Source organism: Lampris incognitus, chromosome 11 (genome assembly GCF_029633865.1).
Source record: "Lampris incognitus isolate fLamInc1 chromosome 11, fLamInc1.hap2, whole genome shotgun sequence".
In the NCBI taxonomy this organism is placed as follows: domain Eukaryota; kingdom Metazoa; phylum Chordata; class Actinopteri; order Lampriformes; family Lampridae; genus Lampris; species Lampris incognitus.
Genome location: NC_079221.1, coordinates 21,448,068 through 21,520,156, shown reverse-complemented (window position 1 = coordinate 21,520,156; position 72,089 = coordinate 21,448,068). Strand labels below are relative to the sequence as shown.

The window sequence follows — 72,089 nt, the reverse complement described above, 5'->3', positions numbered from 1 at the left end:
CCTCACTATGGGCTAAAGCTATGCAGGATGAGATGAGTTCCCTGAGGGAAAATGACACTTTTATCCTAACAACATTGCCAGAAGGTAAACATGCAGTGGGGGGCAGATGGGTTTACAGCGTTAAGGAAAACCCAGTTGAAACCACATATAAAGCAAGATATGTAGCTAAAGGCTATAGTCAAATTGAAGGGATAGACTATAGTGAGACCTTATCCCCAACCGCTGATATGACCTCTGTACGCAGTTTAATGCAGGTTGCTGCACAATATGGTTTGGAGCTGCACCAAATGGAATAAAATGCTGCATGATTTCCTTTGCCAAAATGGTTTTGTTCAGAACCCAGCTGACCACTGTGTTTACAGCAAACAAACTGGGAGTGAGAGAATAATTTTGATTATCTGGGTCGATGATCTCCTTATTGCAGCGAGTGACAGTCAAACCCTCAGGAATGTGAAAGAGCTATTGGGAGACCAATTCAAGATGAAAGATCTTGTTAAACTAAAACATTTCCTCGGTATTGACTTTACACAGGGAGATGGTGAAATAAAGATGAACCAAAAGAGGTACATCACAAAAATCCTGGAGAGGTTTGACATGACTCACTGCAGACCAAGATCGACCCCATGTGAGAACAAACTGAAATTTGATGATTCGAGGAGGTACCGAGAAATGGTTGGCAGTTTGATCTATGTAATGACAAGTACTAGACCAGACCTTAGCTTCATTGTAAGTAAACTGTCGCAACACCTGTCTGACCCAAGAGAGCAGCATTGGGTATTTGCAAAGCATGTGTTCAGATATTTGAAGGGAACTATTAACCATGAATTGTGTTACAAGAGAAGTGATGTGAACCTTAACCTTATTGCATTCAGTGATGCTGACTGGGTCGCAGACCAGAATGACAGAAGAAGTATTACTGGTTATTGTTTTTGCCTCTCTGAAACGGGTCCTGTTATCTCTTGGAAGTCTAAGAAACAACCCACTGTTGCTTTATCCACATGTGAAGCCGAGTACATGGCTTTGGCGGCTACTACACAGGAGAGTATGTATCTTGTTCAACTGTTGAATGGGCTGGATATGGGGTGTGATTATACACCACTGACTATCCATGAGGATAACCAGGGTGCCATTGCTCTGTCCAAGAATCCTGTATGTCGTCAAAGGTGTAAACATGTTGACATCAAATATCATTTTGTTCGGTCTGCACTTAGTGATGGAAAGATAACTATTGAGTATTGCCCCACATCAGACATGGTTGCAGATATTTTGACTAAACCTGTAACTAAAGCTCTGCTTGACAAGTTTGTTTCTTTGCTAGATGTACCTGACAACTGCATACTGTAATCAGCCTAAGAGCAAGTGGGGGTGTTGAACACCGATGAACACTGTCTGTCTTGAACGCCCTTATGCTGACGTCACTGTGCAGAGGGGGGCGGGTGATTACTCAATAAATAAACGGCCGGTTGCCCTTGCTTGGCATTCCGGTGAGACCAGAGATCCGATGACTACCGTGTATCAGCTTGTCGCCGTTAATAGTGCTTTCTGCTAGCTATATGTTACCTACACAGTCCTGATGGCAGCTGCAACAAGGCATTTCTTGAGGTAGCAATTTATATATATATCTACTACTACTACTTTCGGCTGCTCCCGTTAGGGGTCGCCACAGCGGATCATCCGTTTCCATTTCTTCCTGATCCGCATATTTGATTTGGCAAAGATTTTACGCCGGATGCCCTTCCTGACGCAACCCTCCCCATTTGTCCGGGCTTGGGACCGGCACTAAGGATGCACTGGCTTGTGCATCCTCAGTGGCTGGGTTAAAGCGCTATATAAATAAAAGTTATTATTATTGTAACGTGCATGGATAAGAAGACACGCTGGCCGCTGGCTGGCGGGTCTGACCCTTTCGCGTCCCGGCCGCGGCAGTTCCTGTGGTTGCGTTATCCCCCGAATTCGCTACATTGGTGTCAGAAGTGGGATGGAGCGACCATAAGGCCATCGGAAGCGTATGCGCCCTGAGGCGTGAAGAAGCTGATATGCTTAAGCGCGGGGACGCGCTTCCCGAAGGAGGGGGGGGTAGTGTAACGTGCATGGATAAGAAGACACGCTGGCCGCTGGCTGGCTGGCGGGTCTGACCGTTTAGTCGAGCGGTTAGCGATGTCTCCTGCGGTGCGGGCGATACAGGTTCGCTTCCCAGCCACGGCAGTTCCTGTGGTTGCGTTGTCCCCCGAATTCTCTACATTATTATTATTATTATATATGTTGATGGCTTGGATGTTATTCTTCCCATTGAGCTGGCTACTCAGGTCCTCGCTTACTTTATGGGGGTATTTGGTTGTAGCTGACCTCCATGTTGCCTCATCATGGTTTCCAATGCCCGTGGAATACCCAGGTACTTGTAACTGTCCTTTATGTCTGTTATCTTGCCATCTGGTAATTCAACCACCTCACCACCATTCACCCTGGCTGGTGTGCGTTCCCTTGGACAGCGATTTATTTTTTTTTAGTTTGGATATAGGTGTAACCCAGCCACTGAGGTGCATCCTTAGTGCCGGTCCCAAGCCCGGACAAATGGGGAGGGTTGCGTCAGGAAGAGCATCCGGCGTAAAATCTTTGCCAAATCAAATATGCGGATCATAAATAAGACTTACATACCAGATCGGTCGAGGCCCGGGTTACCAACGACCGCCACCGGTACTGTTAACCAGCAGAGTGTCGGTGGAAACTATGCTACTGTTGGGCGAAGGAGAAGGAGAGGGGGAAAGCATGTCCAGAGGCAGCTAGAGAGGAGGAAGGGTAGGCATGTAGAGGTGAGAGTTGGAACTTTGAATTTTGGCACTATGACTGGTAAAGGGAGAGAGCTGGCTGACATGATGGAAAGAAGAAAGGTAGGCATACTGTGTGTGCAAGAAACCAGGTGGAACGGGAGTAAGGCCAGGAGTATCGGAGGTGGGTTCAAACTCTTCTACCATGGTGTTAATTGGAGGAGTAATGGGGTAGGGGTAATTCTGAAGGAAGAGTATGTCAAGAGCGTGCTGGAGGTGAAGAGAGTGTCAGACAGAGTGATGAGTATGAAGCTGGAAATTGAAGGTTTATTGCTGAATGTTATCAGCGCATATGCCCCGCAAGTTGGGTGTGAGATGGATGAAAAAGAAGAATTCTGGAGTGAGTTGGATGACATGGTGGAGAGGGTACCCAAGGAGGAGAGAGTGGTGATTGGAGCGGACTTCAATGGACATGTTGGTGAAGGGAACAGAGGTGATGAGGAGGTGATGGGAAGGTATGGAGTCAAGAACAGAAATGTGGAAGGACAGATGGTGGTCGATTTTGTGAAAAGGATGGAAATGGCTGTTGTGAATACATATTTCAAGAAGAGGGAGGAACACAGGGTGACGTACAAGAGTGGAGGAAAGTGCACACAGGTGGACTATATCTTATGTAGAAGGCGCCATCTAAAAGGGATTGGAGACTGCAAGGTGGTGACAGGGGAGAATGTAGCTAGGCAGCATCGGATGGTGGTCTGTAGGATGACTTTGGAGACCAAGAAGAGGAAGTGAGTGAAGACACAGCCGAAGATCAAATGGTGGAAGTTGAAGAAGGAAGACTGTTGTGTGGAGTTCAGGCAGGAGTTAAGACAGGCATTGGGTGGTAGTGAAGAGTTGCCAGATGGCTGGAAAACCACTGCAGAAATAGTGAGGGAGACAGCTAGGAAGGTACTTGGTGTGTCATCAGGACAGAGGAAGGAAGACAAGGAGACTTGGTGGTGGAATGAGGAAGTACAGCAAATTATACAGAGGAAAAGGTTGGCAAAGAAGAAGTGGGATAGTAAGAGAGATGAAGAAAGTAGACAGGAGTACAAGGAGATGCAGCGTAAAGCGAAGAGAGAGGTGGCAAAGGCAAAGGAAAAGGCGTATGGTGAGTTGGATGACAGGTTAGACACTAAGGAAGGAGAAAAGGACTTGTACCGATTGGCTAGACAGAGGGACTGAGCTGCAAAGGATGTGCAGCAAGTTAGGGCGATCAAGGATAGAGATGGAAATGTGCTGACAAGCGAGGAGAGTGTGCTAAGAAGGTGGAAGGAATACTTTGAGGGGCTGATGAATGAAGAAAATGAGAGAGAGAGAAGGTTGGATGATGTAGGGATAGTGAATCAGGAAGTTCAGTGGATTAACAAGGAGGAAGTGAGGGCAGCTATGAAGAGGATGAAAAGTGGAAAGGCAGTTGGTGCTGATGACATACCTGTGGAGGCATGGAGATGTTTAGGAGAGATGGCAGTGGAGTTTTTAACTAGATTGTTTAACACAATCCTGGAAAGTGAGAGGATGCCTGAGGAGGGGAGAAGAAGCATACTGGTACCGATTTTCAAGAACAAGGGCGATGTGCAGAACTGTAACAACTACAGAGGTATAAAGTTGATCAGCCACAGCATGAAGATTTGGGGAAAGAGTAATAGAAGCTAGGTTAAGAGGAGAGGTGACAATCAGCGAGCAGCAGTATGGTTTCATGCCACGAAAGAGCACCACAGATGCGATGTTTGCTTTGAGAATGTTGATTGAGAAGTATAGAGAAGGCCAGAAAGAGTTGCATTGTGTCTTTGTAGATTTAGAGAAAGCATATGACAGAGTGCCGAGAGAGGAGGTGTGGTATTGTATGAGGAAGTCAGGAGTTGCAGAGAAGTATGTAGGAGTGGTGCAGGATACATATGAGGGAAGTGTGACAATGGTGAGGTGTGCGGTTGGAATGACAGATGGGTTCAAGGTGGAGGTCGGATTACATCAAGGATCGGCTCTGAGCCCTTTCTTGTTTGCAATGGTGATGGACAGGTTGACAGACAAGATCAGGCAGGAGTCTCCATGGACGATGATGTTCGCGGATGACATCGTGATCTGTAGCGAGAGTAGGGTGCAGGTTGAGGAGAGCCTGGAGAGGTGGAGGTATGCACTGGAGAGAAGAGGAATGAAAGTCAGTAGGAGCAAGATGGAATACCTATGCGTGAATGAGAGAGAGGACAGTGGAATGGTCAGGATGCAAGGAGTGGAGGTGACAAAGGCATTTGAGTTTAAATACTTGGGGTCAACTGTCCAAAGTAACGGGGAGTGCAGTAGAGAGGTGAAAAAGAGAGTGCAGGCAGGGAGGAGTGGGTGGAGAAGTGTGTCAGGAGTGATTTGCGACAGAAGGGTACCAGCAAGAGTTAAAGGGAAAGTTTACAAGATGGTTGTGAGACCAGCTATGTTATATGGTTTGTAGACAGTGGCACTGACGAAAAGACAGGAGGCGGAGCTGGAGGTGGCAGAGTTGAAGATGCTAAGATTTTCACTGGGAGTAACGAAGAAGGACAGGATTAGGAACGGTTATATTAGAGGGACCACTCAGGTTGGACGGTTTGGAGACAAAGCAAGAGAGGCAAGATTGAGATGGCTTGGACATGTGTGGAGGAGAGATGCTGAGTATATTGGGAGAAGGATGCTGAATATGGAGCTGCCAGGGAAGAGGAGAAAAGGAAGGCCAAAGAGGAGTTTTATGGATGTGGTGAGGGAAGACATGCAGGTGGCTGGTGTGACAGAGGAAGACGCAGAAGACAGGAAGAAATGGAAACGGATGATCCGCTGTGGCAACCCCTAACGGGAGCAGCCGAAAGTAGTAGTAGTAGTAGTTTGGATATAGGTGTTAGTTTAGCTATATGTGTTAGTTAATATATGTGATCTTTGAGTTCTTGGAGTTTTTGGATATTCGTTTTTGTCTTTGTGTTGCACTGCTGTGGGCTTGGGGAAATTATATTTCAAATAAAGTTTTCCTAATTCCTGATTTTCTGATTGCTGAAGTAGGTCTCATATTCATCAACAGTTGCCACATACACTTCATATAGCCCCTCTCCTTCGGTCTGCGGTTATTGTGGCATTCAATCGATTCCAGGCTCTCAGCCCTTGTCCATGAATGTCGTGTTCCAGTAGCCCATTTCTCATCAGTTTGCCCTGGTTCTCCAACACCTGATGAGGACCTTATTAATCCAGGTGACGTTCAAACTGGTCTGACTCTAGTGAGAGTAACATGAGTGAGGTAGCTGGCTATAGCATTCGGAGTGTGTGTATATATGTATATACTTAGCACAAAAAGTAAGGAAATTTGTGTTTGGTAGATTATTTCTTTGTTGTAACAATGCTTCTTGGTAATAAATCTTATACCATTGGAAAGCCTGTTTATTTCCCTTTTAAATGGTGCCACATTTGTAAGGAACATGCATTTGTGGGATGAGCAGCAGGGCAGAGTATGTGGGTTGCGCCCATGAAAAATTTGCCAAATCTTCTCTGCCAATGCCAAACAGCTTATTTTGCTGTTGCTATTGACTCTTGTTTTGAGCTTCTGGTACCCCAGGGGCTGACAATCAGGTGCCTGATATAAGATTTGTTGCCAAGATGCATTGTTACAACAAAGAAATAATCTACCAAACACAAATTTCCTTACTTTTTGTGCTAAGTTTATATATATATATATATATATATATATATATATATATATATATACACTACCGTTCAAAAGTTTGGGATCACCCAAACAATTTTGTGTTTTCCATGAAAAGTCACACTTATTCACCACCATATGTTGTGAAATGAATAGAAAATAGAGTCAAGACATTGACAAGGTTAGAAATAATGATTTGTATTTGAAATAAGATTTTTTTTACATCAAACTTTGCTTTCGTCAAAGAATCCTCCATTTGCAGCAATTACAGCATTGCAGACCTTTGGCATTCTAGCTGTTAATTTGTTGAGGTAATCTGGAGAAATTGCACCCCACGCTTCCAGAAGCAGCTCCCACAAGTTGGATTGGTTGGATGGGCACTTCTTTGAGCAGATTGAGTTTCTGGAGCATCACATTTGTGGGGTCAATTAAACGCTCAAAATGGCCAGAAAAAGAGAACTTTCATCTGAAACTCGACAGTCTATTCTTGTTCTTAGAAATGAAGGCTATTCCATGCGAGAAATTGCTAAGAAATTGAAGATTTCCTACACCGGTGTGTACTACTCCCTTCAGAGGACAGCACAAACAGGCTCTAACCAGAGTAGAAAAAGAAGTGGGAGGCCGTGTTGCACAACTGAGCAAGAAGATAAGTACATTAGAGTCTCTAGTTTGAGAAACAGATGCCTCACAGGTCCCCAACTGGCATCTTCATTAAATAGTACCTGTTAGAGCCTGTTTGTGCTGTCCTCTGAAGGGAGTAGTACACACCGGTGTAGGAAATCTTCAATTTCTTAGCAATTTCTCGCATGGAATAGCCTTCATTTCTAAGAACAAGAATAGACTGTCGAGTTTCAGATGAAAGTTCTCTTTTTCTGGCCATTTTGAGCGTTTAATTGACCCCACAAATGTGATGCTCCAGAAACTCAATCTGCTCAAAGAAGTGCCCATCCAACCAATCCAACTTGTGGGAGCTGCTTCTGGAAGCGTGGGGTGCAATTTCTCCAGATTACCTCAACAAATTAACAGCTAGAATGCCAAAGGTCTGCAATGCTGTAATTGCTGCAAATGGAGGATTCTTTGACGAAAGCAAAGTTTGATGTAAAAAAAATCTTATTTCAAATACAAATCATTATTTCTAACCTTGTCAATGTCTTGACTCTATTTTCTATTCATTTCACAACATATGGTGGTGAATAAGTGTGACTTTTCATGGAAAACACGAAATTGTTTGGGTGATCCCAAACTTTTGAACGGTAGTGTATGTAAAGAAAATTTTTTTACTTTGTTAAAAGAAACACTCAACGCTCAATGGTAGGGAAAGTGCTCAACCAATAAGGAGCAAAATAATCCAGTGAGTCAAGTAAATTCTTTATGAAACAGTACAAGCCTGTTTCATACCATAAGCAATCATCAGCTTGATATATATATATATATATATATATATATATATATATATACACACATTTATATCAACATGGATACAGGAAAATAGATTTTAATACATTGCAGGTATTGCGATGTATTAAAATCTTTTTTCGTGTATGTTTTGATATTCCGCTCCTCATTAGTTGAGTACTCACAACACCATAGACGGTTTCGGAAAAAACGCTATATATATATATATATATATATATATATATATATATATCAACTTTACTGTAATCTCTTGTATTTAAAGTGTTAACTCAAATCTTGTGCATTTACACTTTTCCATCTCAGGCAGAAGTAGAGCCAGTCATTGTTCAATTTACTTATGTATTATTTTTCCCTTAGCCCTCCCTGAAACCATAACCTGCTGTGCATATACATAGCTTATGAATGTTTAATGCCCAACAAGGAAGTTTGTAGATGGATTCAAATTCACCACAATGCTCAACACCCGAGATGATTCGATGAAATGCACCTAGTAGGATATTGTTAACACCTCATTCTTTGCCGACTTAGTGGCAAGAAATTGTCTATAGGTTGCCCCAAGCAACAGCGAGTCAACCAGGACATGGCTTGTCAAGATGTCAAATTCTTCTCCACTTAGCAAGTAGAGAAAAAGAACCTGGTCTTCATAGAAAAGAAAAAGAAAATCAAATGTAACTTGGTGTGCCATTGGTTGGTAGGTAGACAACCTTATAAACCCACTTGATCTATGTACTGGAATAAATAAAACTGGCATGGCTGACTGCCAGTCAGTTGGAGCTGTGCAGGCACTGATTCAAAAAGGAACAGCCATACAGTACATAACATACATGTCAAGACAGTGAAGGAGTGATTGTTGCATATTTCTAACCAATTACTGGAGTCTTTCAGAGGGTCAAAAGGGGAATTGTACGGATTTTTTCAAGTAGTCAAGATCAATAATGGTCTGTTTTTACATCAGGAGGAAATCTTTGAAATGACAGACATCTTTATCTTAAGCCATCTGCTTGACAGTAAGAGAGGACATTTGCTTTATTATTTGCCAATTTCCAGATGCTTTAGTCAGAAGTGGAAGGGCAAACTCAACAGGCTTGTTTCAGAGGTGCTGGCATCAACATTTTCACAAAGGACAACTGCTGTCAGTCCCCCATATCTCTTCTATTAACAAGTGCTTCTCTTTTGCAGACCTCAGAAACCCATGCTCATTGGTTTCCCTACATTTGTAGCCTCTGGTGATCATCAGTGTATGCCTCAAACATTTTACTATGCAACATAATAAACCACTGTTTTCCACGATCATAAATCAGTTGCATAAATTACCAGACACCATCTGGTGAGGTTTTACCTCTGAGCTTTATATGTCCTTACCCTCATTCTACTCAAACATTTGCCCACATTTTCTGCATTGTAAAATTTTATTTGAATTAGAAATACCTTATGACTATGAGATTCATTGTCTCACACCCCTAATGGTTGCCTTAGTTTTTACAATCACATGAATAAATGTAGGACCATTATGACCTCCAGGTACTAGATGTCTTTCCAATCTATAACACCTATTGCTAAGATATCAATTTAGACACAATCCTTCCCCTGTATTACTGTCACTTAATAAATTGTGTTCAATAGTACTTCCTGAGGCTGTTGTATGAATAAAGGTGGATGTTTGGCCCTGAGCAAAGCGCAATCTTATCTACAAGGTAAGAGTGAAAATGACACTGCTCTTTAGTTGGTGTCCATTTCAAACATTAAGTAATACTGAATTTATTTGAGCTCTCGAAGTATCTGTGAGTTTATTAATTTATTTAACTTCTTTATATAAAATATTTCACTCTACAAACTTCAACCTTCTTATTTATAAAGCTGAGAGAGCTGCAAAGACAGTAGATTACTGTTGCCTTTTTAATCAGCAAATGATGGTCATCTGTTCACTTTATCTCATTTAACACAAGAAATGTCATGTGGTTTTCATTTCCTCCTTAGGTCCATTCCAGCTGCTTTTGGATGAATGATTAACATGCTGGGTTACTGAGTACAAGTCATTTATTCCTTTCATTTTATGGTTCATTGCTATATGCAAGTGTTATATAAAGTTCATCCCTTTGTCCTAGTTCACTATAAGCTTTCAATTATCCACTGTCCACAGTCTAAATGAAATGTTACTAGATCAAAGTAGGCCTCACTCGTTCATCTATTCTAGAGTGAGGTCAACGCATTATGAGAAAAAAGGATGAAAGCTGAAATTTGCCCACGACTTGGTGATGTGAATCTATTTTTTTGAACCCATGTCATCATGTCTTGCATGTTCTCACAAAATCTGAAATGTGTGGCACCGACAGATGAAGCCATAAGGTATGTTTGAATCAGTATGGTTTTATGTGAATTCAAAGCTGGGTATAAGAAAACGTGAATGGAAAGGCCATAATTTTTTTTTAAAAAAGAGCCTAAATATTGCACACAAAAAATAAATGTTCAGTTGAGGTTGAAAAGTTGATCCAATAAAAAGAAATGTGAGAAAAGGTGGTGGAAATTATTTTTTCTAATAAATGATGACTACTTATGGCGAACGGTGAAACTATGCAAAACTGCATTTCATTGCCATCTTCATCGGGCAGCGTGGAATATGGCCAGATACAGCCAACAGATACACTTGTGATGACAGCTCTTCCAATGGCAAGTACAGGTGCATGTTGAAAACATTCCATCCTTCTTTCCATTCTTTTTACGACTTTTCAAATTGCTTATAATTTGCAATATATTTGGATGAAAACATAGCTATAGGTATCTTCTGACAGCATATTCAAGCCAGTAGGAGACAATGGGCTCTATTTTTTGTGAAACTGGGTTCAAGCGCTGGCACACGTACCAAAATATTTATTGGTAATTTGGTGAACAGAAATGCAAGTGCAACCATGGCTTTGACTTGGCCAATCAAATCAGCAACTCTCTTGCCCTTTAAATGCACTGTAGTGCTGCATATTGTCATTTTTGTGATGGATGAAGAGGGAGAATGGCTAGCGAATGGCTCCACATCTCTCTTCAGTTATCTTGGATGTACCGGCGGTGGTAAATTCTTGCCCTGTACTGCTGCCCTCTTCCACTTATATACTCCATTCCTATACACAAAATATAGATAATTTGAAGCAGCACACAAAAAGGATATTATTCAACAGCCTGGCTGTCATATCTTGCAAATTGCTTTCAGCGTTTTCATTTCATGCACAAGCCTGGAGATAGACAACAGACACAATAGTTGAGTCTTTTTTCAGTGGGGTTAAATGCATTGGCTAATATCCATTAAAACACATTTGGGAAAGACATTCCTGTGTGTCCTCGCCTGGACTGCTGCACGAAAATAGCTCATTTCAACTGAATTTGCACATAGATGTTGCCTGAGCCCATATAGTCATGAACACAGAAGCAAGCCATAATGGAAACTGAAATTGTACTGTGCAAGCGGATCTATCATCCCACCTGTGTCACTTAACCCATCTCAGCACTCGCAGGTTCTTTTCAAGCCAAGAAATTATAAAACAGTCACTGGCAAGGAAAATTAACCTTACACCTGAGGAAATGACCAATCAGCTGGTGTTTTTGCCTTCACAGCTCTGCACCAGCATGAAAACAGAACCCACTATGTGAAAATGTAATTTTGTTCAAGTATTCGGTTGCTGGAGTCTGTACATATATATGTGTGTTTCCTATCTCATTGGATGCCTATGAGTTTCCTGTATGTCACTGTTAATGACTTCAAAATTGGTTGCAGTAAATGTATACATTTTGTGTAATTATTGAAAATAAAAATACAACTTGTCAAAAAAATCTTACTTGCGGCGTATCCAGGTGGCGTGGCGGTGTATTCTGTTGCCTACCAACACGGGGATCGCCGGTTTGAATCCACATGTTACCTCTAGCTTGGTCGGGCATCCCTACAGACACAATTGGCCGTGTCTGTGGGTGGGAAGCCGGACGTGGGTATGTGTCCTGGTTGCTGCACTAGCGCCTCCTCTGGTCGGTCAGGGCGCCTGTTCGGGAGGGGAGGGGGAACTGGGGGGAATAGCATGATCCTCCCATGCGCTACATCCCCCTGGCGAAACTCCTCACTGTCAGGTGAAAAGAAATGGCTGGCAACTCCACATGAGGAAGCATGTAGTAGTCTGCAGCCCTCCCCAGATCGGCAGAGGGGGTGGAGCAGAGATCGGGACGGCTCGGAAGTGGGGTAATCGGCCATGTACAGTTGGGGAGAACAGGGGGAGGGGGGAATCCTACTTGCATTCAATGTGTTACTATAATTTTCGTGAGCAAATACTCTTCCAAACCCCCCACCATGTCCTGTCAGAGTTACGGATTAGAAAAACAGATGCATGATTATAGCTGGTAAGAACTGTCTTGCTCACGGGCACTTGGGCAGGATGGCTGATTGCTGATAAGGAGGTTTGAACATGGATCCTCTGTATAGGTCTCTTGTAATGAAGCTGAATGTCTGTAAATGAGTTAAAGCTCCTGAGATGGCATTGTTCTGGTGCTCAGGTTTTTGTGGGCAGATTTTGTTTAGTTTCACTTTTAGTCTGTCTCCTCTCTAAAGAGGCAAGGCGAGAACAATTTTAATTGTTCAGCTAGTTTAATCAAGCAATTAAGTACAGCATTGTCCACACTTTTAATTTCTTACAGCTTTAATGACTTTCAGTCATTAACAGCCAAACATCAGCGAGTAAAAATGTGGAGGCAGGTTGATTAACACCATTTCGGGAATTCCAAATGCAAACAAACTGAATTTGATACAAATGAGAAACAAAGAACTTCAACAAGGGGCCAGTTCAATATTTTGACAGAAGAAAAAACAAGAATGACAAGGAGCTAGCCGCTAGATATATTGTTAGGTGAGTCACAACCCCTCTCTGGTTTTACAGAGACAGTTTCACTGGTTATCTCAAAAGAGGTGCTGAAGCTATCTGAAAGTGACCCTGTGGCTGGCCAGGGGAAATATATTGGCTACTCAGGAAAGAGCTGACTTCAGACAGAGTAAAAGAGCTGTCAGCCGAAGGAATGGGGGCCTGATTACTCCTACATACCCACACCTGAGCCTCACTCAGCCAAAAATATACAGTGGCATGTGAATGGAAGCACAGGTGCTCACAATTACACACATATACACAGCATGTGTGCTCCAGTACACACACAATGACACAGTCACACCTCAACATGGCAAAGTATGGATTTCTGCTTGCTTTCACAAATACATTTTCCTACATCTCTCCTCATAAACAAATGCTATGCTTACTTGCATGAGAAACCATGCCAAAAAATATAATTTCCAAATGTTGATAATCATCTCTAAATGGTTTGTATTCAATGCAATCAGCAGCGATGCCATTTCCAGGTACAGATTCAGATCTAAAAGGCCATTCCTGCACTGAGAATGCTGAATTCACCCAAAGCACTGTGGCCCATTGGAAACAACTTCGCCCTTCCCGCACCTCCCAGCCCATTTCCCATCCCCTGCCCCCCCCCCCCACACACACACAAACAATTTATTGACTGACAATGCAGTCTGCTCACTTTGCACTTTATTTATTGGTCTACGTTATATAATATTGTTTTGGTTATAATGTATTCCCTATTTTCAACAAATCAATCAGGGATGGCAAACACAATTTTGTTGTACTTCATGCAATGACAAGAAAGGAAATCTTAATAGCATGTGATAAAAAAATGAAAAATCTCGTTTTTCCCTCGGACTTTGCTGATTTTTAGGTTATGCTCTTCTTATATGGTTTGATTACATCAAATACGAGGTTACATTTCAAGCATATCTAATGTATTCATTGTTTTGGTAGCATTTATTTTCCATTTGGGCGGATAAACAATGACAGAAACGACAGCACAGAGAGAAGATGACGTAACCAGGGTTAAACCCATTTGCAGCTAGGTCTAACTGTATGGTGTAAATTTGTAATAGGTTGAGCTACGATGCATCTTTAAAGAGCATATTAGGGATGGTTCGCAATCAAGTAAGTTTACTAGATCTAATAATCTCAAAAAATGCAATGGGATCTAATGTCGGTTAAGAATAATGACATTTAAAATCCAACTGAAATTTCATTTTCTATTTGAGAAAAAAATTCAAAATTAAAAAATTTAGATAAGAAAAAAAGCACTTTCTGACAGATACCTGTGGACTATGATGTACAAGGTATTGTAGCAAAGCACCTTCCCACAGAGGAACAGTGCTTTGGGTAACAATAGCTACGCTATCCCAGAAAGTTGAATCAGTTCAACTGGACACAAAGTTTAGTGGGAGAACGTTTCAGCATTCACCGGTCATTGGTTTCAGTCGTTATAAAGCTGTTAAAACTGATAAAGCTGTTCTGTTTATAAGGATGGGGATACCTGCAGTCAGTTGAGACTGATGAAGTAACTTTGGTGAGTGATGAAACATTTCTCCCAATAAACTTTGTATCCAAATGAACTGATTCAACTTTCTGGGATTTCCTTACCTGGATTATTGAACATGCATCAAGACAATAGGTAGGCTACATGATGAATTGATAAATTGAAATGAATTGTGTTCACACTCTTTTTTTTTTTGTATTTTATTTTCAGTTTTTCAGTTTTATATTCATATCATCTGATCTGTGGCCGTATGTTTTGCACACTCGGGTGAAGAGAGGAGCAGAGCTGTCAACTGATCACCACCTGGTGGTGAGTTGGATCAGATGGTGGGGAAGGCTGCCGGACAGACCTGGCAAACCCAAACGTGTAGTAAGGGTGAACTGGGAACGTCTGGCGGAGGCCCCTATCTGTGAGGTCTTCAACTCCCACCTCCGGAAGAAGTTCTCGTGTATCCCGAGGGAGGCTGGGGACATGGACTTTGAGTGGGCCATGTTCAAAGCCACTATTGTAGATGCGGCAGGAAGGAGATGTGGTCAAAAGGTCATCATTGCCTGTCGAGGCGGCAACCCAAGAACCCGCTGGTGGACACCAGTGGTGAAGGAAGCCGTCAGGCTGAAGAAGGAGGCTTTTTGGACTTGGTTGGCCCAGGGATCTCCTGAAGCAGCAGACAGGTACCGGGAGGCCAGAAGGGCTGCAGCTTCGGCGGTCGCGAAAATAAAAACTCGGATGTGGGAGGAGTTCGGCGAGGCTATGGAGGAGGACTTTCGGTTGGCCTCAAGGAAGTTCTGGCAAACCATCCGGCGACTCAGGAAGGGGAAGCAGGGCTTGACTCAGGCTGTGTTCAGCCAGGGAGGGGAACTGTTGACCCAGACTGGGGATGTTGTCGAGCGGTGGAAAGAACACTTTGAGGAGGTCGTGAACACGACTAACACGTCCTCAGTGGAGCAGGTAGAGTCTGAAGACTCAGGGGAAGCCCCACCCATATCCCTGGCAGAGGTCTCTGAGATAGTTAAAAAGCTCCTCAGTGGCACAGGGCCGGGTGTGGATGAGATTCGCCCTGAGATGCTGAAGGCTCTGGACATTGTTGGGCTGTCTTGGTTGACACGCCTCTTTAGTGTCGCATGCAGGTCAGGGACAGTACCTGTGGAGTGGCAGACTGGGGTGGTGGTTCCCATATTAAAAAAAGGGGACCGGAAGGTGTGCTGCAATTATCGGGGCATCACATTGCTCAGCCTCCCTGGTAAAGTCTACTCTGTGCTCGAAAGGAGGCTCCGACCGATTGTTGAACCTCAGATCGAGGAGAAACAATGCGGATTCCATCCTGGCCATGGAACAACAGACCAAGTCTTTACCCTTGCGGAAGTGCTGAGGGGGCCATGGGAGTTTGACCAGCGAGTCTACATGTGTTTTGTGGACTTGGAGAAGGCTTACGACTGTGTACCCCGGGGCAGGTGTTACAGGCCATCCGGTCCTTGTATATCCAAAGTGAGAGCTGTGTCCGCATTCTTGGCACAAAGTCAAACATGTTTTCGATGGATGTCAGACTCTGCCAAGGTTGTCCCTTGTCTCCGATTCTGTTTGTGATATTCATGGACAGGATCTCAAGGCGCAACCAAGGTGAGGAGTGTGTCCATTTTGGGAACCTCAGAATTTCATCTCTGCTCTTCGCAGATGATGTGGTTTTGTTGGCTTCATCAGAACGCGACCTCCGGCGCGCACTGGGGCGGTTTGCAGCTGAGTGTGAAATGGCCGGGATGAGAGTCAGCACCTCCAAGTCTGAGGCCACGGTTCTCTACCGGAAAATGGTGGATTGCTCCCTCCAGGATGGGGATGAGTTGCTGCCCCAAGTGAAGGAGTTCAAATTTCTCGGGGTCTTGTTCACGAGTGATGGTAGGATGGATCGGGAGATTGAAAGATGGATTGGTGCAGCATTAGCAGTAATGTGGATGTTGTACTGGACTGTTGTGGCGAAGAAGGAACTGAGCTGGAAGGCAAAGCTCTCAATTTACCAGTCAATCTTCGTTCCAACCCTCACCTACGGTCATGAGCTTTGGGTAGTGACCGAAAGGGTGAGATCGCAGATACAAGCAACTGAAATGAGTTTCCTCCATAAGGTTTCTGGGCTCAGCCTTAGCGATAGGGTGAGGAGCTCTGACATCCGGAGGGAGCTTGGAGTAGAGCCGCTGCTCCTTCGCATTGAAAGGAGCCAGTTGAGCTGGTTCAAGCATCTGATTAGGATTCCTCCTGGGCGCCTTCCTTTGGATGTTTACCAGGCACGGCCAACTGGGAGGAGACCCCGGGGTAGACCCAGAACTTGCTGAAGGGACTACATGTCCAATCTGGCCTGGGAATGCCTTGGGATCCCCCAGGAGGAGCTGGAGGGCATTGCTGGGGAGAGGGATGTCTGGAGTGCCCTACTGAGCTTGCTGCCACCGCAACCCGACCCCAGAAAAGCGGCTGAAGATGAGATGAGATGAGATGGTTTTATATTCAAGACACACACAAAATAAAACAAAACAAAAAAAATAACAGACGAAAACAAAAATAAAAACAAAAAGGAAACAAGGGGGGAAAAAGCTGCCAAATATATAGGTATATAATATAACTCGGTTTATGGCAGTTTTCAAGAAATTACACAGGTATTACAAGATTACAGATAAAAGGTAAAGAGGACCGGGTTGCATCACTACAGACTAATTACAAAATTATTTTTCTTTTAGATAGTCAATGAATGGACCCAATATGTTCAGGAATCTACTGGGTGCTTTAGATTTATGGGAGCATATTCCCTCCATCTGTATGATTATGATAATTTTATTGAGCCATTTCTGAAAGCAGGGGGGCGTAGGTGATTTCCAATCCGTTAGGATAATTTTCTTGGCAGCTAGTATGCCAACCATCAATGCTGATTGTTCCTCAGGTGTATGGCTTAAAGCAGACTCTGAGCATCCAAAGAGTGACAGTTCTGGATCAGGAGGAATGCCCCTTTCACAGACTCTGGAGAACCACTGGAAAATTTCACACCAAACTTTGTGTAAGTGAGGACAGAGCTAGAAAAGATGGGCGAGAGAACCTTTTTCAACTTTGCATCTATCACACAACGGAGAAACGGATGGGTAAATGGGTAAAAGAGTGTTCACACTCTTTTAATAACATCTGCTCTATTTCATGTTTGATGAAAGATCCAAATTGGGTCAGATATAAAGGCATAGTCTGCACATAGCCTCTGTGACTTATTGCACAAGCTATGGCCACAACAGGGCCAATTTGTTGACACTGTGTCCTGCCTGCTGAGCTGTCACTCAAAGTTTTCTCATGAAACATTTATTAGGCGCTGGGATCTGCCTGTGCAGAGGCTCACAGGCTGTGATCAAATCTTTAGATATATCACCAAAAATTGTTTTAGCTCCTTTTTACAACTGGAAAAAGTTACATTCGAAAATCATTCGGCATGATTTTTGAGCAATAATAGGGAATGTGATTTCTTATTTTGATTGGACTTTAAGACAGACTTCACATGTTAAATTTATCTCATCTCATCAGCTACTTCTCTGGGGTCAGGTCGTGGTGGCAGCAAGCTAAGTAGGGCACTCCAAATGTCCCTCTCCCCAGCAACCCCTTCCAGCTCCTCCTGGGGGATCCCAAGGCATTCCCAAGCCAGATTGGACATGTAGTCCCTCCAGCGAGTTCTGGGTCTACCCCAGGGTCTCCTCCCAACTGGACATACCCAGAAAACCTCCAAAGGAAGGTGCCCAGGGGGCATCCTAATCAGATGCCCGAACCACTTCAACTGGCTCCTTTCAATGCGAAGGAGCAGTGGCTGTACTCTTGAGCTCCCTCCGGATGTCCGAGCTCCTCACCCTATCTCTAATGCTGATCCCAGAACCCTATGGAGGAAAGTCATTTCAGCTGCTTGTAGCTGTGATCTCACCCTTTCGGTCACTACCCAAAACTCATGACCATAGGTGAGGGTTAGAACGAAGACTGACTGGTAAATTGAGAGCTTTACCTTCTGGCTCAGCTCCCTCTTCACCACAATGGTCCGGTACAATGTCCGCGTTACTGCTGATGCTGCACCAATCTGCCTGTCAATCTCCCACTCCATCATATCCTCACTCGTCAACAAGACCCGAGATACTTGAACTCCTTCACTTGAGGCAACAAGCTCCTCCCCAACCTAGAGGGAGCAATCAACCATTTTCTGGTAGAGAACCATGTCCTCAGACTTGGAGGTACTGACTCTCATCCCGGCCATTTCACCCTATGCTGCAAACCACCCCAGTGCACACTGGAGTTCGCGTTCTGATGAAGCCAACAAAATCACATCATCTGCGAAGAGCAGAAATGCAATTCTAAGGTTCCCAAATTGGACACACTCCTCACCTTGGCTGCACCTTGAGATCCTGTCCATGAATAACACAAACAGAATCGGAGACACGGGCCAACCTTGGCGAAGTCCGACACCCATCGAAAACATGTTTGACTTTATGTCGAGAATACGGACAAAGCTCTCACTTTGGTTAAATCTGGTCACATTAATAAATAAATGTTAAATTCAAGAGTTTAAATCTGTTTCTGCACAGAGCAGGTTGCACTTCAATTCTAATCTAATGTCATACATTTTTCCATCCTTAAGAGTTATTAGGCCAGCAAAAAAGGCTTCAATTGATGATTAGGTCTCCCCCTTTAGCTGTGCTGAGACACAAACTTTGTGGAATAAAAGTACCCCTTTGGTGTCAGCCAAGCAGCACGCTGTAAATAAATACTTTTCACACCGCAGAGTTTTCACAAACTGAGGTGTCAGTGAAGTTGAGTTTAGTGATGGAGGCACCAGAAGCCTTTCTGGTTGTACGTAATTGAGCAGGACAAAAGCAATCAACGATTTCAAAAAATTTTGAAACTCAGAAATAATAAAATGCACACCCCTATATGTCAAGACAATTGGAGACAAGTTTAGCGCTTTAAGTCAGAACGTAGTGAAAATACTGGAAATGTTGTATTTTCAGAGGTTTAAAACTTGATGCTCAGTCCTCTACACTAAAAAAAACAAAAAAAAAACAAAAAATAAAAAAAAACATCCATCTATCCATTATCCAAACCACTTGCCCTGCTCAGGGTCGCAGAAATGCTGGAGCCTATCCCAACAGTTATTGGGTGGCAGGTGGGGAGACACCCTGGACAGGCTGCCAGTCCAAAAAGAAATACAGTAAAGATAAAAAATATATATATATTGACTGCAAAACTATCAACAACCTCATTACCTCAAGCCAAATGTATAAAGATTGAGCTCACTAATGAACAAATTAATGCGTACTTCCATCTTTTTTCTTTTTTTTTTCTTTTTAAATTTACTAGATTTCTAGCAATTGTGATGGACAACTGTGGCATATCACAGTGGGGCAGCAGTGTATTGCACTCAATTTATTACATATTTAGTTGCAAAGAAACAAGTGTCAGGAGTGATTTGTGACAGAAGGGTACCAGCAAGAGTTAAGGTTTACAAGATGGTAGTGAGACCAGCTATGTTGTATGGCTTCGAGATGGCGACACTGACAAAAAGACAGAAGGTGGAGCTGGAGGTGGCAAAGATGATGATGCTAAGATTTTCATTGGGAGTGACAAAGAAGGACAGGATTAGGAATGAGTATATTAGAGGGACAGCTCGGATTGGACGGTTTGGAGACAAAACAAGAGAGGCAAGATTGAGATGGTGTGAACATGTGTGGAGGAGAGATGCTGGGTATATTGGGAGAAGGATGCTGAAGATGGAGCTGCCAGGCAAGAGGAAAAGAGGAAGGCCAAAGAGGAGGTTTATGGATGTGGTGAAGGAGGACATGCAGGTGAATAGCATGACAGATGAAGATTCAGAGGACAGGAAGAGATGGAAAAGGATGATCGACTGTGGCGACCCCTAACGGGAGCAGCCAAAAGTAGCAGTAGAAGTAGTAGTATTAGTAGTACAGAAGTAGTAGTTGCAAAGAAACAATTAAAGTCAAAACATGGAATTTGTGGATATAAGCCAACATCGGAAGGGTGTGCAGTGGACTGGAACATTCCATATCCTACTCAATCCATCAGTGACTCCAGGTCAAGGGTCAATATTTGTCTTTCAAAGCCCCAATCTGGGTCTTTGTTTCATTGTTTTATTACACGTCTTAAAGATCATAGATCAAAAACAAACACTAACAAAACAAATAATTTCCTTTCTCCATCTTATCCAAGTCTTACTAGCATACTAGCAACAAAATAGCACTTGATGGTGTTCAATAGGAACTTGAATTCTTGCGGCCTTGGACAAGAAACAAGAAACATGTTGCTTGGAGTAGCAGGTGTGTTAAGTTCACACACTAATATTGTTTTTAAGGCACTTTATAGCCGCATCAGATTGAACAAAGTGAAGAAGATTGGAAGGGCAAAATTGGTGAAGAGAGACAGGACCGATGGTATAACATGGATGAAAGGTCATGATGGATTCAAACCACTGACATTACAAGTGTGCAGTACAAGTAAAGCCTTTTTGTGGGGTTGTTTTGTTGGGTACATATTTATATCTTTAAATATTTGAATAATAGAGCTACATTTGCCATCTACACAAACACATAATTCTGTAATAACACAGATATAGTGATATAGACCGCAACATTTGATGAATTGCAGTGCATTTCAAAATTAGATAGCTACCATTTAAATGCGTCAGAAAAATTGTTGGCATATAAATAAAACCAATCCACAGTTATGTAGGCCTGCAGTTATACTCCATCAGTCCCAGTAGGTATACTCAGATCTCTGAGATAAATTTATTTTGCAGCCGCACGATTGAGGAGACTAGGACCTCCAAGTCTCAGAGCAAAATGGAGCACTTGTGTCTCACCCCATGCCCTACTTTTTTGAAACTTCAGATGGGTACTTACTTCATAGACTGTATGCAGTGTAATGTTCTGCCAAGCAGTGGCTGAAAACTGAGAGAGGATCTGTGAGGGGGTATAAAGACTGAAAAAGAAGCTTAGATTAGAAATGTTAAGGGGGGGCGGATTGAACAAACTGCAGAGTCGTCATTTTCCCCACCTTCTCATAAGTGAATTGCGGCGATATAATCCTCACAGCATTGTCTCTGCCTCACACAGGTCTCAATCCTGCACTGACTTCCTGTGGCATGGACATGACACATGCACTATTTTAGGGGATTTTCTTTTTTTTCTCTCTCGATATCATACAGGAAAGTGACATGAAATATGGGGTTGAGAGAAAGGGTCTGCGGGTGGATTTCAACCTAGGACTTAGTGGTTAGCCCTGATTCAGTAAGGACATTTCTGATGATCAACCGCTTCATTACTTAGGGATGTGTTATATTGAACAATTAATGTTAAATGACTCCAGTTAGGAATTTGCCAGTGACATATATGCGGACCAGGTTCAATTTTTTAAAATAATGGTCATTTTGTGTTTGGTCAAAAGCTTTAAACAAAAACAGAATTGAAATACATCAGTATACATTTTGTAACCACACATTATCCAGGATTCTATCCTATATCAAGGAACCCGGGACAAAGATAAGATGAGCAGTTGAACTCGTTGCCCATTAACAAGCATACTTTTCAATTTTATTTTTATGTTTACTGGCTGGATTGTTGTGCAACTTTCAGCACGCTTCATAGCAGCTGTGCACATAGCAGTATTTATCACTAGGCAACATCACAGTGTGCTACTAACAGGGCCCTTTGAAGCATCGCTTCACCACCAACAGTCTCTTATTAATATACAGACACCCACTCGGGCTGTCACACACAGACACACACACAGACACACACACGTACAAAAAGATAATATCATTAAAGGTAATATACTCATGGTGAATCACGTTACCATGAAAATACACTTGGAGACTTATATGAACACATAGGTACATATGGCACATGATCACAATTACTTCATTTACACCTAGAAGTAAATGCATACACAATATATATCAAAAGGCATACCAACTTAAAGATTATTGCATATTGTACATAAAATTGCCTATATAAGAAAACATAAATGCTCTCCATCATATTTAAACACCTGCAGAAACTATTTCACGGATACACACACACACAATTTATTTTTTCTGTACTTGCGAGGACTCTCATTGACTACATTCCCTGCCTAACCTTAACAATCCCCCTAGTTTAACCATGAGAACAACATGCCTAACCTTAACCCTTACCCTAATTCTAACCTAATCCTAATTTTAACCTTAACCCTAAACTCAAATACTTACCCTGAAATAGCCCTTTGAAGAGATGAGGGCCCACCAAAAATGTCTTACCAAAAATGTCCCTGCTCTTATGATTAAAAACTCAAATTGATCCTTTCAAATATATCTGAACAAGAACACACTCGCACACATAAGTATGTATACACGCACACACATACACAGAACTCCTCTTGCTTTGCCGTTATTCCTGTTGAGCATTACCACTCCCTTGGTGTTTACGCTAGCAGAAACCAATTATCCCTAGCCAGCAAATTAGCCACCATTAGCAAGGTACCAACAAGCATCGGGTAGGGGTTGGATGCTCGGGGCCCTTTAGCGCATCCCCTTGCCTTGTTTCCTGCTCACAAAAAGTACTGATTAGTATAGCTGCCAATGCACAGTAGTGCACCACACAGATAATTATCTCACCTCTGTGCACTATCTCAGAAAAATAAGCAACTTGTGGGGTGCCCAAAATTTCCTCTGCAACTACTACAAAATGTTTGCCACCAAAATAATCTTAAACCATCAGTGATACAGGCAATCTGAGGCAAGAAATTGCCTTCTATCATAATGTAGCTTGTACTGAGGATTAGCTTTTTTCTTTTGTATATTATACAACTTTGGATATAGCAACACTGACCTGCAAATGGATTTTAGCTGTATATTTTTTTTCTCTCTCTCTCTTTCTCTCTCTCATACACACACTATCTACTGATACAGTGTGTGGGTTTGTGTGTATGTTAATAGTTAACTGTGCAAAATGTACAATATTACCATGAACTACCTTCTTTGCTTTAAGGTGCGGCTCTCCTTGTACTAGCTTCTTGTATTATAGTTCTCCAGTGTTTGACAACAAAACCGGTTTTCTTTTCACACGTCTGACTGTATTTGGTATGAAAAATGTTTCTTGATTTTTTTTTTTTGGCATTGAGGTATTCGTTGGATACCTCTGCTTTAACTTAACATTTTAAATGGTACTGTCTTCCGGATACCTTTGTAGGTTTGATTTCAATCATTGCCTTCTACTGCTCAATCAAATGGTAATCTGGGAAAGCACTGACGGGGTGAGGTGCATGATATATCAATAAGCCATCGAATATTCATGGTAAAGCAACTGGTCCCTTGGTTGGTTCATTCTTAGGCTTTTATTAATTATTCTAAAGCTATTTTTCATTTACACAGTGATGATGAGAGGTCAGTAATCTTGGCTAATGGCACTCTATTCTCTTTTTCTTTTTTGGTTCATCCCTATTTCTCTTTCTCTTTATTTATTCTCTATTTTCAGTCTATTGACTCCGTTTTTGTACCCATCATTTTTTTTTTTGGTCAGGCAGACACAAAAACAGTCATGACACACAAACACAGACCACTAATCACCTGTTTTAAGCCCAAATGCTTGATCTTCACCACATTATTTTGAGGCAAATTACTTGCTTTTTAATCCCATGGCTTGTCTTTGGAGCCCACTGGAATGGAAGGAGTGATGGTGAGAAGACGACCAGCACTGGTCTATTTTTTTTTTGTGCCAACGAGACTCTCTCTGACAAATGTTTGTACTTCCACAAAGGAAGAGCTACTTTCTTTAGGCCTTTGTATTCTTTTCTGAACATAGGCCATTGACAAGCCACCTCCATTCCTTTGCTCTCAGCCAGGATTCATGTTAGCCCCCCTGCCATCATTTCCTGCTGTGTTATTGATTAGTGAATTGCCAGAGTTTGAGGTTGGTGAAGGTCTCGGGCCAATGGATTTCAAGGATTCTCCGCAGACAACGGTGGATGAAAGTTTGGAGCATGTTTAGCATGTTTTTGATTGTTTTCCATGTCTCAGCACCGTACAGCAATCTGGCTTTGACAGCTGAGTTGTAAATCTTGAGGTTGGTTTTGAGACATCAAGGACATCAAGGACAATTCACACCCCAGCAACCACCTGTTTGAACTATTACCCTCTGGCAGGCGCTTCAGGTCCATTAGATCCAAAACCACCAGATTCACCAATAGCTTTTTCCCCAAACGCAATAATCACATTAAACAAACATGGTTAAACCTCTCACAGCCACCTCCTCGCACTTTAATGCCTGCACTTTATCCCATTGCTGCTCTTTTATTAATCTTGTCTTGCTTTGTGTATTTTATTTCATTGCTGTTTTATCCCATTGCTTTTTTTAATCATTCTTGTCTTTTTAATGTGTGCTTTTTATTTATTTTATTGTTGCACCACAGTGGACTTGTACTCCCCATTTCGTTGTATTGAAAAGTACGATGACACTAAAGGCATTCATTTAATGTTCAATGTTCAACTCTGTTTTTCAGATAGTTTTCAAACGACTGAAGTTGATTCTGGCCTTGTTTACTCTTGCTTTCACATCAGTATGTGCCTCCATCCATACAATCACACTTCCAAGGTAGGTGAAGTCCTGGACCTCTTCTGAGGTGTAGTTCTCTGCTTTGACCTCGATGTTGCATTTATTGTTCAGTCTCAGGATTTTGGTCCTTTTTGTGTTGATTTGTTGTCCAACCTGAGCTGATATTGTAGTGAGTGTGTTGACTTTTTCTTGCTTTTGTTGCTGCATGTGAGATAACAGAGCCAGGTCGTCTGCAAAGTCAAGGTCCTCAGGTTGTTCTGTTAGGGGTCACTGAATGTCTGTGCATTTATTAAGAGTTTTTTGCTTCATTATATGGTCAATTCCAAGCAGGAAGAGGAATGAAGAGAGCATGCGTCCTTGCTGTACCCATATCCTCAGCATGGCAGGATTCCCCTGGGCTTCAGGCAGCCCCTACACAGGCCCCAGACTTTCATCTGCCTCAGCCCCATGCTTCCCTACCCTCAGCTGGCTCAGCCTTACGCCACCCTATGACCTGTTCGCACACGTTCATGCCCCATAAACGTAGAGGACTTTGTAGCAACATTTCACATTTGAAATCCTGCAAGGGGGGACGAAATGTTTTGTCTGCACACTGGTTTCGCAGTGATGCATCAAAGTGTTATTACATCTTTATAGCATTGTTGTGTAGTTCTTCGATCGTTATAATGTCTGAGCGATGCGTAAGGGATCGACTGTGCAGTTCTGCTGTCTTGTCACTTGAGGTAAACACACGTGTTGATGCTACAACTGTGTCAAGGTTTGATCATTACAAACACAATAGCTTGTTTGCAGTCACGTGATTCTGATGACGCGTGACATTCAGATGGAGGGCAGGAAGTGAAAAGCAGAATGGACGAGATGGGTACAAACTCCAACAAAGCAAAGAAAAACAACTTTAGCGTAATAAAGTAAGGAAACAGTTAAGCTAGATAAACATAGCCACATAAAATTACTTTACCTTTGACGAAGTGGTCACTGCACACACGTGCATTATCCGACTCTACTCCTCCCGACCGCAGACGACAGTTCACAAGCCATTTTTCCGGCGTTTTCGGTCAATTTCTTGCATTTCTAACCCTTACAAACAACAGCTTTTGTTACTCGATAAACACTCCTCGTAATTTCTTGGTTTAATCGATGTGAGCAACCGGCATTTTGAGAGTTTGTGATAGTGCTTCCTATGTAGAAAATCACTTCCTTCCCTCCACCTACAGTGACGTGACGTCATATGCAAACAATCTATAGGTGGTTATTTTGAAAATTGTTGTTCTATTAAAGAGATATTAAGTATTAAAAAAGTGGCATGTTGAGGGCATGTCTGTCGTGATTGATAGATCTGTCAACTTGTCTGCCATAGAGGTTCCACCCTAGCCCCACCCATTGTGCACCCCATTGCCCAAATTTGGATTTTCTGGCTCCAAAAACTGACAGGATGGCTTTTAGCATAAAACCAAATTGTAGGGCTTTAAAATGCCCTTCAGAAATCAATGGGTGAAGGGCATCCGGGTGGCGTAGTGGTCTATTCTGTTGCCTACCAACACGAGTGTCACCAGTTCGAATCTCCGTGTTACCTCCGGCTTGGTCGGGCGTCCCTACAGACATAATTGGCCATGTCTGAGGGTGGGAAGCCAGATGTGGGTATGTGTCCTGGTCACTGCACTAGCGCCTCCTCTGGTCGGTCGGATGCCTGTTCGTGGGGGGGGGGAATGGGGGGAATAGCATGATCCTCCCACGTGCTACATCCCCTTGACAAAACTCCTCACTGTCAGGTGAAAAGAAGCAGCTGGCGACTCCACATGTATCGGAGGAGGCATGTGGTAATCTGCAGCCCTCCCTGGATCAGCAGAGGTGGTGGAGCAGTGACTGGCACGGAAGAGTGGGGTAATTGCCCAAGTAAAATTGGGGAGAAAAAGAGGGGGGGAAAAAAAGAAAAAGAAAAAAGACATCAATGGGTGCTGTCAAGTCAATTTTAGTTGTATAGCCCAATATCAGAAGTTACAAATTTGCCTCAGTGGGCTTTACAGCAACACAACATCCTGTCCTTAGACCCTCTCACTGAATAAGGAACAACTCCCTAAAAAAAAAAAAAGTCTAACCAGTTTAAATCAGCTACCATTTTCATACACAATGTGTGTGATTCCTCATCTTGAGTTGTTGTGAAGTTTATATGATCCCCAATTTTTTATCACCATAATTTTATTTTCTTCTTTTTAAAAATCAGTCAGTAAAGGACACTTCACATGATCAGCGACAAAAAAATTTTGTCACTGATTTTTTTGTTTCTGTCATTCATTTCCTATGTGGCAAGCATCGCTGCCGAACCTAGCGTCACCGCCACCTTCCTCTGCATTCTGCATCCTGGGTGGTGGTGTAAAACATTCAGTGACATCCAATCTTTGATAGCAGTAAGGCAACAATCTAGAGAATCCAGATTATTAAACTCATCAGATTTAAATGAAACTTAAAGCTGAGTGTCATCTACATATCAGTGGTAGGCACCAATCTTAAACTGATGAATAATATGACCAAGGGGGAGCATGTACAAGCTGAACAAAACAGGACTAAGGATTCAACCTTGTGGGACCCCATATAACATATAAGCCGGCAATGAGACAAAATCATCAATAGCCACCCTGAAATAGCTTTCTGTAAAATATGAGAAAAACCAACTGTGAGCAGTTCCATTTATGCCGAACCAGTGCTTTAGTCTATCCAGCAAGATGGTATGATCATTAGTGTCAAAGATGGCAGACAAGTCTAACAATCCTAAAATGGAATGATGAACAGAATCTGCCTTCAAAAGCATATCATTGGTGACTTTCAGAAGAGCAGTTTCAGTACTATAAGCTGGCAAAAAAACAGGTTGAAATGGGTCAAGAATGGCATTAGCATCCACTATTTCCAGTAGTTGTTTAGCAACAGCCTTTTCAATGATTTTTGAGCCAAAGGAGATTGGTCTGAAATAATGAGGAGTGTTGGATCAAAGCCAGTTTTCTTTAAAAGGGGCTGGATATGACTCATTTCCAATACAGAAAAGACAAGGGGCAATGACTTCTAATACCTCTTTGAACAATCTGGGGGGCAGAGTGTCAAGGCCACAGGAGAAGTAAGGAGCAGATTGAGGAGAGCCTGGACAGGTCGAGGTATGCATCGGAGAAAAGCGGAATGAAAGTCAGTAGGAGCAAGATGAAATACGTACATATGCGTGAATGTGAGGATTACAGCGGAATGGTGAAGAGTCGAGTAGCAGTGGCAAAGGTGGATGAGTTTAAATACTGGTCAAAGTAACGGGGAGTGAGGAAGAGAGGTGAAGATGAAAGTGCAGGCACGGTGGAGGCGGAGAAGAGTGTCAGGAGCAATTTGTGACAAAAGGGTACCAGCAACAGGAAAAGGGAAGGTTTACAAGATGGCAGTGAGTCCAGCTATGTTGTATGGTTTAAAGATAGTGGCACTGATGAAAAGACAGGAAGCGAAGCTGGAGGTGCCAGAGTTGAAGATGCTAAGATTTTTTGTTGGGAGTGACAAAGATGGACACAACTAGAAATGAGTATATTAGAGGGACAGCCCAGGTTGGGTGGTTTGGAGACAAAGCAAGAGAAGGAAGATTGAAATGGTTTGAATATGTGCAGAGGAGAGATGCAGGGTCTATTGGGAGAAAGATGCTCAAGATGGAGCTGCCAGGGAAGAGGAAAAGAGGGAGGCCATAGAGGAGGTTTATGGATGTGGTGAGGGAGAACATAAAAGTGGCTGACGTGACAGAGGACTATGCAGAGGACAGGAAGAGAGGGAAATGGATGATCCAATGTGGCGACCCCTAACAGCAACAGCTGGAGGAGGAGAAGAAGAAGAAGATGACGACAACAATAACGAAATAGCATAAATAAATGTCATTACTTCACACAGTCTCATTCTGGTAAAATTATACCCATTTAGGGAATCATTTTATGTTCCACAAATGATGTTACCAATTTGATTACATGCCCTTGTGGCAAAGCTTATGTAAAATCAATCAGGAACTGGAAATATGCATAGTTGAACATTGTAGTCACCTATCCTTTAGTTGATTTTATTGAAGTTAATCATCTCTTATCAGTGCTATCTAGGGATTGAAAAGGTTACTCTAACTAGACAAAGGGGCAATTTGGATCAACTATACCTGAAGCGACCATGCCTGGATCAACAACCTTGCTTCTCTTGGCCTCAATATAGAGTTTAATTTCAGGCCTTTCTTCTAAGTAGCTTCACTTGAACTATTACTTTCTGTACTGATAACTATTACTGGTAATACATGGATGGCTTTTCCATGTACCCCAACTCTATGTAGTTTTTTTCCCCCTACCATTAAACCTGATATTTGTGTATGATTTTTTTTTGTAATCCTCATATACTGTACTTATTTCACACTGTTGTTTGTTATGGGTGGTATCTCTAGGTGCTGCTTCTACCACTGTGTATAAGTTTGTAGTATTTTTTTTTAATTTTCAGTATACTGGAAATTGTTCTAATTTTTACATCGATAATCAGAAACAACTCCTCAGCTGATTTATTGACGGTACTATGTATGATATCTCTATGTGCTCTATCTCTGTGTGGCACTCTACTAATTAGATGTTATAAGCATTAACACCTGTGTTGTTGCGATCATGGTGCCTGTATGTAAAGGAGTCTTTGGAGTCATCTTAGGTTATACCCTGATTAAGACAGTGTGGCAGTATAAACATTCTGAAAGAATAAATAATATGACATTCGAGCTATGGGAGTGTGACTACAGGTTAAACTTTGAATTTATTGTCTTGTGTAGCACTTCATCTTTCTTGCTGTGTGTTTGTACATATCTGCTGTATAGAATTTGACAGATTGACATACACAGTCAGCCAAATACTGGTCTGCAACAGATTCCAGTTATCGTCCTACAAATATTCTAGATAAAGAGAATAGTTGGGGAGTTCCTTTTTTGAGAATGCAAAAACATTGTCTGTCTTTCTCACTGTTTAAACCAGAACCGTCTTATGGGCTGTGCAAAGTGTGCGACTGCACAGGGCTTCGTGCCTCGCGCCTCTAGGGCCTTATGCCTGGCCTGCAAACCTGCAGTTATATATATTATCCAGTGAGTCGAGTAAATTCTTTATGGGACAGTACAAGCCTGTTTCATGCCATAAGCAATCTTCAGCTGTCATCAATCCAAAAAAAAAAAAATCAATTTGACAGCTGATGATCGCTTATGGCATGAAACAGGCTTGTATTGCCTCATAAAGAATTTACTTGACTCACTGGATCATTTTGCTCTTTATTTTTTGAGCACTTTCCCTAACATTGAGTGTTTTTTTTAACTAAGTATTTTATACTTAGTTAAAAGTTTTATATAGTTTTATATATAAAGTTTTATAGTTTTATATACACACAAACACACACAAGTCCCCATAAACCAATGGGGGGAAAAACACAGACCAAGTATTAGAATCGTTTAAGAACACAGAAAACAAGAACTTTATATGTTTTGATATCTGCGAGTTCTACCCCTCCATAAGCAAAGAGTTACTATACAAAGCCATTGATTTCACTGCAAAACACACAGTGATATCTGAGCAAGACAGAGACATTATATACCAGGCGAAGGAATCGCTTTTGTACCACAATGGAAACCCATGGCAGAAAAAAAGGCAACAGCAAATTTGATGTCATCATGGGCAGCTTCGACGGGGCGGAAACTTGTGAGCTAATTGGAATATATTTGTTGTCTCAACTACATGACCTAGACATCAATGTCAGACTCTAAAGGGATGATGGGCAATTTGTAGCAAAACACCAAGAGAGGTTGAGCAAATTAAGAAAAAAAAATGCAAAATATTCTCAAACACTGGGCTAAAAATCACAACTAAAGCACACAAAAAACAAACTGACTTTCTGGACATCTCAATGGACCTTAGGAATGGCACATACAAGCCGTACATTAAGCCCAACAACACGCTGCAGTATGTCCATAGAGAAAGCAACCACCCACCCACCATCTTAAAGAACATCCCAGAAAACATTAATAGAAGACTCTCAAAATTATCATCTAATGAGTCCATCTTTAATGAAACTAGACCCTCTTACCAAGATGCATTACAAAAGAGCGGCTACAATTTTAAGCTCAAATACAACCCACCATTACACACTTGACTGCCAGCAAATCAACAAACGTAGCAGAAAATGAAACATCACCTGGTACAACCCACCCTACAGTGATACCGTGGCCACAAACATCGGTAAGCAGTTTTTTTTAACTTTTGGATAAGTGCTTTACCCTGGACCATCAACTGAGGAAGATATTCAATAGGAGCACCATCAAAATTAGTTACAGCTGCATGCCTAACATTCAACAAATAATATCATCCCATAACACAAGAATCATGAACAAATCAATGACACCATCACAATTGGACTCCCCCAACTGCAACTGCCGTGTGAACGACTCATGCCCCCTCGAAGGAAAATGCCAGATGAAAGGACTTCTCAACCAAGCTACGGTGACGAGAAATGACCAGCAAAATAGAGACGTACATTGGTAAGCAACCATTTAAAGTATGTAACATCTTTAAGCCATATTTGGTCATTGGTGGATAGAAACAATTATTCAACCACCTGGAAAATCCTCCCGAAAAACAAAGCATATTCAGCCAATAGTAAAATGTGCAATCTATGTCTACCTGAACAATATGTCCACATTTAAAAACAGGAATGAATTGGCCAGCAGTTGCAGACATAGATATAAGCACCTATTATACCCTACCCCCACCATTGGACCGTTAACAATCACGTGTTTTTGAATGTCCCACCTCTCCCTTCCCCATTGGATGTTGTGCACATGTGCATGACGAGGCAGTAAATGGTATGTCCAGGCTTGTACTGTTTCATAAAGAATTTACTTGACTCACACTGGATTATTTTGCTCCTTATTTGTTGAGCACTTTCCCTACCTTTGAGTGTTTCTTTTAACAAAGTTTTATATATATATAAAAAAAAATATATATATACACACACACACACACACACACACACACACACACACACACACACATATATATGTGCGCGGCGCGGTGGTGCAATGGTTAGCATGGCTGCCTCATAGCAACAAGGTCCTAGGTTCGAGCCCCGGGGTAGTCCAACTTTGGGGGTCGCGCCGGGTCATCCTCTGTGTGGAGTTTGCATGTTCTCCCTATGTCTGCGTGGGTTTCCTCCGGGTGCTCTGGTTTCCTCCCACAGTCCAGGTCAGGGGAATCAGCCATACTAAATTGTCCCTAGGTGTGAATATGTGTGTGTTTGTCGGCCCTGTGATGGCCTGACGGCCTGTCCAGGGTGTCTCCCTGCCTGCCGCCCGATGAGTGCTGGGATAGGCATCCTCGTGACCCCGAGAGCAGGATAAACAGTTTGGATAATGGATGGAGAGATATGTTTTTTTCCCCGAAAATGTCAATGGTGTTGCTAGAAGTGCTCAACTAATGAGGAGCGGAATATCAATACAGCAGCTGATGAGTGCGCAATGCACAAAACAGGCCTGTACTGCTATGTATTAATTTTTTTTCCTGCATCTGTATTGACTATATCTATAAAAAATGACTGCCCCCCCCCCCAACTTGCTTGTAAAATGAAAGTCTTGTGTTAATTCCATTATGCATAGTCAAGGTCACATGAAAAATAACCTAAAATTATTCAGGTTTTTTTCCTTTTTGCTATTGTGTCATTATGTAGTGCGTGCTCTATCTTGCTACTCACTGCGAGGAACAAGGAGAAGGGGGAAACCATGTTGGCTGCACGAGAGAGAGACCAATTTCATAAACAGAAATTGGGTGCTGAGAATAGGAACAAAATAAATAAATAAATAAATGAAGAATGTCATAAGTGACTGTGAGGATCGTTGTGTCAACACTTCCAGAGATGTAGTGGCTGAGCAGGTGTCCGAAGCTAGCAGGTGCATGTAATCGTGTCCACATGCAATGACCAGTCTGAAAAATGATCCAAAATCTGAATGAAATGTAAGCTATAAAATAAAGTGACAGTTGAGCTGACTTGATGATGTAAAGCCAGTAGTTTTACAGTTGATGTTTTTCCTTTGAAAGACTATAATGGCAAAAAGCCATAGCTGACACTATGTGGATGATGACGCTGTGTTATTCTGCTTCTTAAAAATGTACCATAACAAGATTACATGTGCAGTAGAACTAGAATAGCTGTGAGCAGCAGAACTAGAATAGTTATATGCATGTGACCATGATTCATGTGTATGCATGTCAATGAGCAGGACCTTGCACATCAAGTTTGCACAGGGCCTTACACTCCCCTGCGATGGTCCTGGTTTAAACAATGAAATCCATGTATGGAAGTATAACAGAAAACTTTTTTAAATGTACGCAGGCTTTAAAAAAATTCCAAGGGAACCATTGGAGTCGAGTGCCCCTAGATTATAGCATTAGTTGCAAATTGAACTCCTCGCAAATATGTGAGCAGCTGTAGAGAAACATCTCAGCATACCTGAGTTAAGTTGCTTTAATGTGGAATGACAATAACCCTTTGGTAAATTTACTGTTCACCTCTGTAGCCTACAAATTTTGGAAAAATAAATAAATAAATAAAATCCAGAGCAAATAGTTTGTTTTGGGTTTCTTTTGTTTGTTTATTTTTTTCCTGCATACTCTGTGCTTCGTGTTTTTGTGCTTTTGAATCTTCCTGCATTCATAACGCCTAACTAAAAAAAATGAATCAGTTGACGTTCAATAATTTTTTTCTTGTTCATCACAGTTTTGAAATGGGCTCACTACCATATAACATTCCATCCAATTTTCTCAACATGTGTTCAAGTGCTACATGAATATATACTATGTAAGGGCTGCAGATTTTCATTGTGTGAGCAAGAATTTATCACTTTTTTCCCCAACTTTATTTACTGTGCATGAGAAACAAAACTACTTAAACTGTCAAGTACAATACCTGCAGGAAAATTTGTCCATGGGATTTTGTGCAGTTTTCCGTATTGTCCTAAGACATATTCAACATGGATGTACTCCACATAGGCCTATCATCATCAGCGGCGGTCAGTCGGGGTTGAGTATGACCATCCTTCTCCTCGGTCCTTCTGGTTTTCGAGGTGGGCACAGAGGCTGATCCTGGAGCCATTTAACAGGAGGACGCCTGCACGTGACATCTATTTTTACATGGAGAGACTGATATGCCTGCAGCCACCATGCAGTCCTTGGCAGAGGGTGGCAGGAGTCCAATGGCATGGAGAACCAAGACGATTGGGGAACATCCTATGTTGCAGCCTTCATCCGCCGTCACTTGCATTGTAACCTAGAGATATCCTCTGCCTGTTCTGCCACTGGGGGTCTTTGTTGGCTCACACTTCACCTGGTACCCCCCCTTGACCTATTCGCCATGGGTGACCGTACCAGGAGCCAAGCTCCGGAAAGCATAGCTCTTGGGATCATTAGTACATGCAGGCTCCTCCACCACGGCAAGGTGGCGATCCAGGAGAAGAACATAGGCCTATAGAACAGAGTCACAGAAAGAACTAGCCTACTTAAGATTGGCCAACAATTCGAATACAGCAGGGGCTTCGACAGGATCGGTTGAATATTATACCTCTCACTCACTTTCAAGAATCTTTGTCAAAGCTGTCTTTAGTGCTAGAATACTGCTCACCATGACGCGTCTTAGGAACATCTGACATATCCCTAGTGGCATACCGTAACCCCCCCAGGGAGGGGACTAGGGCCCTTTCACAACGGAAGTGCAATTATAGTGATGCCAGCAAAATTAACTAAAAAATAAATATAACACGTGTCCGCGCACACACACGCATGCACCCAACAATTACTTGACTTACAGTAAAATCATCAATTCTTCTTCTTCTTCTTTCAGCTTGTTCTCTGTTTCTCAGGGGTCACCACAGCGGATTTTACAGTTTCCAGCAGGACCCTGTGAGGGCACAGCACTGATGGCGGCCATTGTTAACCTAGGCCTCAGCCAATCCCGTATGGAACCTCGACTGATCCGGGATGGTCTTGTCAATCCGCATACTGATTTAGTAAAATTTTACATTGGATGCCCCTCCTGACACAACCACTAACCCTGTGGAAGGGGGCACAGGTAAAGCGCTGGATGCCATCCCAGTATTCATGGACTTGCGTCCATGCATGTGGCCATGAAATCAGTAAAGTACAGTAAAATCATCAATATGCAATGTAAATAGCAAGCTCGGTAAGATAGCTATGTTAGTCATTAATGTCATCTGATTACTCAACGTGGAATAAAACTCATCACACAAACCATGTAATGCTAACCAATGTACAGCTCTGTAACTGCAAGCCAAAAACAATCGATACCATGACAATGGGCAAAAAATGAAAAATAAAAATTGCCGCTCAACCTAGGCCGAGACAGATGTTTTGATAGCCAGCACAGAAGGAACACACAATTCTAATGGACTGTCCATTCATAAACGAGCAAAGAAAACAGACACAAAAATAGGCCCAAGGCTAGGCCAGCAACTCACTAAGAATGCACAAGCCAGTGCATTCTTTGTGCCGGTCCCAAGCTCAGATAAATGGGGAGGGCTGTGTCAGGAAGGGCATCCGATGTAAAATATTTGCCAAAGCAAATATGCGGATCATAAATAAGATTTCCATATCGGATCAGTCAAGGCCCGGGTTACCAATGACCGCCACCGGTATTGTTAACCAGCAGGGTGCCAGTGGAAACTATGCTACTGTTGGGCGAAGGAGAAGGAGAGGGGGAAGGCATGTCCAGAGGCAGCAAGAGAGGAGCAAGGATAGGAGTGTGGCGGTGAGAGTCGGAACTTTGAATATTGGCACTATGACTGGTAAAGGGAGACACCTGGCTGATATGATGGAAAGAAGAAAGGTAGGCATACTGTGTGCCAGAGACCAGGTGGAAGGGGAGTAAGGCTAGGAGTTTTTGAGGTGGGTTCAAACTCTTCTACCATGGTGAGAATGGGGGGAGAAATGGGGTAGGGGTAATTCTGAAAGAAGAGTATGTCAAGAGTCTGCTGGAGGTGAAGAGAGTGTCAGACAGCATGATGAGTATGAAGCTGCAAATCGAAGGTGTATTGATCTATGTTATCAGAGCATATGCTCCGCAAGTTGGGTGTGAGATGGAAGAGAAAGAAGAATTCTGGCACTGATGAAAAGACAGGAGGTGGAGCTAGAGGTGGCAGAGTTGAAGATGCTAGGATTTTTACTGGGAGTAACGAAGAAGAACAGGATTAGGAACGATTATATTAGAGGGACCGCTCAAGTTGGACGGTTTGGAGACAATGCAAGAGGCAACATTGAGATGGCTTGGACATGTGTGGAGGAGAGATGCTGGGTATATTGGGAGAAGGATGCTGAATATGGAGCTGCCAGGGACGAGGAAAACAGGAAGGCCAAAAAGGAGGTTTATGGATGTGGTGAGGGAAGACATGCAGGTGGCTGGTGTGACACAGGAAGATACAGAAGACAGGAAGAAATGGGAACAGATCATCCGCTGTGGCGACCCCTAACGGGACCAGCCGAAAGTAGTTGTAGAATCAAATGTATTCTTTCTTACCTTTAACAATGACCAAGATGTCCTTTCCTCCTTGCAAATTCCTTGACAATGCTTGTTAAAGCCATCTGGTGAGCACACTGACCTTCAATGCTGAGAATCACTAGTCTGGAGAGTCTGTCCTGGAACATACTGCTTCCTAGGTAGTGTTTGATGACTTTCAGTTTTGAAAAAGATCTCTCTTGCCACAGTGACAGGAATAGTTAAAAAAGCTTGAGACTAGTAGCCATGTCTGTGACACAAGGCAGAAAAGATGCATATCTCAGGAACAGGAGCTCAGTCAGATCTTTAATAGAATCCATTTCAATGGTTTTTATTTCTGACCTCAGAGCATTTTGAAATGAAAGTAGCTGTGATGGAAAATTCAATGCAAATTTTGACATACCTGAAAACCTGACTGAGTTGATCAATTTTACTTAAATCCTGAGTAGTGTCCATTATGACTGAATAAAACCCATCCATACATCCATTTTCTGAACCGCTTATCCTGCTCTCAGGGTCATGGGGATGCTGGAGCCCATCCCAGCAGTCTCCGGGCGGCAGGTGGGGATACACCCTGGACAGGCTGCTAGACCATCACACGGCCCACACACACACACATTCCTAACTATACTAGGGACATTTTTTTTTTTAGTGTGGCCAATTCACCTGACCTACATGTCTTTTAGACTGTGGGAGGAAACAGGAGCCCCCGGAGGAAACCCACGCAGACACGGGGAGAACATGTAAACTCCACACAGGACGACCCGGGACAACCCCCAAGGTTGGACAACCCCGGGGCTCAAACCCAGGACCTTCTTACTGTGAGGCGACCGCGCTAACCACTGTGCCACCTGAATAAAACCCGGCTTCCTTTATTTCAGAAACAACCTGGCAGCATACATTCTGTGATAACAATTAATTCGTTTTGAATTGAAAATGTTATGCCTCATGAGTGTAGCTGTATGTTTATCTCATGTCATAGCGCCCTCTTGAGGTAGTATATAGCCATGGTTGGTTATTGTTTATATTGACGCATGCGAGGCTCCCTACTCCAGTGTGACGTTACGTTGGTGTTCTCGTCTCTAGCAGTCGTCAGTTCTGCAGTTCTTCAACAGTTTTTTTTTTCCTGCCAACTAAGGCAACTTCTGTGAGTACAGTTTGTATGTTAACAAATACATTAATATACTCAGCCGAATTGTTATGTAGCTAAGTTAGACTAGGCTAGATCCATTAGCTCTATAGTCTTATGTTAGCCGTGATGTCCCATTTCCGTTGCTAGCTGTAATGTTGCATGCATTTCTGATACAGTGTCTATATTGTGTTACAGTTTCACAAGTTTCCAACTAAAGTTGATGGAAGAGAATATCTGTCTGTTGTCTTTTTTGGAAGTGTTTATCTGGTGGGATGTAGCTAGCACCAAATAACTAATTAAGACCTACACAGTGAAAAGACGGCAACACAGCTAACAGTGGAGAGGACAGCCTTCCTGCAGAGCTACACATCCAAGAGCTAAGTGGCTAACATTCAGACACCCAGGCAGCATTCATGCCAGCTTAACTATTCTGGTATCAAAACATTACCGCATAATGTAAGGCCCTAACAACACAAATGAAAGAAATGAAGATGAGCGCTCTACGAGCTCACGTTCATCTCGTTCATCAAGTAGCTCAAAAGCCAATTTAGCAGTTGCCATAGCAAAAGCCGAGGCAGCGCAGGCTTGAGTGGCATATTCAAAAAGGGAAATTGAACTGAAGGTTGAGCAGGCACGCATTCAAGCGAGTCTTGACGCGTTAAAAGATGAAAAGGAAATGGATGCTGCCCTAGCAGAGGCAAACACATTGCAGGCTGGTTTATTAGAGTCAGATATGGAAGTACGCAGTGAAGCCCCCAGTCTAGCCCTGCAAAACAGACAATACCAGCTTACCGCTGCTTACATGTCAGAGCAATCCAGCATGTGCACATATGAACTGCCAACTAAAATGAAGAGAGATAAAATTAAGCCAACAATATCTCACCAACACAATATCTACCAAACTCAAGCTGCCGCTTCTGCCTACATTATGCCTCATTACATGTCTCAGGCTCCTCGGCATAGTGGGACACAGTCGGAGGTGGAAAAAGTACTGAAATATTGTAATTATGTACAAGTATCTTTACTTTACTGAAATTCTACTTAATTAAAAGTAAAAGTACCCATCTAAAAATCTACTCAAGTGAAAGTTAAAAGTAGTTAATTTAAAATTTACTTTGAGTAAACGTTACTTAGTTACTTTCAACAACTTGATGGAGGTCACTCCTCCTTGAGTAAAAAAGGACAACGAGTCATAAATCCAATCCAACATAGTTGTTTTTAATCAACTTTTAGTCTACATAATAATTAGGATCTTTCAGGAGGTATATAAAACATTTTCAAGTACAAGTGGCATAAGTTCTGATTCTATGATACATCTTTTTTCTTCACTGATAAATGCTACAGTTATACTGCGAATTAAAGCCACTAAAGCAGACTTTCTAAATGACACATGAAACTTGAGTAAACCAAACTCAAAGTGTCCGGGACACTCACAATGTTTTAAAGACAACTGAGCAATTCCGTAGTAACACAATGCTCTTCCTTCCTTTTATAGAAAATATAATTGACAAATGAACTGCATAATGTTTACAACCTTTTGAGAGGTATAATGTGCAAACTTTGTTCAGACCACCCCATAAAACATTTTCAAGCACAATAAGTGGCACAAATTCTGAATTCTATGGTCTGCTTTTCTTCACCTCAAACACTACACTGCAAATCAAGGCCAGTGGAAAGAAAATAAAACCAATATCAAGTATCGGGGGCACTCAAAATGTTGAGCAATTCCTTAATAACAAACTGTGCTCTTTTTCCTTTCTATAGAAAACATAAAACATATCAATTGTCTTAACTGACAAATGAGCACATTGACTGCTGATATAAGAAATGAAATAAAGTGCCCTGCCCCACAGAATACCCTGCCCCGCCGAATACTACAGCATTAGACTGTAAAGCTCTTGTTCAGTTTGGGCAGGAGTTGATTTTCAAAGTTTGTAGAGCTAATCCGTGCTCACTTCCATGTGAACAACAAACCAGCAGAGCTGAAAAGACGCTCACAGGCGGCTGAGGCCGGCAGGCCAGTGTTGAGTTTCAGGGACAGTTTTTTTAAATTTGGAAAAGAGTTCAGCAGATCCATACTTTCTGAGACACAGGCTAGGTAGCCTTCTAACTCCCCTGTACCCTCTGACCTTCTGGACTTCATTGTGGAGAATAAATCCTCTTCATCTGATGAATGTTGTCCTTATCCAACATCTGCCACCTCTGTCTCGGCCATCTGGTTGAGGTGATGTCTGACATAGAGTAGACCTGTTGAATGACAAACATCATCTCTGGCAATTAAGCAATGAGTTATCTGCCATTATAGTGCTACAAACAGCTACAACTTCAGATGACAGACCTACAGTATAGTATTCTGTGTTATAATGTTATTACCATTTATTTGTTGGTAGAAAACAAATGAACAGGACTAAAATAAACCATTGATCAGCATGATATTAAAAAATTAAATCACACCTGCTTCTATGATATCAGCTTTCTCAGTCCAGCCAGACTTAAATTTTGGTAAAAGGATTGCTGCAGAGATCAGTTCAGGGTCCTCCATCATCACTCCAAAGCGCTTTTGGACACCATGCTGAATTGCTCTGATGAGTGGCAGACACATCTTGGTGGACGCTTCCTGCATTCTCAGTTTTGACTGTAATTCGAAGATCAGTTGGAGAAGCCACCCCAAGTGTGTGTTGGTCTCTGACTGAAGAATGTTTAAGGCCTTTACCACTGGTCTCATCACAGAGCAGAACTCGGTCAGGAAAGCAATTTCTGCTTGACTCAACCTGTGCAAGATAAATAAAACACATAAAACTGTTAACAAATTTCTTGCAGGAAGGATTTGGATTGTGCAGCCAAGTACAACAACATATACTGTGGTATCAGCACTGTTTTCTATTGATCATGAATTATAACAAATGTTATGTTACAAATGCTAATTAAATATCGTACTTTTCAAATGCAAAGAAAAACTCACATTTTCAGTTTGAATTCTTCACAGACAAATCCTGATGGCATCCTCCCCTTTTTCTTGTATAATCCGTATGATAGTACACCACAGCTTATGAATTTTTAAGTGATGGACATTATTACATTTGAGAATAACATAGCACAGAGGGAATTTATCACCAAACTATTTCTCCACTGCTTACCTTCCAAACTTAGTGATCTGTCAGGAACCTACACTCGTTCTTATCAAGCAATAGCTTGAATTTTATGTTCGTAAGTTGGCTGAGGAAAGGATTTTGTGGCATCCTTTGTGAGAGTTGTTGTTGCCATGTGCAGATTGACAACATCTCCCACTTTCAGCTATCTATTGTCAGTAGAAACTGAAAAACCATCATTTTCAGCATTTATTTTAAGCTGAGGGAGAGTTTACTTTTTGAGGATAGAAGATACATTTCAGACAAAACGGTAAGTACATGGAGATGCTGGGGATTGATCCCAGGACCTCATACATGCAAAGCATGCGCTCTACCACTGAGCTACATCCCCAACTCCTGGCATTCAGTTAGTGTAATTTGTCAACAAACCCAATCTCCATGCAAGACGATTTTTGGTCACAAGTCTCTGGTATGTTTTTTTTCCTCATTTAAGTATGTTAAAAAACAGCAGCGAATCACATAAAAGAGCCTTCACACTGTGAAAAGTCCCACTTTCTCCAAAACACCTTCGAGTTGTTTTTATGAGCCGCTTTCATTTTCTTGCAACCCTAGCCAACTCACGATTTGAATTTCTTATTGAAGGACAGAATTAAGCTTTGTAAAGTACCTCAGTGTACCAGTAAGGAGACTGGATTTATCAACACACTTGTCTTCAAACTCTGGTGATCTGCTAGCAACCTACAGTTGTTCTAATCAATCGAAAGCCTGAATTTTGCTTGGCTGAGAAGGGGAAATCGGGCACCTTTTTCATTTTCTTGCAGCCCTACAATTTCAATTTCTTAGTGAAGGACAGAATTAAGTTTTGTAAAACATGTCAGTCTAACAGTAAGGGGAGGGGATATATGAACACACTAGTCTTCAAACACTGGTGATCTGCCAGCAACCTACAGTTCTATTATCGCTACCCCGTAGTGCTATATTTACATATTGTCCTCTGACCTCGCCTCTGGCGACGCTAGGCTCTGAAATTCACCGCTCATGCGACAGCTTCCCCTAAGCCCCGCCCACAACTGCACTTGACATGCGTCACCACATCACTCGTCAGTTCGACTAGAGCCTCCTTCAAGGGAAGACGTGTTGCGCTGAGCTCTGTTGCGGGTTTTTTCTTCATTGCTAGCTAGCTTAGCCATTTTCTCTATTTTGACAATAGTGCAGTTTTCTCCGTCACTATGGCTGGTGTTAACGTCGACGTTGATGTTCTTTTCGCCGAGTTTCATAGTTGTTGCCACAGGAAGAAGGACGCTGGCGATTTCCATCCTTTTTGCAGCGACCATCCTAGCATGGCTCATGTTCGGGAGACTGCAGCTAGCCTAGAGGCGCCACCATGCATGGTGTACGCTTCATGGCCGCTCAGTCGATGGACGAGCTGGGTTTCACACGGCTTTTCCACTCAGGTTGGTGCCGGTGTGATCGAGATCCCTCCCCGGCTGGGCTCGTTGGTTTATGCTGTGCTACCTGGGAGCCAGGACCACATGTGCCCGCCGGCGGTTCCGCAGGCTGCTACTCAAGATGGCGGATCTTGCTCCTGCCAAGTCCCTGAGGAAGGGTCCGAGGAGGAGGCAAAGTTCGACGACTTTTTCCCCTTTTTTTTTTTTTCCTCGAGAGGATCTTGGCTTCGACGGGGACCACAAGGGTTGCCCCAGTCCATGCCTCGGTGACGCCCGGAATGGATCAGGCGTTCTCTGCCTCGGTGGAGGTGCGCAAAGACCCGAAGCACATTCCGCCCTTCCCCCCCATCACGGAGTCCATCAAAACCACATGGCCGGAACCAGAGAAGGTGCGCTCCACTGTTAAAGTGAACACCAAGAGCCACCTGACGGTTGCCGGCTGGTCTCCTGCTTCTATGCCGCCCTCCACTGTGGAGAAATTTCTTTTTCCCCGGCTCTACCCTGGTAAGCTAAGTGAACCGGAGAGCAAGGAGGCGGCGATGAAGATCAAACATCCCTCGCCAGACATGGCGTCCATAGATGACCACGCGCGCCAAATCCAGTTCAGTGTTCTCCGCGCCGCAGCAGCCATCTCCACAGCTGGTCTGGCAGCTGGTCATCTGGCGCGGGCGGTGGACAGTGAGAGCCAGGGGGATGACGACACCGATGCCTCACGCCTGGACGAGGCTTGGAGGGCTTCTCAGATCATCGGCATGTTCCTCCGTGATGCCACGGTGAACCTGGGTGCAGCTCTGTCCTCCTCAGTCCTGCTGAGGCGCGAGTTCTGGACGAAGGACTGTCGCTTGGAGGACGGGGTCGTTAAGATGATCCGCAAGCTCCCCATCAACACGGACGGTCTTTTCGGTGTGGATGAGCCAGCACTGGAAAAGATCCGTCACGACCTGGCCAACGCGGAGCTGCTGGCTAAGACCTTCAAAGAGAAGAGTCCCGCGCAGCCTCCGGCACGCGTTCAAGGCTCTCTTAAGCCCCAGCGGCAGGGGGGGCGAGGTCGAGCCTCGAAGCGCTGCAAGAACTACGACAAGAGCCAGTCGGCTGGCCCCGCGCCAGCCCCTGGGGCTCACAGTCAGTCCCACCATGCTGGCAGAGGTGGCGCGGGTGGTCCTCAGCCTGACGTGAAGCGGAAGTACGAGCACCAGACCAGGGGTGTCAGCTCGGGAGATCCGCGCCGCCGCTGACGGTGCGCGACAGACCCCCACACCCGCTGTTCGAACATTGCAGGTATTGATGTTATGGCCACTGGTGGCAAGATTTTACCATGCAGTGAGGGGGAACATGTTGATGAATAAAGATTTCAGTTCTGCATTTTATCCTTCGTGTTCCTCGTCTGTAGATTATTCTACGGTGGGTGGTCTGTCATATAATGTTGGTGATGTCGATGCTACTTTTATTCCACACGCACATGGTGTAGTGAGTAATGTTGTGTCACATGCCACCGGACTCTGCAAGCAAGTCAGAAGAAACGAAGATGTTCCAGATATGGCAACGGGTTCACTAGCTTCACGGGGTGTAGGCTATGTGAATTATACCGCTGAGATCAGTTCTGTTTCAAACCGTACACAAGGTTATGGGTTGTTGAACTCTGTATCTATGCCTGTCTCGGATAATCATGAGCTGTCAGATGGGAATGAAATTAGTTTATCCCATCAGACAGGCGTCCAGAGTTACGCGCTGGGTTTTCCCGTGCGTAAAGCAGGGTTACTGGAGCGCATGACTCGCTGTCTGTGGCCAGTCGGAGAGGGTGCTGGGCACGCGCATGCTGATGCCGATTTTTCCGCGCTCCCACCTTCTGTTGGGCAAAATCCTGCACATATTCGCTCCCCATATGGGACGCGGTCCACCGTGGGAGCCTCTCAACACTTCCGTGGAGAGCTCGGAGGTTGGACCGGAATGGCAGCGATACAGCCTATTTCTCGACAGCCAGACACAACGCGTCACGCGCCCTCAGTCTCCCCATTACGCACGCTGGCAGGCGCTACCGGGTGTACCAGAGTGGACTCAGGGAGGATGCTGGCTTCCGTCTCGGAGGAGCGGTGGCAGGGGTTAGAGGACCTTCTTGCCAATTTTGCCCCGGGCCGGTTGGTGACAGTAGGTCAACTGCGTCGGCTCCTGGGCATCATGTCCTCTGCTCACCAGGTGGTGCCTCTGGGTCTGCTTTTTATGAGGAGACTCCAGTGTTGGCTTATTCGAGAGGGCCGGTTCCGCCGGCTGCGCCAACGGCACAGGTTAGTGGTCCCAGAGGGGGTGAGCTTGGACCTGGATCACTAGGCAGAGGCCTGCAGATCCAGGGTTGGGGTTCCCCTCGGACCCAGATCGGAGGAGGTGATTCTATTCACGGATGCATCCCTGGGAGGTTGGGGTGCGATCTGTGGCCACGGCACAATCAGAGGAGTATGGCCCGTGAGTCACAATGCGCACATCAACGCGCTGGAGCCGGAGGCAGTGCTGTTGGCGGTGCGTCATTTCGCTCCTCTCCTACGACATCGACACATTCTGGTCAGGTCGGACAGTACCACTACGGTGGCGTATATGAACAGGCAGGGCGGGACGCGGTCGGCTGCGTGCCGTGCGTTAGCCTACGATCTGTGGAGTTGGGTGCATCAGAACGCGCAGTCCATTCGGGCAGTTCATGTGCCTGGCAGCCAGAATGAGGCAGCGGACATCATGTCGCGTGGCGGGCCCAGCTGGGACAACTGGTCCCTCAATCCTCTTATCGTGGAGATGATCTGGGCGAGGTTCGGAGTGGCACAGGTGTACTTGTTTGCGTCCAAGAGGAACGCCAAATGCGCACGATGGTATTCGCTCTGCCCGAGCGACAACCCGCCTATGGGGGTGAATGCGCTGGGCATCGAGCCGTGGCCACGCGAGCTGCTCTATGCTTTTCCCCCTCTGGGTCTGATACCGGCGGTGGTGGAACGGATCAGATGCACGGGCGCGTCGGTGATCCTGGTGGCTCCCAACAACCCAGGCGCGCCGTGGTTTCTGAACATGGTTTCCATGGTGCGCGCGCCACAGTTCCTCCTCCCGATGTGGCTGGACGCTCTGACGCAGGCAGACGGGATTATCCAACAGGAGCCCCTTCTAGCGGGGTTCCAACTGGCGGCCTGGCTTCTGAGAGGGCCAGGCTGAGAGAGGAGGGCTTTGATGAGGCCACGGTGGCCACTATACAAGCCGCACGCGCTCCGAGCACATCGGCGCAATACGACTCCAAGTGGAGAGTTTTTGCTAGGTGGTGCGTGGGAGAGGGCGTGGAACCTCTGTCTGCATCCTTGGCCCACGTTGCGGGGTTCTTGGAATACAAGAGATCGACTGACAATTTAGCCTACGAAACGATCAAGGGGTACTTGGCAGCGATCTCAGCCTTTATGCCTAGGCTGGGTGGCAACACTGTCTTCTCTCACCCCTGGTGGCGTTCCTCAAGGGGTCGAGGAACAGGCAGGGTGTTCGGAACGACCGCACGGCCACTTGGGATTTATCTCTGGTTCTGTCGGCGTTGTGTTCTGCGCCATTCGAGCCTTTGGAATCGGCTGACGTTAAGTGGCTGTGTGCCAAGGTGGCGCTCCTGCTGGCCCTGTTGTCTTTGGGTAGGGTCAGCGAACTGTGCGCGCTCTCCACGGAGGGCATCGAATTTGCCGCGGACAGTTCAAAGGTGATAGTCTACCCGAATCCGTCGTTTCGTCCGAAACATGTCACCGCGCATTACCAGCGGGTGCCATTGGTGTTGTCGGCCTTTTATCCCTCTCCCTCTTCGGAGGAGGAGAGGAGGCTCCATCTACTCTGCCCGGTTCGTGCACTACGGGTTTACCTGGAGCGCACTGGTCCTTTCAGAAAGACTAAACAGGTCCTTGTCTGCTACGGGGCGACGGGCAGGAAAGGAGAGGCGCTGTCTAGCCAGAGGCTTTCTCATTGGATTTGCTCCGGGATCTCCCAAGCCTATGTGGGGGCTGGTAGAGAAGTACCCAGGTTTAAAGCGCACTCCACGAGGGGCACAACCGCTTTGGTGGCTCTCTATGCTGGTGTGGCAATGGAGTCTATTATGTCAACGGCAATGTGGTCTTCGCCACATTCGTTCATTAATCATTACTTAACTGACCAGTCTGCTATGACAGTGACCGGTGCTGCGCTTGGCACAGCGAGGCGCACTGATGCGTAATGCGCTCCGGCCATACGCAAGTGTCTCCCGTCGGGAGCGCGGACGTTTGTACATAGTTCATTTAAAATAAATTTTTTTAAAAAAAGGAATATTATATATAGGCTATAGCCTATGTGTATATGTATATGGAAAGTTGGAACGGTTACGTTCCCTTTTCTCTTTTTTCCCGCCCCCTTATGCGAGCCTCCCCTCTACGATATACTAGCCGGCCAAAGGGGGGGATTTGAGTACTGGGTGTGAGGTGTTGTTCCCCTTATTGTCCTCAGTGCAGGTGGCAGGCGAGGGGCACTAGTCCGCCGCTACTCCGTAGTTGGGGCAATATGTAAATACAGCACTACGGAGTAGCGATAATAGAACTCCTGGTTCTGTAGAGAACCTAGGTTCTATGAGCTACGGAGTAGTGCTATATTTTCCTGCTCGCCGGCTGAGGTCCCTTGAAGGAGGCTTTGGTGGGTCGAACTGACGAGTGATGTGGTGACGCATGTCAAGTGCAGTTGTGGGTGGGGCTTAGGGGATGCTGTCGCATGAGCGGTGAATTTCAGAGCCTAGCGTCGCCAGAGGCGAGGTCAGAGGGCAATATGTAAATATAGCACTACTCCGTAGCTCATAGAACCTAGGTTCTCTACAGAACCAGGAGTTGTTCTAATCAAACGAAAGCCTGGGCTGAGAAGAGGGAGGTTGGGCACGTTGTGTGAGAGCTAGCATCTCCATCTGGGGGGTTGATAACATGTCATAGCTTTCAGCTGTCTGTTGTCAGACTAAACTCCCAAGTTTCGTTGTCGGCAGGATTTGAACCTGCGCGGGGAAACCCCAATGGATTTCAAGTCCATCGCCTTAACCACTCGGCCACGACAACTGCTTTGGTGTGGCTTTCTGTCTTTAGTTCTCAATTATCTACACAAAAGGGATAGAAAGGTTTGAAAGAGCCATTACTTGAATGAATGCCCTACCTTTACCAAGAGATTTATTTGTAGATGTCTTTGTGGGAAGAAAGCCAAATGATTTCTGTTACAAGATAGACAAACTCATTTATCGTAGAGACTACCCATCCCATTTTTTTTCCCAACTCAGGGACCCATTTGGCCTTGTTAATATTGAAGATACACTCTATGGCTAAAAGTATGTAAACACCTGAACATTACACCTCTATTAGACGGTTGAACAGCTCCTTCCAAAACCATGGATGTCAATATGGAATTGGTCCAACCATTGCTGCTATAACTGCCTCCACTTTTCTGTGAAGGCTGTCCACTAGCTTTTCAAACATGGCTGTGGGGATTTGCTCCCATTCAGCCACAAGAGCGCTTGTGAGGTTGGACACTGATGTTGGCCGGGAAGGTTTATCTCGTAGTCAACATTACAGTTCAACCCGAAGACGTTCAATGTTGCTGTGGTCAGGTCTAGTTGCCGGCCAGTCAAGTTTTTACACTCCAAACTTGGCGAACCATGTCCTTATGAATGAATTCCTTTATGAATGAAGTCTTTCTTTGAATGAACGCCGGAGCTTTACCAAGAGCTCAAAACATTTCTCGATGGCATGGTAGGCTAGGGATTTCTGATACAGGACAGCTCTATCAAGTACCCTTGAAATGTTTAAAAAACATTTCAACCTGAGGGAGCTGTTCATCTTTGCAGGAACTGAAGGTACATCCTGAGAAAGGCCATTAGGAAGTGAAAATGCTGGGGATTGAGTCTAGGACCCCATACATGCAAAGCAGGCACTCCACCCCTGAGCTACATCCCAAACAGTTGTTTCAAACCTGATGTAATTTGTCAGAAAACCCAATTTCCATACAATACATTTTTGTCCATAAGTGTATTCTGGTAAATTTTTTTTTCTCTATGTCAAACTTGTTGAAACAAAGCAGAGAAGCACATACACCACCATTTACATTAGCAAACTCCCCACTTTCACTAAACCACCTTTGGGTTTTTTTATTTGAACCATTGTCCCTTTCGAGTAGTCCATAGTCATGTTACGTTTGGCATTTTTAATTGATGGACATTATTGCATTTGAGAATAACATAGCACAGAGGGGATTTATCACCAAACTATTTCTCCACTGCTTACCTTTGAAACCTAGTGATCTGTCAGGAACTTACATTCGTTCTTATCATGCAACAGCTTGAATTTTATGTTTGTAGGTTGGCTGAGGAAAGGATTTTGTGGCATCCTTTGTGAGACTTGTTGTCACCATGTGCGGCTTGATAGCCTCTCCCACTTTGTGCTATCTATTGTCAGAAGAAACAGAAAAACCATCGTTTTCAGCATTTATTTTAAGCTGAGGGAGAGTTTACTTTTTAAGGATAGAAGATACAATCCAGATAAAATGGAGATGCTGGGGATTGATCCCAGGACCTCATACATGCAAAGCATGCGCTCTACCAATGAGCTACATCCCCAAGTACTGGCTTTAAGTTAGTGTAATTTGTTGACAAAGCCAATCTCCATGCAAGACGTTTTTCGGGCACACGTTTCTGGTATGTGTTTTTCTCATGGATGTATGTTTAAAAAAGCAGCGAAGCACATAAGAGCCTTCACACTGTGAAAAGTCCCACTTTCTCCAAAACACTTCCGAGTTGTTTTTATGAGCCTTTTTCATTTTCTTGCAGCCCTAGACAAGTCACAATTTGAATGTCTTGGTGAAGGACAGAATTAAGCTTTGTAAAACATCTCAGTGTACCATTAAAGAGAGGGGATATATCAACACACTAGTCTTTAAACTGTGGTGATCTGCCAGCAACCTACAGTTGTTCTAATCAATTGAAATCCTGAATTTCGCCTGGCTGTTAAGGGGAATGTCAGGCACTTTGAGTGAGAGCTAGCATCTCTATCTGGGGGGTTGATAACATGTCATAGCTTTCAGCTGTCTGTTGTCAGACTAAACTCACAAAGTTTCGTTGTCGGCAGGATTCCAATCTGCGCGGGGAGACCCCAATGGATTTCTAGTCCATCACCTTAACCACTCGGCCACGACAACTGCTTTGGTCTGGTTTTCTCTTTTTCGTTCTCAATTATCTACACAAAAAGGAGAGAAAGATTTGAAAGAGCCTTTACTTGAATGAATGCCCTACCTTTACCAAGAGATTTATTTGTAGATTTCTTTGTGGGAAGAAAGCCAAAATATTTCTGTTACAAGATGGAAAAACCCATTCATCGTAGAGATCCTAAAGACCCTAGAGACTACCCATCCCATTTATTTTCCAACTCAAAGACCCGTTTGGCCTTATAAGTACTGAAGATACACTCTATGGCTAAAAGTATGTGAACACCTGAACATTACACCTCTATTAGCTAGTTGAACAGCTCCTTCTAAAACCATGGATGTTAATATGGAATTGGTCCAACCATTGCTGCTAAAACTGCCTCCTCTTTTCTGTGAAGGCTGTCCACCAGAGGTGGAAAAAGTACTGAAATATTGTAATTATGTAAACGTATCTTTACTTTACTGAAATTCTACTTAATTAAAAGTAAAAGTACCCATCTAAAATCTACTCGAGTAAAAGTAAAAAGTAGTGAATTTAAAATTTACTTTGAGTAAATGTAACTTAGTTACTTTCAACAACTTGATGGAGGTCACTCCTCCTTGTGTAAAAAAGGACAACGAGCCATAAATCCAATCCAACATAGTTGTTTTTAATCAACTTTTAGTCTACATAATAATTAGGATCTTTCAGGAGGTATAATGTGCAAACTTTGTTCAGACCACCCCATACAACATTTTCAAGTACAAGTGGCATACGTTGTGAATTCTATGATACACTCGACTTTGTACACATCCTCTGGCCATGCAGTAGTTGAAAGGGAGAAACACCAGTAGCTGCATGCAGTGTGGCACAATAAGTCATCAAGAAGGCAGTAATGGCAGGTTTCCATGGCTCAGACTGTGAGATTGCCATTTGCACATTCTGTTTCAGGACACGGTTGAAATGCTTGATGGCGCCATTTGCAGCAGGGTAGTACACTGAAATTCTGTGGTGTGCAATGTCCCATTCGGGCAAAAAGTAGAGAAGTCAGCAGATACAAATTGAGGACCATTATCCGTTACTATGGCTTCAGGGTTGCCATGTCTGCTGAAGACAGTGGAGAGGAAGGATGTAACATCCTTTGTTGTGACATTCGCAGAGAAATTGACCTCTGGCCACTTGCTGTAGTAGTCAACCAGGGTGATGGCGTACCAACAGTCTCACGTAGCTGTCTCAAAAGGCCTGATGATATCAATAGCCAGCTTTTGCCATGGCCTACCTGAGAAAGGCACTGGCTGAAGTGGAGCAGGGCGAGGCATCGCAGTCTTGTCATTAGACTGACAGGGCTCACATGACTGGATTGTAGAGTGGATGAGGGTATCCATCTTTGGCCACCAGTAGTACTCTCTCAGGCATTGCCTTGTGCATACCTCCCCCTGGTGTGTTTCATGTGAAAGGGCTACAAGAGTAGTGCGTAAGGAGACCGGCACAACCAGACGCGTTCCTTGAAGCACCAGTGAGTCTTTCACTGACAGCTCATGATGTATGTGGATGTATGGAGCAACATCTGGACTCAGTGCTTTCACTTTCCTTGGCCAGCCCTGAGCAATCTGTTCACGGATTGCAGAAATCTCCTGGCACGAAGCAGCAGCAGCCCTCAAAGTCAGCAATGGGAAAAGCACCAAGAGCAGCAGTGACGTTTGCAACCAGTTCTGGCTCAGCATCCAGAGCAGGGTCGGCAGGTAGAGGTACAGGAAGATGGGAAAGGCAGTCAGCAGTGAAGTTATCAGATCCAGGATGGTAGATCACATCATAGTCATAGGTCAAGAAACTGGCAGACCAGCGTACAATTCGCATTCCAGCACAGCCTATAACTTTTGTGGTAAGCAGGGTTGTGAGGGCCTGATGATTGGTACGTAAGGTAAATCTGTGACCCCACAAGTATGTGCGCCACTTCTCAATTGCCCAGGCATATCCCAGCACTTATTTTTCCACAGTGGAGTATTTGCGTTCCACTGCAGTGAGGGTCCAGGAGGCAAAAGCCACCGTGCGTTCTGTGCCATCAGGGTGAAGCTGGGTGAGCACAGCTCCTAAACCGTAATCTGAGGCATCGGTGGACACCACAGCTGGCAGGGATGGGTTGAAGAGGGCAAGGGCGGCACTGTTCACCAGGAGTGACTTCACTTTCTCAAAGCTTTTCTGTGCCTCAGCGGTCCATTGAAAATCAGCCTCTTTTCTGATGCATGCGCGCATTGGCTCCGATTCTGTCGCATAGTTCGGGATGAACTTTGAGTACCATGACAACAAGCCCAGAAAAGAGCGTAGTGCAGCAGCATCTGTTGGAGCCAGGTCGTTCAGAACAGCCTCAGTGTGTTCTTTGTCAGGCATGTTTCCTTCAGCAGGCACCATGTGACCCAGGAAGTGTAGACTCGAGTGATTAAGGCAGCACTTTTCTTCGTTCAGGAGTAAACCTGCCTTTTTCAGACAGTGGAGGACTTTCTTCAGGCGAGCATCATGCTCTGTGCTGTTGGCTCCATAGATGATGATATCATTGAGATAATTTTGCACTCCTGGCAGACCTTCCAGGATGGTAGCCATCATCTTTTGGAATGCAGATGGAGCAGAGGAGAGGCCATATGGCACACAGCAGTAGCAAAAGAGACCATCATGGGTAATAAAAGCGGTGAGGTCCTGACTTTCCTCATGTAGAGGCACCTGATGGTAGGCACTTGCCAGATCGATCATTGAATACACTGCAGCTCCCCACAGAGTGGACATCAGCTTATCTATGTGTGGGAGTGGATAGCAGTCTGTGACACAGCCTTGTTTGGCTCCCGGAGATCCACGCACATACGAATGCCTCCTTTCTTCTTCTGCATAACGACGATAGGCGACACCCAGGCGGAAGCATCGATTCTCTCGATCACACCAGCTGCAAGGAGCCTGTTTGTCTCTTCTGTGACAGCACCTCTCACAGACAGGGGCAGACGGTGCAGTTTTTGTCGGACCGGGGTTACAAATGCAGAAACCTTGACCTGGTGCACAAAGTTTTTAGCACAGCCGATGAGCGGAGGAGAGGCGAATAGGTGCATGACAGGGGCGCCTGGAGCAGTAGCAAGAGGAGAATCAGACATTACAGCACCACCTACCATGTGGATGTTCAGTGCTTTCGTCAGATCCATACCCAGCAACGGTGTTCCATTCTCCACAGTGAAGAAGACTGCTGGAGCAGTGATGTCATATCTGGACACCGTAGCTGAAAGGCATCCCAACACAGGTATGTGTCTTGGAGTATGTGACAAACCGAATAGTAGGTGGCGCTAACTGTGACTCACTGAAATGCTCTTTAAACACAGAGCTAGGTAGTATGGACACCGAGGATCCTGTGTCAACAACCAGGTCCATGACATGGGCTGGTGAGTCTGATGACTGGATTTTGACATTGCATGTTATTTTATCAGCTGTGCGAGCACACCCTTGAATGCATAGAACAGTTAGTTTCGGAACCGCCACTTCTCGCACTGGATGGGTGGGAGCAGAGCCACACACTCTTGGCAAAATGTCCCTTCTTGTGGCAGGTTTTGCAGGTTGCTTTAGCAGCAGGGTATGAGGGTGCATTCGCTAGATGGCTGTCAGAGCCACATCTGAAACATGCACAGCTTGTACTTGTAAGCTGGGTTTTTCTCCACCCATGCATTTAGCCTGTTCACCTGCAGACTCCATCTATGTGGCAAGTGTGATAGCCTTGTCTAGAGTGAGGTTTGGCTCTAGCAGCAGCCTTTCTCTAATGCGTGCATTTGAGACGTACTCAATAAGGTGATCATGCAACATCTCATCACTTTTATCTCCAAAGTCACATGATGAAGCAAGCTCTCGTAAAACAGCCACATACTGAGTAACAGTCCCATGTGGGCCTTGAACTCGTTTTCTGAATGTGTGGCGTTCCACTCCCACATTAGCCATAGGAGTGAAATGTGCTTGTAGTGCAGCAACAGCAGAATCATAACCATCACCTGTTATTTGGCAGTGACTAAAAGATCCTCTGACCTTCGGTTCCAAGGCAATGAAGCAGTACAGCTTTTTCTTGCAGCGGGCCATGCATTCCCTGTTGCATATATGATTGGGAGATAGTTGTCAAACATTCGCATTCAGGTCTTGAACTGGATAGCAGGTTCCCCAGGACAAGGCAGAAATATGGCAGGACTGGGTACCTTTACAGTCATCTTTGCAAAAAAAAAAAACAAAAAAAAAGTCATCTATACTGTATTATAGCCGGTGGGTTACCTCGTCGCCGAATGGTAGAGGTAGATGGCATATAAAGCACGCAGGAGAACATGGGTAACTTAGTTTACGGTTTAATGAACATCTAGCAGCATGGATGGCTTCCAGTCTCTACTTCCTGTATCCCTGTATGTCACTTCCTTTGTACTACACAACAACACAACTGGTAAAAAAAACAATACTCAAAAGTTAGCAGTGACATCGAGTGGTTTAAATGAAAATACATCTAAATAATAATACAAGCATTAGAGGACACAACAGTTTGCAAATGATAAAAAAAATTCAGTTAGACATAGATTGCACATTTTACTACTGGTTGAATAAGCTTTGTTTTTGAAAAGGATTTTCCGGGTGGTTGGATAATTAATGTTTCTATCCAATGACCAAATATAACGGCTTAAAGATGTTACATTCCTTAAATGGTTGTTTCTAAAGCTACACGTGCAATAAACCTCTTTTTGAATGTTCCCTCTGTTAAACCGACGTATGTCTAGTATATATACGTATATAGTGGTGAGCTGGCGTGAAATAAGGAGGCAAGAGGCAGAGATCTAATTTTTAATGGCAGCTCCCGTGTCCCATACACCGCACGACCCTGTGAGTGCTCTTTTACTTTTGCCCTCAAAAAGGATTGCCGAACGCCCCCCCCCCCCCACAAGTTCACTATTAAAAACATCTGTCTTAGTCACGGTCTTACAGTCAGTCAGTCAGTAAAACGGTCGTCTACCCAGTCGGAGTCTAACCCCCAAAACAAACAACACAGCAATAACCAAAACATGAACTATAACACAATTTTAACCCAAACATTCTAAGTCCCCTGTGCTCCCCCAGCGCCAAGCTGCCATCAGTCAGAGCGACCGCCTCTTCCAGTTGGTACATAGCCCCCACTTGAAGGGTCAGTTGTCCTTGATGATCCCATCACCTAATACATAGTCCCTCAAATGTCCAGGGTGCAGTCACTGGCGAACAGGCCACCTGGGGCTCACAGGAAGTGCAACTTGGGGAAAGGCACACTGATCAGCACATGAAGTGCTACTGTCGTCCCCGGCCCTAACAAGAGGTGGACCAATGGGGCAATATGGGGAAAGTCTGTCCTGATGCAGCACTACCATGCGCCCCAGGCTGAGTATGCGCACCCGGTACACCACCTCAGACAGCTGGCCCACGACCTCGCCGGGCCCCTGCCAGTGGCTGCGAAGCTTGAGGGAAATCACCTTACGAACGGGACAATCACCCATACCTTGTCCCCCGCACTAATGCCTGTCCAAGGCACCGTGTGTCATAGACCCAGCAGGTGTAATTGTGGACTACCTGCAAGCGATCCCTCAGTCTCTGGAGGTAGTCCATTTATTTTCCCCCAGCAATCTCAGGCAGGCCCTAAACACCAAGTCCACCGGTGTCCGGAGCCCCCGCTGGAATCCTGGACAGCAGTCCGGTAGGACCACAGGGCCAGGAGCAGGTGGCAGTCCCTGTCCCGCTGGTGTTGGCTGGTAATGATGGCAAGCTGGGTGGCCAGGGTGCAGCTGAACCACTCCACCAGCCTGTGATTTTGAGGATGGAGCAGTGTCGTCCTCATCTTTTTTACCCCCAGCCACTGGCAGACCTCACTGAAGACCTGGGACTCGAAGTTCCACCCCTGGCCACTGTGGAGCTTGGCGGGAATTCCAAAGCGGGTGAAGATCTCCATCAGCCTCTCCGCTGTGATGGTGGTGCTCTGATCCAGCACCGCATACATATCTGGCCACTTTATAAAGTAGTCCATAGCCACGAGTATGTAGCGGTTGCCGGAGTCAGTGACAAGGAAAGGTCCAAGGATGTCCACCCCTACTCGCTCCATTGGGGCCCCCACCAAGTACTGCTGTAGTGGGGCATAGGAGCGCTGAGTCGGTCCCTCCTGGGTGGTGCAGGAGTCGCAGCAGTGCAAGTGCAGCTCCATGTCTCGTCGACAGCCAGACCAGTAGAACTGCCCTTGGAGGCGGTGGAGGGTCTTGGCATTCCTGTTGTGCCCCACCCCCACTGAGCCATAGACCATCTGGAGAACCTGGGGATGGAACCCACTGGGCACCAATAGCTGGAAGAGGTTGCTCGCTTATCCGGGAGCTTACCACCTCCGGTATGCCAAGCCCTCGTGGAGCTTGAAGTTTTTTTTTCTTCTCCCCAGTTGCACTTGGCCAATTATCCCACACTCTGAGCCGTCCCAGTCGCTGCTCCACCCACTCTGCCAATTTGGGGAGGGCTACAGACTACCACATGCCTCCTCTGATACATATGGAGTTGCCAGCCGCTTCTTTTCACCTGACAGTGAGGAGTTTCACCAGGGGGACGTAGTGCGTGGGAGGATCATGCTACCCCCCCCCCCGAACAGGCGCCCCGACCGACCAGAGGAGGCGCTAGTGCAGCGACCAGGACACTGACCCACATCATCTGGCTTTCCACCTGCAGACATAGCCAATTCTGTCAGTAGGGACACCCGACCAAGCCAGAGGTAACACGGGGATTCGCACCGGCGATCCCCGTGTTGGTAGGCAACGGAATAGACCGCCATGCTACCCGGATGCCCGTTAACGTGGAGCTTGAACTTGCCCTATTGAGAGTGGTAGGCCTTTACCTCAGACCCCAGCACTGACACCTCTGTCCACTCGAAGTGCTGTCCCATTTCCAGCCAGCCCCTCACCAACGCCAGGGTCACATCTGCCTCCTGCTGCTGCCTCAGTTACTGCGTGGTCAACGGGAACCACCGCTCCTTGCTGTTGACAGTGTGGACAGCCGCCACCATTGGTATTATCTGGCCCTGCTCCTCTTGTCGCTGGCAGTAGTGGCACGCCAATGCCACACAGGTGCACTGGGAGAGCGTGTCGGCATTGTTATGATGTTGCCCTGCCCAATGCTGCATTTCAAAGTCATACCCATGAAGGGCTGCCAGCTATCAGGCCCCCTGGCCCTCAGGATGCTTAAAGTTCAGGAGCCAGGTAAGTGAGGTGTGGTCGGTGCGGATGAGGAAGTAGCTGCTGTGCAGATATAGTCCGAAGTGTCATACTGCCAGAACCACTGCCAGCAGCTCGCGTCGGGTGACACAGTAGTTCTTTTCTGTCCGACTCAGGGCACGACTGAAGTAGGCCACAGTACGCTCCCTGTCTCCTCCCTGCTGGGAGAAGACAACTCCGATCCCCACATTGCTGACATCAGCTTCCACGATGAAGGACTGTTGGGCATCGGGATAGACCAAGATTGGGGCTTTAGTGAGAGCCGCCTTAAATCAGGTCAAGGCTGCAGCACAGGCGTCATCCAATCGAATGGTTGGCCCTTGTTGGACAAGCGATGGAGTGGACTGGCAATGGTGGTGAAGTCCCGGATGGAAACCTCGCAGCTCGCCGGTGAAGGACGTCATTATGGAGGGGGATGAAACAATGGTCTCTTATGATGTTACGTCTCTCTTCACGTGTGTTCCTGTCGATGAAGCAGTGGAGGTAGTCCATATGAAATTACAGGACGACCCCAACCTTAGCAAGAGCACCACCCTTAACACTGACCAAGTGTCTGCTCTTGAAACTGACTTCAGTCCATGTACTTCATGTACAGGGGGCAGTACTACAGGCAGAAATGGGTGTGCTATGGGTTCCCCAGTTTCACCAATGGTGGCTAACTTGTATATGGAAGAAGTGGAAAAGAGGGTTCTGATATCCTATTCAGGGACACCACCTAGCCACTGGTTCAGATTTGTGGCGACACCTGGGTTAAAATTAAATCTCAGGACATACCACATTTCACCGACCACATTAACTCTGTAAAGAACTACATCAAGTTCACCTGAGAGGATGTGAAAAATGACAGGTTAGCCTTCTTAGACTGTGAAATTGCAATTGGTGATGGGGGACATTTGATTGTTGAGGTTTACTGTAAACCAACACATACTGATCAGTACTTAAGGTTTGACTCTCATCGTCCACTGGAGCACAAACTAGGAGTCATCAGGACGCTGTACCACCAAGCTGACAACGTCCCCACTGACACAGATAAATCCCACATTAAACAGGCCTTGGTTAAGTGTGGTTATCCTAACTGGGCCTTTGTCAAAGCCAGAAAGAAAACAGTGCACCAGCCAATCGAAGAGAGGTGGACAACAGCTGCCTAAGCATAAACCAGTGGCGATTCCGTTATGTGGTGGGAGCCAGAATAGTTGAGATGTGTTATGCCGCTATGCTGTTTATAAGGGTGGGGATACCTGCAGTCATTTGAGACTGAAGAAGTCACTTAAATGAGTGATGAAATGTGTTTCCCTCAACAAAAGTTGTGTCCAGATGAACTGATTCAACTTTCTGTGAATTAATATTTTAATTTACAATCACTGAATTAATGTAGTGTCAACACAATCGTAGTTTATTTAAATTCAAATAGCATTTTTTCAAATAGCAAATTTAATAGCATCTTTTTAACTTTGAACTACAGATTTAAAATAAAACCATCAAAGCCATCAAAATGGACTGTCAGCTTGAAAGCCATATTTCTTATATGTATTAACAGAAATAATAACAAAACCCCAGCCAATATATTAAAGTGCTGGTGGAATTTAAAACCATCACGGCTATCACCTTAGAAGGCAATGATTTTTTTTGTATGCACGAATACAAATGATCATCTTCTTCTTCTTGTGGCTTATTCTCTGTTTCTCAGAGGTTGCCACAGTGGATTTTGTAGTTTCCATCGGTACCCTGCGAGGGCACAGCATCAATGGATGCCATTGTTAACCCTGGCTTTGACTGATCCAGTATGGAGCGTCGACCCATCTGGTATGGTCTTGTGAATCCGCATACTGATTTGGCAAAATTTTAGGTTGGATGCCCTTCCTGACATAACCACTAACCCTATGGACGGGGGCACAGGTAAAGCGCTGGATGCCATCCCAGTATTCATGGACTTACGCCCATGCCTGTCGCTACTAATATAAATGATAATTAACAAAAAATGTGTTCCATGTTTAAGTGCCAGTTGAATTTAAAATGAATTCATGACGTTCACTACATGTTCATTAATAATGGTGCATCACAGATTCCCATATGCACCCCAGTGGAACAACATAGTAGAATACCTAATATTCTCCATGACGGGATGAGGGCTGGGAACAAATAAAGCATATTGCTGTGAGAAAGCGCAGACCAAGATTACCCACTGTAAGCCCTCTCAGACACAACGCGACAACGCTGCACTCTGAAACCCATTATTTCCAATGGCTTGCACCATGCCACGACTGCTTTTCACTGTGTCGAACTCAGCAAGCTTAGCGTGCTGCGATGAATACCCGCACAGCCAATAATAAACTATAGAACAAACAATAGAAACGAGGCAGCCAGCCAGGCACGGAAAGTAAAATGGAGGAAAGGATCATACAAAATAAAATAGATATAAATTAAATAATATGAAATAAAAGATAAAGATAATGACAAACAAGTCCTGCTAGAAGTTTTTAAGACCCCGCCTACTTTGCTCCATCCCCCACGACCTCCCCAAACACCTAGTCAGATGTGTGCTGAACCCAGCGACGAGTGCGGCACAAATCATGTTGTGTTGAGTAGGGGGAAAAGGCTGCTCTCCATGCGCTGACAAGCAGGAGGGAGAGCGCACAGCCAAATCCCCTGATAAGCCTGTGAAACAGCCTTGCACAACCAAAATGCAGCTGCGTTAATTGCATTAATTTTTTAACGCATTTCCAATTAATTTCAAAAGACATGTTTTTAAAAGCAGTATGGAATAATGAATATCATGCTGCAACATCTTTTATTACCATGAAGCTCCGTTTGACAGATATTCTGGTCACTGAAATACAGTGAAACAATTTACAATATTCTGCATGTTCCAGCAGGTAGTAGTTCACACAACAATGCTGAAAACACACTCATTGAGTTTCATTGCCAATATCTAAGTAATAAGTGTCCTATTGATAATATTTAGGATGGATCACAATAATACATTCCACACAGATATAAGTATTTTTCTCCCTTTTGCCATGACCTATCCCCCCTCAGTGTTTTTTTGGAACTCAAGAGCTTTGACGAGATGGAAAGTTTCTCTTTTATTTCATTGCTTTGCAATGATGTGCCATTCCGTCTCTCCATAAGCTGGTCACCTCAGGGGCTCTGCTGAGAAACAGACTAATCAATACCTGCCTCCGTTCCCTCCCTCTCCGTGTAGATTTCAAGACAAGTTTAGGCTAAGGTGATAACTGTGGTGGCACAAAGTCACTTGAAAGTAATTCCAAGTTTGCTTGAGGGCAAAAACTATCTGACACATACTGTCTGCTCAGTGAAAGAGATATGCTGCAAAAAGGAGGCTCCAAAATTACCTGTGGTCATTTCTTGCTGGTTTTGAAATGCAAACACGATGCTCTGTTGAAATAATATGCTGTCTGAAAGGACGTGAAGTGTTTGCATCCTGTGTTTAATTCCGTGGCCTAATTTGGAACTTGAATACAGTGTGCAGTTGTTAGGCTTCAGAATGGGGTCAGTCCCGTGGTGTGTTAAGGGGGCCTTTGGCATTGTGGTGCTGTGGGTATCACAAGATTGAAGAGCCATGCTGCGGGCATGTCAGAAATCACATCTCACCCACAGGGAGGGAGAGTGAATTCATTACTTAATGTGAAATGGTAATATACACAACAAGAGGTAATGAAGGCTCTGTCTGACTGTCTGTCTCTCTGTTGTCACATTATATACGTATACTTTGAAAAATATTTTTTGCAGGGTTGCACAATTAATCGTATACCGTATTTCCTGGACAAGTCGCACCAGACTACAAGTCGCACTCAGCAAAAATTTTGTTTTTGCGAGGAAAAAGCATTGTGTGTGTGTGTGTATATATATATCAACACGGATAGAGGAAAAGAGACTTTAATACATTGCAGTACAGGCCTGTTTTGTGCATCTCGCACTCATCAGCTGGTAATACACACACACACACACACACACATTATATTAGCAGCTGATGATCTATATATATATATATATATATATATATATACATACATACATACATACATACACACACACATTTGTACATTGTTTGTTTATTATCTAGTGAGGCTATTTTTAATGAAGCAGCCCCCCCCCCCCCATACCAAGAAGCCTTACAAAAAAGTGGATATAATTTCAGGCTTAAGTACACCCCACCATCAATTAGCGACAGCCAGCAAAAATAAATAAATAAAAATGCAGCAGAAGGCGGAACATCACCTGGTATAATCCCCCCTACAGCAACACTGTGGCCTCTAATACTGGAAAACTATTTTTCAAACTTTTGGATGAGTGATTTACCCCAGACCATCAATTTAGAAAAATATTCAACAGGAACACAGTCAAATTTAGCTACAGCGGCATGCCAAATGTTCAGCGGGTTATTTCATCCCACAACACAAGCATCATGACCAAGCCAAGGCACAGACCCCCTCAACACAGCCTAACACCACCAACTGCAACTGCCGTGCTAAAGCATCGTGGCCTCTTGAAGGAAAATGCCAGACAGAGGGAGTCATCTACCAGGCATCAGCGGCAAGAGAAGACAACTGCAAAGTGGACACTTACATTGGACTAAGAGAGGGCCCTTTTAAAATTAGGTTTAACGCCTGTATGAGTAGCTTCAGGAATGAGCATGGTAGATAAGAATATTAATTACTCTATTTCATGGAAAACCCTCATGAAGAACAATATTCATCCATCCATTTCTGAACCACTTATCCTACTCTCAGGGTTGCGGGGATGCTGGAGCCTATTCCAGCAGTCACAGGCCCTGTCAATAAAGCTACTCCAGTAGCTTTATTGACAGCTGATGATTGCTTATGGCATGAAACAGGCTTGTACTTACTTGACTCACTGGATTATATATACGTGTGTGTGTGTGTGTGTGTGTGTGTGTGTGTGTGTGTGTGTGTGTGTGTGTGTGTGTGTGTGTGAAATATGCATTAATTAACCATCCAAACCCGACCTGCAAACCTCCAAATTTAGCCAAGCAAAGTGAGCAGCATTGTACTATTTCGTTTTTGGGCTGTGTGCCCAGTATAATACATTGATTGCAAGGCATAGCCTATTGTATCTTAGTCTAGTAGCCTCTGGGTCTAGACTACTAAAGAAACAGACGAATTGTTCCAAACAGTGTTCTTTATTTCTGAATAGCAACAAAACATGTAACCATTCATTAAAGACATGTCTATCTCTCTCTTTCTCTCTCTCTTTCACACACACAAGCCTCTTCTTTCGAACCTTTAAGAGTTTTGGTGGTGTCAACAAAAGCTACCGATGCCACTTAGGTAAAACGACACATAGGTAAAGCCTTAACACTCGCGAACACATTTTTTGACCAGGACCACGATCGTGAATTTTTTTTACATTTTTTTATCTTGAGAGACTTTATTGATCCCCATAGGTAAATTGCACTCTGCATTTAACTCATCCTAGCTGTGTAGCTAGGAGCAGTGGGAAGCCGCTGTGCAGCACCCGGGGACCAACTCCAGTTCGTCTTGTCATGCCTCGGGTCAGGGGCACAGACTGGAGTACTAACCTAACATGCATGTCTTTTTTTTTTTGGATGGTGGGGGAAACCGGGAAAAAAAACCCACCACAGACATGGGGAGAACATGTAAACTCCACACAGAGGACGACCTGGGATGACCCGAGGTCGGACAACCCCAGGGTTCGAAACCAGGACCTTCATGCTGTGAGGCGACAGCGCTAACCACTACGCCACCGTGCCACCCAAATTGATGAATTGATGATAAACCTGCTTACGTGTGTGTGTGTGTTTAAAAGAGAAAGCGACAGAGAGAGAGAGAAAGAGAAGGTAGACTAGTAATGCACAGCCTAGCCTATTGCACGCACAATGTTTCTGTAAGTTATTTATAACTTACTCGTAGCGCCGCTTTGCTACTTTTTGATTCATCCGCCCGAACCTGTGATATTTTCTGGTAAGCTTACCCGAAACCGCCCGACACGTGCATCATTATGGCGCAGTATTTTCAATTGAATCGCAACATTAACTAGTGCCATCTAGTGGCCTTAGCTGAAAAGCAGTGTATTTTCCCACAAAATTGCATTGTATAAGTCACTTTGAAATATTAAGTCACAGGACCAGCCAGACGAGTAAAAAAAAACAGTGACTTGTAGTCCGGAAAATACAGTATCCATCATGCTTTTGACATTGGCTTCCACGATTAATTGATCATGGCCAATTATTCCCACTTGGGTTTACCATGGTGTTGGGTTGCTGAAGCGTCATGTGATGTAGGCTGAAAGGTTCAGGCTACCGATTCCTGCATGCATGACAAACCCTGGATAGGCTCCTCCTCGCGGTATTGACCGGACTTCACTTGTGGAGTTGGCGTAACCTGGGCAGCACTCAGCTGGCTAAAGCCTAACGGGACCGCGGACTGGCGGTTATGAAAATCCCACCCATCCCTGGCTCGTAAGTGCCTAACAAGTGGGCAGTCCGGACTCCCAATCCGACCATCACTCGGGTGCAAGCTGTGGCGGATCCCATCGTCTTCACTCTTGTGTAGCCATGGAACTAGATCCTCCCATGCCAAGCAGTGTTGACCAGCATCGCGACCTGATCAACACTTTAATCAAGGCTTTGGCGAATGGCTCCAAGAGTTTTTTTTTTTCTATGTCTTGGAATGGATCCTCGGACACGAGGGACGCCAACGACGACCATGGTGTGAAAACAGTAGTATTTTGATTTGAAGATATGTTCATTTGAATGTTTGTTTATTTATGGGCTTACGAAATACATTATGAATGTGAAGGCAGTTATCTGTTGATTTAAGTGCTCAATAAAACAGTTGTGTTCCCCAAAATAGATGAATAATCCTTATTAATAATCATGATCAAGGTGCCCGGGTAGCGTAGCGGTCTATTCCATTGCCTACCAAAACGGGATCGCCGGATTGAATCCCCGTGTTATCTCCGGGGGGCCGTGCCTATAGTCCCCGGGTCCTATATTCCCCGGGTCCTATGTTCCCCGATCGGGGAACATAGGACCCTTTCGAAAAAAAAGGGTCCCATATTCCCCGTTTTCCCCTAAAAAGGTCCTATAATCCCCGTTGCAATAGACACCGGGGAACATAGGACCCTCTTTTGGAAAAAGGGTCCTATATTCCCCGCTGTTTCCAGGGGAACATAGGACCTTTTTCCAAATAAAGGGTCCTATATTCCCCGCTATTGCCAATCGAGGAACAAACCGGGGAACTTAGAACCCTTTTTGCAAATTATTTCCTTAACGGGTCCAAAATAATCAAAACTGGGGTCATGGCTGAGATGTAGGCTACGACAATCTATTCCTCCGCTGATTAAATTAGGCCGTATTACCATTGTTGGCTGTTGTATATCGCAGGCCACCTTGAGTGCGTATCCAAATCGGGCCTAGAGGAGGCTGTAATTTGCTTTATTGTTATTTCTTACCAATATTTACTGCAGTAGGCCTAGTTAGTTGGCTCTCCGGCTCAGCATGGACAGTCGGCAATCAACGCAAGTTTGTCTTGCAGTAGGCCCACCTACCAGTATAACCTAGCCATTTCCACCTTCGCTCAAAGTTCAATTTGCACAGCACTGGACACTTCAGCCACTTTCTTGTTACTTTGCAGATCGTTTTCCATATTAAATCACTTGGCAGACTTTCTTTCAAAAAGACTTTAATGATGAACTTTTTAGGCAGAGAACTTAGACCAGGACTTGAAATTTAGGACCAGCACAAAGTATCCATCAACGGGGGCCGCTTACCTTACACAATAGGCTAATTGCCTAATAATAATAATATGTGCTTCTCAAAAAACTAAAGACTTGTGGAGGTGCTAAACCAAAAACATGAATCAAAGACGAACATCAAAGGATGTAAGGTAACACTCACCAAATGGTAAAAAAATAACAGAGGCAGTCCTCTATTTCACCATTTTATTGTTTGGCATCAGTCATTAAGGTTTCTGAAGAAGACCACCCGGCCAAGTTAATGACTGATGCCAAACAATGAAATGGTAAAATAGAGAATTGTGTCTTTTTTTCATTTGATGAGTGCTACCTTACATCCTTTGATGTTCTTCTTTAATAATAATAATAATAATAATAATAGTAATAGTAATAATATCAATAATAATAATAAATAATACATAATAATAATAATAATTACAGCCTAATAATAATAATGATAATAATAATAATAGCCTAATTATAAAAGAGGCCTAATAACAAATAACAATTGCAGGCATAATACTATAGTAATGCTGATAATAGGCTATTAATAACAAAATGCTTCTAGTAAAAGCTTGGCTGAAAAAGGGTTGGTCTATGGCAGAAGCCCCCCAGAAAAGGCATGGTCTAAAACAAAAATCTCCAAGGCCTAACTAGGCTAACGTTAAGGCTTTTTTCTTCTTCAAAAAATCAAAATGAGTAGTCCTAGTCCATTAGGCTACTCAGCAAAGAGGGGCTAAAACCCTGGATTTGACATTGCCGACGCTGCAGGACCCTTTGCGCATTATAGATCCTTCTGATTGGGACTGTTGGCTCCCTCGCAACTTCTGCAACCACCCCCTGTCGGAATTCTGCACGGTGCACCATTTCTCCGTCAGGGGGATGCACGTGTTCCCCAACATCGTGCACAATAATGTTAGCATCCACGTCCTCCACTTCAGATCTATTTGTGATCAGTGGCACTCTACAGTTTCACCTCCAGCACCTCCATCTAATGGTGTCTTGATTGGTGCGGTGCTTCTGATATCTGAAGTTCTCATGTACCAACACTTTGCCCCCTCGATCACCATCCATAACTATCGCCATTGTTTGTCTTCTTGTAGGCTAGTAAGCACATGACAGTGAGTCCACGAGTTATCACCGATAACAACCGATTGTTGCAAATTGTTGCAAGTTGGCGGGCGGTTTAGACATTGGTGAATTTTGATCATGTGGTTTAGAACGCCAGGAAACTTGCGTGCAGATGACCACACATCCTCGACAAGTCTTAAATATTTCCAAACTCGAAATCATGTGTGCATTTGGCTATTTATAAATTATTTTTCGAGCAATATGTGTTTTGTGATTCAGCTTTAGCGTTGTTGATTAGCCTTTCATTCATATTTTGTCAAAAAGGCGTATTCATTAGCCTAGGCGTATGTCCCGTTATTTCTGTAGCATACAGCATCTTAGAATCTTAAGAGACCAGGCACATATTATTATTTTATTGTTATTACCATGCTATATTAGCCTACTTTATAATTATAAATATTTCAATTATCCAATTTTTAGCATTTCTAATATAAGGCTATATTGTTATTATTATTATTATCATCATCATCATCATCATCATCATCATCATCATTATTATTAGGCTATTATTATTATCATTATTATTGTCATTATTATTATCATTACAATTATGATGCTTAAAGGGCCTTATTGAGCAGATGGTTTCTATCTAATATCTGTCAGATGCTTTTCCCAATAAGCTGGTGTGGTTATGATGGGAACGACAGCTTTCTAGCGAACATAGAAGAAGTGGGTCGGAATTGGCCTATTGTCGATATCAGCTAGCTTACGCAGGAGTCTATCCCTGGTACAATGCACTAGCCCTCTGGGAGATGGACTGCTGAGGACGGAACACAACACCTATCCTCAGGTCCCAGCACTTCTCGCACAATGTGCTACTCATACGCTGAGTTGGCGGCACCCGGGATCGAACTCACGACCTTGCGATCCATAGGCGAGAGCTCTACCGGCTGAGCTACGCCCGGGTACAATTGCCCAAGGAACACAGGCTTACTATATTACATTCAGACACAGACGAGCCAGCTCACCTACTCGGCGAGGAGCATTTTCCTCGGTAAGTGACACATTTTGCGCATAAATATCAGAGAACTACCGGGGTGGGTTATGCGCCCAAATATAGGCTATAGCCTAATAAATTGAATTTGTGTAGTGTCGAAAGTTTCCACATACTTTAGCCAACCTGGACTTTGTGAATTCGTTTTTGTGATATAAAAATAGAAATCGTATGATTCATTGTCTTCTTAATAATCTGCCCTAAATAATGCATTATTGAAAATGCACTTTTTGCGCCAAACAGCGTCAAACCTGCTGACCGGGGAACATAGGACCTTTCTTTATAAAAAGGGTCCTATGTTCCCCGGGTGCCCTAGGGGAACATAGGACCCTTTTTATAAAGAAAGGTCCTATGTTCCCCTGCACATACAAAACGGGGAACATAGGACCCTTTTGGGGAAAAGTGGGGAATATAGGGCCCTCTGTATACAAAAAGGTCCGATATTCCCCGGTCTCATACAAAGCGGGGAACATAGGACCCGGGGACTATAGGACCCGGGGACTATAGGGAGGACCCCATCTCCGGCTTGGTCGGGCGTCCCTACGGACACAATTGGCCATGTCAGCGGGTGGGAAGTCAGACGTGGGTATTTGTCCTGGTCACTGCACTAGCGCCTCCTCTGGTCGGTTGAGGGGCCCCCCGGATTGGTAGAGAGTGTGTGGAGCAGTGACCGGGACGGCTCAAAAAAGAGCGGGGTAACTGGCCAGATACAGTCAGGGAGAAAAAGGGGGAAAATTGAAAAAAAAATCATGATCGCAATACTAACCAAGATAACTGTGATAAACATTTTTAGCTATAACGGTGGAGCCCTATATTTTTATGCAGTCCCGAGAACCACGTTATACATACACCTGAACCAGCAGTTTTATGAAGCAGCCTTTGAAAGGGACTAAAAAAAAAAGACGCCATCAGATTAGTGCACCCATGACGTCTGCTCATCTGACAGACAAGCAGTAATCTAATCAACTGAATTGTTGATCCAGCTACCAGTAATAGTCTGCAGACACTGATGTACTCCAGTGTAAACAGGTTAGCTTTCCAGAGTGGAATGTTTTCGTGTAAACCCAACCTGTTCCACCTTATAGGAATATGACCTCGCCACAATATTGCCTTTGGCTTGCTTCCATCCAAAGTCAGGCCTGGGCCTGCAGCAAAGCGATGAATTGAATTCAAAATCATTACTCTTCTTAAACTACCTATAAGTCTCAATGGTTTTTTAGTTAATCGAAGCACTTGAACGTAGGAGCCAGGATCAGTAAAAGTGTCTTGTAAACAGTTTGTGAAGAATTAGTCCTCTTTTTTTTTCTAATTCCTCTTTCCTTAAACAAATTACATAGGCCTTGTAAGTCCGGAGTGAATACAGAACCTCTCCACTATATCACATTTTGGCTCTATGTTCTTAATCACTTCCTGCTGTGTTCTGGGCTTTCTTCAGTGGGGAGTTGTTTTCTCGTCCTCATGGCCATTTTATTTAATTTATGATCCTAATCATTTCAGAGCATCAGCTTCAATGCTCACTTTTCAAAGGCTCTACAATTACTCTTCACCTTGTGGAAATGAAAAGAATGCTTACACCACATACATTTACTTTTCAGGCGAGCAAATATGACTAGAAGTGAACTGTCTGGACTGTGGAAAAAAGCATCCTGTCAAATCATTTGATTGCCAGCCAAGGAGTTTAAAATGGAACAGTGTCTCGTCAAATAGCTGATAACGCTGAGAGCGAGATTCTTTCTGTGTGTGTGTGGGGGGGGGCAAATGTTGGATTTCTAGACTGACAGTACGTCTTCGAATGGTTTCTCGACACCAATCTGTATTTAACCAGGTATGAAAGGAAACCAAAAGAAATTTGAACCTCCACTCCCTCAATGTGTAGTTGTTTTAACTTGTACTGCCAAGACTTTATAATTATTGCTTTTTCTCTGAAAGACAGACAGGTTTCTTAATACTCCCCAACACTTGAAAAAAGTGTTGATACTAGGCTCCAGTAAGTTAAATAATGTCTCAAAAAAAAAATCATATACTGCTGTTTTGTTTTATTCCACTAATTATACTGTAGGTTAACAGCCACACACCAACATAGCTCTGGTGGCCTTCACTAGTTCATGCCACAGTCTGTATTGGATTGCTTATTCCTTACACTGACATTAAATAGTTAACTTTAGTGTCATTAGTGGCCACTTGTTTTCTATTTTCCTGTTCCCTATCTACATCTTTAAGTTGTTCAGCAAGCAGGTTTTCTTCTTCTAAGCTCTGTTAACACACTTGAACTTGAATCGGGTGGCACGTAAAATCTGTGACTGCAGTGTCAAGGTCAAAGTATCTTTATTGTCCCTTGCAGTGTATACTGTGTATATATGATTATGATTTTGATCTGGAAGTTATGAGTAAAACATTTCCTGTTCAATACTGTCATCATTCAAGGTGGAAAATGTTAAACATGTCATAAATTGAAGTCAAGTCGAATTTAGGATCCCAAGGAATATTGCTATTAATTCCGATTAATTTTATATCAATGCCTTATTTTAAAATTAATCACAAAATTCAATGTGTAAAAGTTCACAGCCCTGAAATTAATATAAAATGAATAGCTAATGATAAATTCAAGGTAACGAGTTTTGGCTTTTTTAGGGATATAGTTTTTGAAATTTAACTTTTATGCTATCATTACTCCTATGTTATTCATTAATCAACTCAGACTTTACCTCTGACCTTACACTTTAAGCACTGAATTAACCAGAGTAACTTAGGTTAAATAACTTTATATAGCTGCCTCACCGACAATACAAGCAACCAGTAGCAGCAGCAGCAAGGGCCACAGTACCCACACAACAAATAAATCTTTCACCTCAATGTTGAGAGGTGTTGGGTAAAGAACAATAAGGTGATCAAGGGTCAAAACCAAAGTTTCTTGACAGTAAATACATCACTCATTTATCTGCCTTTAAGAAAATCTGCAAAATTGCATTATCAAAGAAATATGAGAAATATTTCAGTGCGTTGGAATCATTTTTGTGAAGCAGAATGTGGGTCAGTGTTTTTTACCCAGTACCCAGGTGTCAGGAGGGATCATTTAGCCTTAATGACCCCAGACCGCATCTGCATTCACCCAGGAATCACCTGCTGTTTAGCTTAGGAACGCTAATTAAATTTGAAATCCAATTATGGGAATGGTAATGAAATTTCCAAATGGGGAAACTCATAATCTGCTCATTGAGGTGTTTAATTACAATCCAGCCTGTGCGTTACAGATATGTTACACCACTGGATCTGTTTGATTCAGGAATGTACATGAGTTTGAGAGTCGTGTGTGTGTGTGTGTGTGTGTGTGTGTGTGTGTGTGTGTGTGTGTGTGTGTGTGTGTGTGTGTGTGTGTGTGAAGCTGATGCATGCATTGTTGGCATAGCTATGCAACAGGGACCTGGCTTTATAGGAAGGGGAATATTCTGTCCTTATAAAAGGATTGACTTATTTTACTGAAGGCACTGCATTAGTTGAATGTATCTTTCCTAACTCTGTTGCATTTTTTTTTTTACTTTATTACCTCAGACAGTGGCGGGGGAAACAATAATAAAAAATGAATAAGAATGATTATGAAACATATCATGAGAAAGATTTTAAAGGTGCAAATACATAGCCTGCATCTTTTGGTCTTAAAGGTAGTGGAGTAAGAGGGAGATATCACCTTGTAAACAAATACCAATGCAGTTACTGAAATTGTCATTGGTTTCAGCAAGTTTTATAAAAATAATCTTTACGACTGTAGCTTCAACTACACATATCCAGGTACATTCTTGATATTGCTTGTTGCATTTAAGATAGATAAAAACAACAAAACCTGATCCTGGAATCGTCCCGGTACCAGAAATGACGACAACTTCCGGTTCCCAGCTGATGGTTTATTTGTTGCTCTGCTTGCTTGTAATTTTTAATAACGTTTAACAACTCCTTTGGACCATCAGATTATTTTAATTGATTTTATGGTTTGCCTCTATTATTTCATGGCTTTTATTCGATCACCGACTCCTGCACTGACTTACTCACACTGAAGCCTGCGATTTTGTAGTGCTGGAGCTGTATGTGGCTTGTTTTTAGCCTGGTGGCTAAGCTAACCAAAACAACTACACCAAATTTGCCCTGTGAGGACTGTGTGCTATGCTACTCAAGAAAGCAAACAGAAAGATCGCTGACCTTAAAGAGGATATTCAATGGCTTTCTAATGAATTGCATAAGACTCCCTTTTGACCAACTTCATGGACGTAGCTTTTGGCCAGTCCAAACAGATTGCCTCTCTCAGTGCAACTATCCAGGACACAGTTCTGTGGGAACCCTTCACTTGCCCACAGCTTTCCTCCGGCTCGGCACCTAACCACCAGTCATCCTGGGCTGAAGTGGTGGTCTGCAGTCACAAGAGACTCAGACAGGGCTGCCTCACCCCTCACTTAAGCCCCTCCAACCGCAATACAACCCTGCCTGACGACATTCCGGTCCACCCAGACGATGTTCCTGCGGCTCCGACTCATCCCGATCTAAACCCCTCTACAACACCACAGCTTCCCCACCACTAGTGGCTAGCATTGTTCAGGTGGCCTGCCATCCCACTGTGAAGCCAAAACAACAGCCCTCATCCCGGGTATTGACCTCCTCTTCCCGTCATAAGATCCTAAAAGAGGCCGTGATTAGACATCTAGAAGTCTTCCTTACCCCGAGCCAGCAGGGAAATCCATTCTCAGAGCTGATGTCGCTGCCTCGCCGCAACACTCGCCTGCTCAGACACCCCATCCCCAGTCGGCGATTTCAACACAGTGTGGATCATGCACTCTCCTACCATGAGAACCCACAGCTGACATCTCATCATCCCCTTTTCTCCCAAGCCACATTAATAGTTGGGGATTCCATAATCAGGAACATCCATTTTTACAATGCAGCCACACAGTTGGAGCCACCATCCCTGATATCCTGGATAAGTTCCCAGGGCTTCTGCGCTCACTCCCGTCCTCCACCAATTGAGTGACTGTTCATGTGGGGATAAACAATGCTGCTCTAACCAAAAAGGATTTTAATGACCTTTTTAGCTTTTTAAGTACTTGTGGAAAGTCTGTTTTTATTTCCAGTCCTATTCCCACACTGGCCCATGAAGCCGGGTCGTTCAAACAGAATTCTCAGCCTCGCTTGGCTCAGCTTTGCCGGCAGAACTAGGTTTTATTGACAATTTAATCTATTTTGAGATCGTTTCTCGATCTTCAGAACTGACGGAGCCCACCCCATCAGGCTGGATAGCCGAATGCTAGCGGCCAATTTGCAGCATGCCGTACAGTCCTTTCCATGTGTCTGACTGTTTACATCCCACACTTCCTTCCCCGAACCTCTATTTCCACCTATGGTGTTACCCCACAGTACTGTTCCCCCCACTAGCCCCTCCCTGCCCACTGGGCTCACCTGTCATTAACCCTCTTACTGAAAGCTTTCCCCATACATACAATTATTAGGCACCGGGCCTCTCATCCACACGACATACAGGTGGTGTTTGAAAGTTTGTGAACCTTTTAGAATTTTCTATATTTCTGCATAAATATGACCTAAAACATCATCGGATTTTCACACAAGTCCTAAAAGTAGATGAAGAGAACCCAATTAAACAAATGAGACAAAAATATTAGACTTGGTCATTTATTTGAGGAAAATTATACA

General features: G+C 44.0%; 4 non-coding genes across 4 annotated transcripts; all 4 read right to left on the bottom strand.

The window, feature by feature from the left end:
* Positions 1 to 40,965: 40,965 nt before the first annotated feature.
* Positions 40,966 to 41,037, bottom strand: trnaa-ugc (transfer RNA alanine (anticodon UGC)). The gene has a single exon. It is a non-coding gene; the product is annotated as a tRNA-Ala (tRNA).
* A 6,041-nt stretch (positions 41,038 to 47,078) lies between these two features.
* Positions 47,079 to 47,160, bottom strand: trnas-uga (transfer RNA serine (anticodon UGA)). The gene has a single exon. It is a non-coding gene; the product is annotated as a tRNA-Ser (tRNA).
* A 1,475-nt stretch (positions 47,161 to 48,635) lies between these two features.
* On the bottom strand, positions 48,636 to 48,707 carry trnaa-ugc (transfer RNA alanine (anticodon UGC)). Its single transcript has one exon. It is a non-coding gene; the product is annotated as a tRNA-Ala (tRNA).
* A 496-nt stretch (positions 48,708 to 49,203) lies between these two features.
* Positions 49,204 to 49,285, bottom strand: trnas-aga (transfer RNA serine (anticodon AGA)). Its single transcript has one exon. It is a non-coding gene; the product is annotated as a tRNA-Ser (tRNA).
* Positions 49,286 to 72,089: the final 22,804 nt, after the last annotated feature.